Source organism: Sceloporus occidentalis, unplaced genomic scaffold, assembly GCF_023333645.1.
Source record: "Sceloporus occidentalis isolate IW3139 unplaced genomic scaffold, rSceOcc1.0.p SCAF_6, whole genome shotgun sequence".
NCBI classification, from domain to species: Eukaryota; Metazoa; Chordata; class Lepidosauria; order Squamata; family Phrynosomatidae; genus Sceloporus; species Sceloporus occidentalis.
In genome coordinates, this window is record NW_028316986.1 from 39,544,815 (window position 1) to 39,616,903 (window position 72,089).

Genomic DNA, 72,089 nt, shown 5'->3' on the forward strand with positions numbered 1-72,089 from the left:
CAGCCTTCAGTGCAGGAGGAATTCCAACATGTCCTCTATTTTGAGCATGACTAAGAACACTGAATTTACATTTCTAGGAGTGTTTTTCGCTTTTGTTTTGTAATGTCCTCCATTTTCTTCTCCATGTCCTTTCCTAGGAAGTGTCCTTCATTACACCCTTCTTCTGTCCAGGAGGAGTTCCAACATGTCTGCCATTCTGAGCATGACTAAGAATAAATTTACATTTCTATGCGTGCTTTGCGCTTTTGTTTTGCAATATCCAGCATTTTCTTTTCCAGGACCCGTCCTCCATTTCAGCTTTCTTCTGTTCAGGAGGAGCTCCAACATGTCCTTCGCTTTGAGCAGGTCTAAGGAGCATGGATTTATATTAATATGAGTGTTGTTTTTAGCTTTCATTTTGTAATGTCCTTCGTGTTTTTTTGACATATAAAATGTCCTCCCTTTTGAGCATGTTGTTTTTAGCTTTCATGTTTGTTTGTAAAAAGCCCTCCCTTTTGAGCAGGACTAAGGTGCATGAATATATATTTCTACATTTATCACATGAAGGAGATTGGGAGTTTATCCTGTAAATATCTTGGACAAAAATCGCTTAATAATCCACATGACGTCGCACAAAACCTGCCATTAAAGCGGTCACAAAGAAGCGTCAACGTGCATCTTTTCACTTTCAGGATTTGAGCGACAAAGTGTTTCCGACATCGCTTTATTTGCAAGATAGCGTGCGATGATCATTTGTGCAACTGTTTGCCATTTCCGCTTCATTTGCGCGACGCTTTAAACACACTTTAATGTCTCTTTAATGCCGAAACCAGCCCCCAGTGTGATAAACTCGGTGGTGGTTTTGGGCACTTTCGGGATTTCAGTGATGATGTGTTTCTGACATTGCTTTATGATCATTCGTACCATTTTCTGCTTCATTCACAGGACGCTTTAAACGCGCATTAATCTCTCTTTAATGCCGAAATCAGGACCCAGTATCGGAGTTGGCTTTGAGCTTTTTGACAGTCTGGTTGGTCAGGTCCCTCATTTTATTTCCCTGAAGGGCCTTCATTTTAACACTTATTTACTTATTATACCCGCTCTTCAGCCAAGGCTATCAATGCGGGCATACCATTTGTTCATTAGACATTTTGTGCCGGTGCCTTAAGTTCAAACTTGTCAGCCTGCCAGAATAAGGCTGTGGCTCCCACAAGGCTCCGGGGAAGGCAGCCCAGACAGAGGGAAAGAAGGCCTGCCTCCTTCTCCTCCTCCTGGCCTCTCTCTCTCTCTCTCTCTGGCGCCATGGCCGGGTTTCTGAGGGGGCCGTGGTCGTTGCCCCCTTCTTCTCGCTTGGCCCTCATCGGGGCCTCCGCCGCCATTTTGTCTCTGGGGGCCTTGGCGGCCTGGCGCTGGAGGAGAAGGGCCCTGCGGAGGCGGAGGAGGGAGATGCAGCGCGTCGGGGTGGTCTCCGACATCGTCATCTACCCGGTGAAGTCCTGCCGGGGGCTGCGCTTGGACGAAGCCGAGGTCACCCCGCTGGGTCTCCGAAAGGGGGACTTGCGGGACAGGTATGGGAAAGAAGGGATGCATCCACACTGGGGGAATAACCCGGTTTGGCACCTCTTTAACATGTCTGGCTCAGGGCTATGGAATTCTGGGAATTCCATAGCAAAGAGTGAGACAGAGAGTTAAAGCGGTGCCAAACCGGGTTATCCCTCCAGTTTAAACCCACGCTTCTTAAGTTATGCTCAGAATGGAGGACATGCTGGAATTCCTCCTGGACATGAAATGGAGGACATGTCCTGGAAAAGGAGGAGGTCTGGTCACCCTGTCCCTGAAGTCTGATGGATGGGTCTCATTTTGGGGCCATGGTGACCAGGTGTCCTCCCTGCAAAGGAGGAGAAGGCACCACAAAAGCTAGGACATTCAAGAAAAATGGAGGACACTGCAAAATACAAGCTTGAAACACTCCTATGAATATAAATCCATGCTCCTTAGCCATGCTCAAAAGGGAGGGAGGACATGTTGGAATTCCTCCTGGACAGAGGAAGGTTGAAATGGAGGACATGTCCTGAAAAAGGACAGGGAAAAGTAAATGGAGTACATTACAAAACAAAAGCTAAAGACACTCACATACATATAAATTAGTGCATTATTGTGTTTAGTTGGGGCCTCTGAATGTGACACTGAGTAGAAGGACAGCAAAAATGCACACAGAAGCATCACTGGCAGGCTTATCGGGGCTTCTGTGGACTCTGGGTTGCTCCTTGCCCTTTGCTCTTTGGCACCTGAGGCTGTGTTTCATGGGGCGGCATGGCCATGGCTAGAACTATCAGTAGCTTTAGACAGAGACTGCACAAAACATTTTGGAGATTATCGCACTAGGGCCAATTCCACAACAGTTGCACCATTGGAAAATAATGGAAGCAAGCATAGCACTGTAGCAATCTATAGTTCCCCATAGTCGTGCAATTGTGCTATAACAACGAAATAAAAACAGAACAAAAACATAGTCACATTCCGCATTCAAAAGCCCACCGCGTTGCTCTGTCGTTAGTATAGCAATAATAATGATAGGAAAACGAAAGAGAAATGTAATTGTGTTCTGCACACATCCATTCTTGTATCATTAGTATATCATGATTGGATGTTTTGTGCATGCACCATTATCCGGCTACTGCGCATGTCTGAAAAATATGGTTCCATCCCAAACAGAACAAAATAAAATTTCTATATTTAACAACATGATATTTATCCAGTTCAAATAAAATAGTGCCCTATACCTCAAAATAAGACAGAAATTTACTCCAAAAATGATCCTAGCAATGAGAGCAAATTGACTGTGCAGATGTGTAGTTTGGGGAAAGCCCTGGACTCCGTTCCGCCCCCCCCCCCCCCTGTATAAGTCAAATACCACACAGGCTCAAGCCCCATTCAAGTGAATGGGGCTTGTGCATGTGGTAGTGTGGCGGTGCTCATGCGCCATGGGAACACACCCCATTCATCCAAATGGGACACGCTGCCCTTGCGCCCCGCACACTCCTGTGCAGCTTTCAGCATATGCTGAAAGCCACGTATCGTGCGCCCACGTATGACACGGGCGCACTGTACTTTCTTACATCACTATAGATTGTTGTTGTTGTTATCCACTCTCGAGTCAATTTCCACCCATGATGACCCTGTAGATGAGACATCTCCAAGACTCCCTATGCTCCAATGCTCTGCTCACGTCCTGCAAATCCATACCCATGACCTCTTTAATAGAGTCTATCCAGCTAGCATGTGACCTTCCTCTCTTTCTGCTTCCCTCTACCTTTCCTAGCATTGTTGTTTTTTTCCAGTGAGTCACGCCTCCTCATGATGTGGCCAAAGTTTGACAGCCTTAGTATTTGTCATCCTGACTTCCAGAGAAATTTCTGGTTTTATCTCCTCTAGGGCCCATTTGTTTGATTTCTTGGCTGTCCATGGTAACCTTAGCACTATGGATAAAATTCATTTAATAATAATAAAAAATAGACAGCATGATTGAATTTCATAAAATTATAACCTGTGACTTAAGTAGTACTGAAACAATTTTGAGGGAAGAACACTCCTTATCAAAACTTTTAAATTTAAATTACTTTTTAGGTTGTATTTTGTAATCTAAATTCTGATTTCTGAAAATGTATCAGTCTTCCATTTCATAAGAAATTGCTTTTTCAGTTGTGACAATTGCAGGAGATATCTCATTGCTACAACATGGTGTAATTTCTTTATTTTAAAGATTTATATCACACCTTTCCATTGCAAAATAGTCCACAAGTCATATAATAGACTCTATTTTAAAATACTGGTAAATTTCCAGTGGTGGTTGGCAGGGTTGGGAGAAAAGATGTAAGTCAGATGTCCCTGTGCAAGGTCAGAGTGAAATCTGGTAAAACCTTTGAGGAGAATATCTCATTAATCCTACCACGCTAAGCCTGCATTCTTGGGACCACAGGGTTTCAGCTTAAAATACTTGCTTTGGCAGTGTTGAAAATATTTTTCTCATGATCTGTGAGGTATTGAAGTCTAAGGGATTAACATGCTTCCCTGTGTTGAACTATAGGTTTTGGTTGGTGATTAAGGAAGATGGACACATGGTCACAGCTCGACAGGAACCTCGACTGGTTTTGATTTCTGTAAATTCTCAAAATGGCCACTTAATCCTGAATGCTCCAGAAATGAAAGAACTGGCCATCCCTGTCAAAACCTCTGGGAAAAATCCAGTGAAGAATTGCAGGTTTCTTTCTTTTTCTTTCTATATTAAGCAAAATACTATTTTCCTATGCTACTTTGTCTAAACTCCCCCCTTGCCCTTTTTTGATGACAAATATGGTGAATTACCTCTTGGACACTAGAACTTTGTTGTTTGCAGTCAAACGCCCCCAAATGTTCATGGTCATATGTCTCTAGGACCCAAAATATTTCAAGACAAAATATTTTACTCTATCAACTGTTTTAAGGCCTTTTCCCTAACAACCTCAAATGGCCATGCCAGTTATACCAGTGTTTCTCAAAGTAGTGATCCATGGAGTGGTTTGTCCTAGTTTTCCCTCCAAGAACTCTATGCTGCTAATTTTCCTTTAATGCCAGATCCCACAGCCTCCTCCACCATGTAAGCAGATGCACTTCTTCAGCATGTTTCCATCTCTTAGCTATACTGTAATTGTTTTTGCCAGTGATAATAAAACAGATGTTAAACATTTATGATACAAATGTTCATTATTGTTTGTAAAGATGGATAATAATGAAGTTGCTTAATAATCTGATGTTATCTTGATACCAAGCACAGGTACATATATTCAAAAACATACAGTAGTGGTATTTGTCTGTATCAGTATGCACAGAAATCTTGTAGCACCTTTGAGACTAATGAGGAGAAAGAGGTTTGTAGCAGAAGCTTTCATAAGCTAGGGGTGTATCTACACTGTAGAAGTAATGCAGTTTGTCACCACTTGAAGTGCTGTAGCTTCATCCTGTGGAATCCTGTGATTTGTCGTTTTACAACATGTTTAGCCTTCTCAGCCAAAGAATGCTGATGCCTCACAAAACTACAGTCCCAAGATTCTAGGATGGAGCCATGACAGTTAAAATGGTATCAAACTGCATTATTTCTACAGTGTAAATGAACCCTAGGTCTATTTCATCAGACATATCTGATGAAATAGACCTAGGTTGCTGCCACACTGCAGAATTAATGCAGTGTGAGACCGCTTTAACTCTGATGGCTCCATCCTATATGATCCAGGGATTTGTTGTGGCACCAGAGAAGGCTAGATATCTTACAAAACTACAAATTGCAGAATTCCACAACCTTGAGCCATGGCAGTTAAAGTGGTGTCAAACTGCATTAATTCTGCAGTGTAAATGCAGCTCCAGTCTATGAAAGCTTGTATTACAAACCTCTTTCTCTCAGCTAGTCTGAAAACTGCCACAGGACCTCTTTGTATGAATACAGTACATGTTATCTTCACTTTTTTTCACATTGCTGCAAATGGCCAGGATTTTATTCTGGACATTTTTATCCTGATAACCTAAGATCAAAATAGAGGACTCTTCAACATGTAACTCCTTGAACTCTTTTATAATCTTCAACAGGGTTTTTGGGCTTGATATTGAAGGACGGGACTGTGGTGATGAAGTAGCTCATTGGATTACCACTTTCCTGAATTCAGAATCGTATCGACTGGTGCATTTTGAGACCCAAATGGCACCCAGAAAATGTGAACTGATTAAGACACCTTTTCGGCCTATTGATGAGGTTTGACAACTTTTTTTTAAAAAAGTGATGGTTTGTCTTTTACTGTCTTAGGTTGTTTTTTTTAAAAAAACTTTTAAAAGGAGTAGTTTTATATCTACAGTTGTAGCCTGTTTAAACAACAACAACAACAACAACAATAATAATAATAATAATAATAATGTTTATTTATATACCGCTTTTCCAAATTAGATCAAAATATAATATATGTATATATATTTATTTATAATATATTTATATATATTATATTTATACGGTGTATAAACAAGAGAAGAGCATCAGAAGAACTTTGCTGGATCAAATGAAAAATATATTTACTCTGTTTTTCTGCTTCCTACAATATTAACCAAATTCCTTTGAGTAGCTAACAAGAAAGACAGGAGGGCAATAGTTCCTACTCATGTTTCCCATTAACTGATGGTCAAAGACACACTGCCTCTGATCCTGGAAATAGCATGTAGCCATCATGACATCTTACCATTGATTACATGATTTGGAATAGAGAACAGCACCCAAATCTCAACCCATTTCTCATATTTTTGCAGATTTCACTATGAAAGCCTGTCTTGAGAAATTCCCACTATAATTAGATACCTTTTTCTTGAAGCATCTTTCCCTCTGTCACTTCTAGGTTATCAGCACTAAATCAGCCTTTGCAGGGAGATTCCATCAGGATGCAGCTGATGAAAGTGCTAATAAAGCCTTGTCACGAGCAGTTCAGCTACCTGTAATTGACATCTAAAATAGTGGTGTAAAATAGGCAGGGCCCTTCCCAGCCCATTTTTACAATTTTAGGCCCCTCTTGGATTGCATCTACACTGTGCAAATATAGCATTTTGATACCATTTTAATTGTCATGGCTCCATTCTGTGGAGCTCCATTGCACAACCCTGACTTACAGCAAAAAATTCTAAGTGCCTCACCAAACTAGAAATCTCAGAATTCCAAATGATTGGGTCATGGCAGCTAAAGTGGCATCAAAGTGTTTTAATTATGTAGTGTGGATATACCTCTGGACCCCTGTCCATCTATGTTGAAAAAAAAATATCTGAAAGTGATTCTGCTTTGCAGGACAGTTTTGCTTCAGTGTGTAGGTGCACAAGGGGTAGTATTTTTAAATTTTTTGTTCTTGCTTTTAAAAATGTAGTAGTGGGTGGAAATTGCATTTTGGGAGAGGACATTGCCCACAGCAGGTTATTTGGCAACAAAATTGCCCCCCCCCCCCCCCAGATCCTTGGAAGCCCATCCACTCAGAACAAAAAGACATTGAAGATGTCTCTGTTGAAACAATTTGCCTCACTGGCACATTGAAATTAAAGAAACAGACCACTGTGAAGTCGAAGGCTTTCATGGCTGGTATCCATAGTTTTTTGTGGGTTTTTCAGGTTATGTGGCCATGTTCTAGAGTAGTTTATTCCTGAAAAAACTACAGTAGACCCTTGTAATAATAATAATAATAATAATAATAATAATAATGGATTTATATGCCGCCCAATCACTGGGAATCCGGGTGGCTTCCAACAGAGGGGATAATAGACGGTAGATAATATACGCTGGGGTTTGGTTCCAAGATCCTTCGTGGATAACAAAATATGTGTATGCTCAAATCCCATTAAATACAGTGACATAGCAAAATGGTATCCCTTATAAAAAATGGAAAATCAAAGTTTGATATTTGAAATTTATACTTTTTTTTAACATTTTGTATAGGGAGAAGCGTTTCCGTAAGTAACTCGGACCCAAACCATGTAGGGCTTTAAAGGTAATAACCAACACCTTGTATTGCGCCTGGAAGCAGATTGGGAGCCAATGAAGATCTTTTAAGATTGATGTTATATGGGAGTTTATCAGACAAGGGGAATTGGAAGTATAATCCGATGGCAATCTGAACACAATCATGGGGCTTAACATTATTGCGTGATAACCCACTACACACAAATTTGGGCAGTGGGAAGTCAGTCTGAATGCAATCATGTGGCTTCACGTTATTGCATGATAGAATGCCACACACAAATTTGGGCAATCGCATGCTATTTTCGGGCAATGGGGAGCCAGTTCGAATGCAATGCGTATTCACATAATTGCATGAAACTAGTTACTTTAAGTGAATGCATTCTGGCCCCACTTTCTTTTCATTCGAATTTAAGAGAAATTCCTCCCGTTTGATAAACTCCATGGTCAAACCTTGAAGAACCGATGACCAATCTGCTGCCATGTTTTGCACTAGTTGAAGCTTCTGAACTTGGTACAAGGGTAGCTCCATGTAGAGCGCATTGCAGAAATCAAGACGAGAGGTTACCAGAGCATGTACCACCATAATTGTTTACATATGGCAGTATATTGCCTGTTTTTTTTTAAGTGCTGAGTGCTTGAAGCAATTGAGAGTTAGGAGGTAGTAGGTTGAGCAAAGCTAATAAAGAAAGGCAATGCCTGTTTATTGCTAAAGAAGCCAACTGTGGAGCATTCTCACAATAAAAGATATTTGCCAGGTGTATAAACAAAGTGCTCATTACTGCTTTCTAGTGTTATGCTTGATAATATTTCTGTATCTTTGCAACCCAGGTTCCATACAGTGACGCTGGCCCACTCTTAGTCATCTCAGAGGCATCAATGGAAGATCTAAATACCAGATTGGAGAAGAAACTGGATTTGCGAAATTTTAGACCAAGCATTACTGTTTCTGGCTGTAGTGCTTTTGAAGAGGTAGATGACATTTTGTTGTTTCGTGCAGTACATAAAATAAAAAGCACTATCAAATAGGGCTCTCATCACAGTTGTGCAATGTGACAACACTTCTGCTTGGACCTTGACTGCGGGTTTTTTGTTTTTAAGTTAGCTCTTTGGATAACATTGGGGAAATAGCTGACTTATAACAGGGAAGCTATATTAAGACATGGCAAATTAAGAGGATTTTACATTTCCAAATGTCACAATATGTGTAACGCATGATATAACAATCATTTTATTTTTGTTTCTTTACAAGATGCTATTGCTTAAGTAAAGGGAGCTAGTGTGGTTTAATGGTTAGAATCTAGGCTTGAATTTGGGAGATCAAGGTTCAAATCTTCGCCAAGCCATGAAACTCATTAGGTGATCCTTGGGCCAGTCACACTTAGCCTAATCTATACAGGGTTCTTGTTAGGATAAAGTGAGGAGCCATGTACATGCCTGGAGGTCACTAAAAGGTATAAATGACACAAGAAATAAATAACAGAGCAATATTGAAAGGGATTACCAACAATGGTTGCAAAGAGGAAACAAAGTAAAGACATGTTTTGTGTAGGAGTGGCTTGTGCAAGCACATTTACAAACTCTTAGACTACATCTGCACTTCAGAAATAATTGATACTACTTTAACTGCTATAGCTCAGTGCTGTGGAATCCTGGGATTTGTACTTTGTTGTGACACCAGAGCTCTCTGACACAGAATGCTAAATGTCTCAAAACTACAAATCCCAGAATTCTTTAGCATTGAGCCATGGCAGTTAAAGAAGTGTCAAACTGCCTTATTTCTGCAGTGCAGCCTTAGAAGGAATGAGTTTTAAAAGTTTTTACATTTTATGATACTACCATTTTAAAAAAGATCTCTCTCTTGAGAGTTTGCATACTTATTAAATTTTATCCACTGGTTTTTGCACCAGAGTTAATGTTTACATAACTAACAGCAGTATAAACAAATGATTCATTAAAAGACAGTGAACTCCTGCTAGGGAGTGATTATAACCCAGTTCTAAGATTATGAGATGGTGTATGGCAACTGTATTAGGGTACAACTAGTATGCCCTGGGGTAAAATAATACATGTAAATGCAGAGGCTTTTAAAAAGCTTTTTGCAGAGGAAAAAGCTGGAACATTTATTAATTCACTGGAGTTTATCAGACAAGGGAAACTGGAAGTATAATCCAATGGCAATCTGAACGCAATTATGGGGTTTAATGTTATTGCGTGATAACCCACTACACACAAATTCGGGCAATGGGAAGTCAGTCCAAACACAAAAATGTGGTTTCACATTATTGTGTGATAGACTGCCACACACAAATTTGGGCAGTGGCATGCTATTTTCGGGCAGTGGGAAGCGAGTTCGCACACAATGCACTTTCACGTAATTGTGCTAAACTAGCGACTTTAAGTGAATGCGTTCTGGCCCCACTTTCTTTTCATTCGAATTTAAGAGAAATTCGTCCCGTTTGATAAACTCCACTGTGAGGATGCCTTTGCAAAGGATATCATAGTTCTCTACACACCTTCCTTATGTTGTTGAAAATGCAGCCTTTCATTTTCTTTAAGGGAAATTGTTTTGCAAATGCTTCCATTATAGAATTCCTACAGCTTAAGGTCACCTGACGTGGCCTCAGAATTCCTCAGAGCATTTTTCTAGTTATTAAAATGTTGTTTTTGAAATGTGGTAGGTCAGGATGAATCAGGATTTTCCAGAGCAATATGATAGAATATGCCAAGTCTAGGTTGAAAGGGCAGTGGCAAATTGCCTCAGTTGTGTAAATGTTAATATAACACTGATATGGCAACAGCAGATCTTGAGTCCTCCAGTCAGCATGACCACTGGCTATGAGTGATCTCCAATAAGAGCCTTCCAAGCTTTAGATAATATTAATTTCTGGAAAGTATAGGTGTATGTGGGTGAGTGTGTTGCAAAAAAGAGTAGCAACAGTTGTGTTTGTTTTATCACTGAACTCATCTGTTTATTTATTGGTTCTATTGTTTGTCTGGGAGCAGACTAATGTCCCATCATCACCTTGGACAAGAAGTGAAGTTAGTACAGTCTTGGAACATAGTCCTCTGAGCACATGGAAGTTAGAAGGTGGGAATCTAGCCAAGACTGGGACCAGAGTTGTGAGGGAGCACTGCATTGTGAGAAAGCAGTTTCACATTGAGATACTACCAGATTCCAGCAGAGATCATAGTGGTTGCAAGCAAGGGGTTAAACTGAGAAATCAAATTAAAGGGGAGAGGAACAAAAGTATACAAGAGCAGCAGTCAGGAGGACAGGCAGGTGGATAAGGAGGATGATAGGTTGGCTAAATATATGGACAGTCTAGAGAAGTTACACAGAGAGAGAATTTATGCAAAGGAATCTTGTAGCATCTTTGAGACTGCTTTAACCACCCTGGCTCAATGCTAGGGAATTCTGAGCCCTGGTGACGCAGTGGTTAAATGCCTGTATTGTAGCCACTCACTCACAAACCACAAGGTTGTGAGTTCAGTACCAGCCAGCCAGGGGCTCAGGATTGACTCAGCCTTGCATCCTTCTGTAAGTTGCTGAAATGAGCTGGGGGCAATTAGTTTACAAATTGTAAACCACTTAGGGAGTGGTTGCTATTGCTATTGCTATTCTGGGTTCTGTAGTTTTGTGAGACATTTAGCCTTCCCTGACAAGAGAGCTCTGGTGCCACAACACACTACAATTCCCAGGCTCCCCTAGCACTGAACCAGGGCAGTTAAAGTTTTTTTCAAACTGGATTATTTCTACAGTGTGTTTGGACCTAGTTGAAAGAAAAAAGCTGGTAGCATGAGTTTTTGTCTACTTATATCTACTTCCTCAGATTCTTTTTTTCAGTTCAACTTGAGGGTGATACAAGATCCCTTTGCATACTGGCTTTCCAGACTAACATGGCTATGTCTTTGGATAGGAGCCCTGGTGGCATAGTGGTTAAATGCCTGTACTGCAGCCACTCACTCACAAACCATAAGTTTGCGAGTTCAATACCAGCAAAAGGGCTCAAGCTCAACTCAGGCTTGCATCCTTCAAAGGTTGCTAAAATAAGTACCCAGATTTTTGGGGGCAATTAGCTTACACTTTATAAACCACTTAGGAAGTGCTTAAGTGCACTGATAAGCGGTATAGAAATGTACTAGCTATTGGATTCTGCCAGAGAAAGAATGTGAGACAGTCTAAGGATGCTACAGAGGCAGAGTGTGAGCCACACAAACAACACCAGAGTCCTTATCCTAAATAAGGACTATTTTAGAAGCATGTATATCCAGCTTCAGGCAAGAAAGAAACTGACTTAATGTTGTATCTGTGAAACAGAACCATGCTGGAATCTATGAGAACAGCATTACCCCCTTTCACCCACTCTGCAGCCTCAGACTTGTAAATTTGTATAATACTGATGCAGAATAATAGATCTTGAAAAAAAAATACTTTTTTGGACCTGTTGTTCACCATAACTAGGATGACAATGCACAGGCCTGGAGTTTCCTCTTAAGAATGAGGCTAATCCTGCCAGGTAGGGTGACTAATTAGTAGTTAATAGATTTGTGGGTCACCAGATGAAAGAACCATGAGCAATGCAGAATCAATATAGGTCTTTTGCAATTTGTTTGTCTACCTCCAGTTGTTTTCCAGGGGCTGTTTCACACACAGTTACAGAGCTATGATTCTGCTTTAACTGTCATGACTTGATCCTGTGGAATCCTGGGATTTGCAGTTTAGGATGGGGTGTTGAGAATTTTCTAAACTCTTGTATCTCATACTACAATCAACGGTGCTCCATAGGATTCAGCCATGGCAGGTAAAGTGGGATCATAGTGCTATCACTATGTAGTGTAAAAGGGCCTCATATCTTTTTTTTTTAATGGTGTATGTCCTGTTCTTCAGGAAGTTGTCAAAATGTAAATATTTAATATTTGGTACCATGTTTTCTAATAGCTTTAAAAACATAGAACATTTCAACAACGAGATGATTAGGGGACTACACAAATATGATCCTGTTTTTTAGATTAGCATTAGTATGCAACTGTTCCAAACATCACATCCTGAATGTATAAAATCAGTTGCTGAGGACATGATAAATTTAAATTCTTGTTTTTGCTATCTGAAATTACGTTGAGATTTGTCACGTGGGTCATGTGGAGTCTGCAGCCCAAATGGTTACTTGACAAGTTTAATATTGCCATCTTGTGGTGAAGTAAGTGAAATGTGTCCTAAACTTGGAATGGGCCTACCCTTTATGTGCAATGAACTCTAAATCAAAGTAGGAGAATGGGACAATTTTTTTGTTCTTATAGTAAAACATAGAGATAATGGAGCACTTTACTCTAATTCTGAGAGAGAGAAGGGAAGACTGAAGGAGGCTTGCAGTAAAACAGTGACATATTTGTAGAATAACATTACAGATTTGTAATCATAGAGAGAGAGCAGAATTATGCCCTACCAGCACAAATAATGATGTTGTGCACCTATACATGCACAAAGAACTGTTAGATACCTCTTTACTTGAGTTTTGAGTTTTACTTGAGTTTTACTTGAGTACAACTACCCACCCAACTTGGAGGTGTATAAGCAAAATGGCACAATTTGATCTTGGCCTCACTGAGCCATTGTTGGGGCACAATGTCGTAGAAAACTGTTTCTTTGTCATGGTCTCTGTGAATCACACAAATGGGTTTTCCTGCACAGAGACATTTGGAACCTTCTAGAATCACTAGGAAAGTTTTTTTTTACGGTAGCTCTGCCCATCCTATACATACCCTTAGTGTTCCCGCTCCTTCCACCTGTGGTTACAGCTTGCTAGTCTAACCCATTTGTGTGATTCACAGAAACCACGATGAAGAAAGACAGGTTGTTACCTGTAACTAGTTCTTTGAGTGGTCATCGGTGAATTCACACAAACCTGCTCATTGTCCCCTCAAGTCGTGTCCTGCACATGTTCCCTCATTGTGCTGCGTCCAATTGGAAATGAAGGGAAAGAGCAGGAACGCTAGGGGTATAGGGTGGGCAGAGCTACCGTAAAAAAGTCTTCCCTAGCAATTCTAGAAGGTTCCAAATGTCTCTGTGCAGATGCAGGAAAACCCATTTGTGTGAATTCACAGATGACTACTTGAAGAACTACAGTTACAAGTAAGCTACCTGCCCTTATCCATCCTTCCTTTGTTGAGGGAGGGATTTTTTAAAGTTTTACTCTTCTCTACACTAAGCAGAAGGAGAACACAAAGGGATCTCCACACACACATACTGGAAAATCCCCAAATCAAATGAAATGGATATCCAGCCACTTCCAGTTTTTTCTTTTGTGATTTTTGGCATTTTCATCAGTTTTCCAGTTCTGTGCACCTGGGAGTGAGAATTTGGCTTCAAGGCCTTCTAAAGTTATTCATCCATGATCTGCCACTTGATGTGATTCCCTCAGGTCAGCCCTCCATGATCACAAACTCAGTATATCACATAAAAATATAAACAAATAGCATAATTTTGGTGACTTTATTGGTCATGAGAATTCGGCTTTGAATAATGTAATATTGAGTTTGACTACAACAATTCTTTTTAAAGAATGGTTGATATAACTAGATACTCTTTCTATTATGGAAACTAATTCCAAGGCAGAGTTCAGGAGAGTTCTGTAGAGTTACTTTTTGTACTATAACTGCCAGAATCTCCCAGCCTGCTTTACCATTTGCCATGTAGTCCAGATGTAGGGCAAAGTGGTGATAGCTTTCCCAACTTCTTAGGACAGTCCAACAGAATACTGAAGTAAAGACTGTTAGGTTTTCTTCCTATTTCAATTATGTGGTTTAGCTACACCTCTCTCTTCCATTAGAAAAAAGAGTCTCCATTTTAGTTTTAAACAGTTGTACTTAAAAGGAGAACTGTTGTATTTGGCTATCATCATGATAAGTTTTGTGTGGAAGCTGATCTAAATTGTCACTTAATTTCTCTTAGGACACCTGGAACAAGATTATAATTGGTGATGTGGAAATGAAATTGATCATGCAGTGTGGCAGGTAAGTTTGCGGCTGGCAAGGAGAATAGCAAGCTGTTTGACGATGTTTCTTATAAAATCTTGTTTGCCATTGCAGGTGTATTTTGACAACAGTTGATCCAGATAATGGTATCATAGACAGAAAGGAGCCACTGGAAACACTAAAAAGGTAACACATATAGTGTTGTTTTGGAAGAAGCCAAAGTAGTGTTGGTGGATGAATGTGGCACTTCTTGTGAAACTAAGGCCTAAATGCAGTTGCTAGATCCATTAAAACAGTAAGAACCTGGTAAGACAACAATAATTTATAAATTCCGTTTCTTTAATGGTTCTACTCTAATTGGGATTAGTAACTGAATATTGGTCTGACGTAAGATTAGAAATTGTCTAGCCTTTCAAACGTCATTGGACTACAATGAGGAATGCTGGGAGTTGCAGTCAAAAACGTAGAGGTCCATGTGATTTCCACCCTGGTCTAAGGCTTCCGTATTGTATACATCTAGTTGACCAGAATATGGATCTAGGTACATGCACTAGATACATCATACTGGGATCACTGCAATGTGTTCTACATCAGACTGCTTTTTGAGAAGTGTTTGGAAACAACCTTTGACCTAGAATTTAGTGGACAAACTATTAGCAGGAGTTACATATAGGGAGCCCATGTCTTTTTTATTGTAAGGCTTATTTGAAACATTTGTAGTGACATCCATTCTGTTCCCTGGCACAATTCAAAGTCCTGGTGATGATCTTTAAAGTTCTAAATGGTTTAGGAGCATGATGCCTGTGCTGCCTTCTCCCAAATGAGTCTGCTTATCTACTGAGATCATATTTAGGCCTGTTACAGACTGCCAAAATAAAGCTGCTTTGGGTCTCTTTGGAGGTATGCTATTTAAATGATGCATGGGTCCTAAGAGTCCAGAGGTCGCGCCAAAGCCACACTCCATTCCTAAGCACTGGAGTGCAGCTTTGGTGCAGCTTTCGGATTCTTAGGATGCATGCATCATTTAAACAGCATACCTCCAAAGAGACCCGAAGCAGCTTTATTTAGGCAGTCTGTAACAGGCCTTAGAGATGTTAATATGTGCCCTATTATCCCCCAAAATATGTTTCATTGGGATAAGGAAGAGGGCATATTTTTTTGCCTGTTTCATAACCTTTGGTAACTGAGGCTTACGCCATCATTAATGTCCTCTTAGAAGTTATCAAAAGCCTCAAATTCTAAGAAAAGATTTAGTATGTAGTTGGTTTATTTGTCTCGTTTTTATGGTTTCTGCTTTTTGACTATAACATTTACTGCAGTTGTTTTCTGGCTAAATCCTATTGTTAGTCCAAAAAGAGTGTTGCTGTGTGCTTTCAAGTTATTTCTGATTTATGGTGATCTAAGATGACCATATTGGCCAGTTTTGTTCTGAAAAGATGTGCCATAGCCTTCCTAAGAGGCTGAGAGTAGTGCAACCTGCCCATGGTCATCCAGTGGCTTTCCCTAGCCAAATAGTGATTCAGACCCTGGTCTCCCAGTGTCCTCATACAATACTCAAACAATTTCAAGATATTGGATCTTCCAATAAGAGCAGACCCATTGAATCAATAAGATTTATCTCTGTAAATTGTGTCAGCAGTTGATTCATTTGGAGCTAAACTATGATTCAGACCTTCTTGTCCCATTTTAATATTTTAATCTTTCTGGAACTGATGTTTTAAGATAATTAATTTTACAGTTTGTTTTGTTCTTATTGAGCTCTTTTGAGAAAATATTTTAAATAACGGAACTACTGCCTGCATTGTTGGCCTTCCTACATTATAATGCTCTTCTTATGTGTAAGAAAGGGAAACTGGATTTACTTCTGGGTCAACATGGAAAAGATTGTGCTGGGAAACCAAGAGTGCATCAACACTGTAGAAATAATGCAGTTTAATGTAGTTAACTGCCATGGTTCCATCCTACAGAATCCTGGAATTTGTCAGTTTTTGAGGCACAAGCACTCTTTGGCAGAGAAGACCTTGTAAAATTACAAATTGCAGGGTTCTATAGGATGGAACTACAGTGGGCCTTTTCTTTAAGTGGGGGATCCATTCCGGATCCCCCCCGTGTAAGGGGAATTCCGCATATGCTTGAGCCCCATTCAAAAGAATGGGACTCATGCCCATGGTGTGGCGCACGTGTGTGCCCCATTACCCCTTCCGGAGTGTGCTGACTCTTCTTCTGGTGCAGCTTTCAGCATATGCTGAAAGCTGCGTAAGTTCACGCCCACGTATTACATGGGCGCACTGTAGAGCACTTAAAGTTGTGTCTAAAAATGCACCCAAGAGATGCGGGAGGATTAAACTTTACATTTTTTATTAGAATGTTAGAGTGTGGCCAAAATGATATCTAATACAATCTGATAGTAAAGCTATGACTGCATCTTCCTTGGTTGCAACATTGCTCTCATGAAATTATTATTCATAGAGCAGGAATTGTACAGCATCAGAATAATCTATTCAGACAGTGCTTCCATTCAGGGACAATAATTGCTTCAGACAATAGATCCTGGTAGGCAATAACAGGGGTGATGGGGTAGAAAATTGTGGGCTGTGTGGCTTGTCCTAAATGCAAACAGTTTTAATCCTACAATATGGTTACACCCACTGTCCCATTGTCAATGTTGAGGATTGATTCAGTTGCCAGTCCGGCCAGCTTTTCTGCAATGTATGGAACGGAGAGAAAAATCTTCTTATTAAAAATGTCATGCTGGATACCATGGACTGCCAAAAAAAACCTCTACACAAATAAATAGATACAAGAGCATATGAAGACTGAACTCTTCCTAGACGCCAAAATGACTATTGTACTTTGAACATATCATGAAACAACATCACTCATTACAAAATAGGACAATGCTGGGAAAAGTGGAAGGAAAAGAGAAAGATCACATAACAGATTGAAACCAAAAATATATGGGTCAAATAAAGTGGCTTCTTGCTGTTTTGGGGCATGGCATTTAGACAGCCCCCCCCCCCCCCAAAGTGGCTGGAAGATGTACGAAGGCCAAGCCAAGCCAGCAAAAGCCAGCCCAAAAGTATTTGATTACTCAACACCTTTTTTGCTTTAGTCTTCTCAGAAAAGGCAAAGGTTGCTCAACCTGAGGGTAATGAAGCAGAGGACAGAATAGGGGAATTTCAGCACAGAGAAAGTAAGGAGATAGTACAGGAATACCTTGTTAATCTAAATGAATATAAGTCTCCAGGACCAGATGAACTACAGTCGGCCCTTCTTATACACGGATTTTTTATACACGGATTCAAGCATACACGGTTTGAAAATGTTCCAAAAAAGTATAAATTTACCTTGGTTTTCCATTTTTTATAAGGGACACCATTTTGCTATGTCATTATATTTAATGGGACTTGAGCATACACGGATTTTGTTATACACGGGGGATCTTGGAACCAAACCCCAGCGTATAACAAGGGTCCACTGTACATCCAAGGGTATTAAAAGAACTGGCAAATGTAATATCGGAACCATTGGAAATAATATTTGAGAACTCCTGGAGAACAAGAGAAGTCCCAGCAGAGCAGACACTGTCCCCATCTTCAAAAAAGGGAAAAAAGAGGATCTCAACAATTATCATCCAGTTGGTCTGACATCAATACCAGGAAAAATTCTGGAGCAGATAATTAAACAGAGTCTGCGAAAATCTAGAAGGCAATTCCATAATCACAAAAAGTCAATGTGGATTTCAGAGAAACAAGTCATGTCAGACTGATCTCTTTTTTTGATAAAATTACCAGCTTGATAGATGAAGGTAATGCCATAGATAAAGTATATCTTGATTTCAAGTAATGCCTTTGACAAGGTTCCCTATGACATTCTTGCAAAGAAACGTGTAAAATGTGTGCTAGACAAAGTAACTGTTACATGGATTAGTAATTGGTTGACTGGCCGAACCCAAAGGGTGCTCAACAATGGCTCCTTTTAATCCTGGAGAGAAGTGACCAGTAGGGTCCAACAGGGCTCTGTCCTGGGCCCAGTGCTATTCAACATCTTTATCAATGACTTGGATGACAGAATTGGGGGCATACTTAATCAAATTTGCAGATGACACCAAATTAGGAGTAGCTAATACCCCAGAGGATCAAAATTCAAAATGACCTGAATAGACTAGAAAGTGGGGCTACAGCTAACAAAATGAAATTCAATACGGAGAAATGTAAGGCACTGCACTTAGAGTGGAAAAACAAAATGCATAGATATAGGATGGGGGACACCTGGCTGAATGAGACTATGTGTGAAAGGGATCTAGTAGTCTAAGTAGACCACAAGATGAACATGAGTCAACAGTGCGATGCGACAGCTAAAAAGGCCAATGCGATTTTAGACTGCATCAATAGAAGTATAGTGTCTAGATCAAGGGAAGTAATAGTGCTACTCTATTCTGCTTTGGCCAGGTACCACCTGGAATACTGTGTCCAGTTCTGGGCATCACAATTCAAAAAGGACATTGAGAAACTGGAGCGTGTCCAAAGGAGGGCGACTAAAATGGTGAAGGGTCTTAAAACCATGCCCCATGAGGAACGCCTTAGGGAGCTGGGGATGTTTAGTCTGGAGAAGAGAAGGTTGATACGATAGCCCTGTTTAAATACTTGAAGGGATGTCATATTAATACTTGAAGGCCTCGGAGGTAGAGAGGAACTGCTGGACCTCATCCCCTTTCCCTCCACCACACCCTTCTCCTTTTGTGTCATGTCTTTTTAGATTGTAAGCCCGAGGGCAGGGAACCATCTAATTAAAAAGATTGTATGTACAGCGCTGTGTAAATTTACAGCGCTTCATAAATAAAGGTTAATAATAATAATAATAATAATAATAATAATAATAATAATATTGAGGCGGGAGCAAGCTTGTTTGCTCCTGCTGCAGAGAACAGGACACGGAACAATGGATGCAAACTGCAGGAAAAGAGATTCCACCTCAACATTAGCTGCAGATTCCAGGTTGATTATTGTCCTTATAATTCTGATTAACATGGGTGGAGATGCCACTAGTATACCAGTAAACAATTTGCATTCAACTGTCTTGTTTGATCAGCTTGAGGTTCTGGTTTGGAATGAACAGCAGTGCAACTGTACTGAGATTTGGATCTGCCATGGATCAGGGCTAATGAAGTACGTTTTGCTTGGAGAGGCTTTCTACTCATCTCTTTATCTAGTAAAGCTCATAATATGAATCTTCCTGATGACTTACAGAATGTTTGACTGAATCAGTTATCTCCAGGACTCTCTTTCTGTGAGAAGAAGGATTCACACAGCAAACCATGCCAGATCCTGCAGACAAGGTATGAAAAATGGTCACTCAGGATATGCTTTCTGGCAAATTATTAAGTAGGACACGTAAAAGGACATATTAAGTACAATATTTGTTTTTGTTAGTGAATAGCAGGAACTGTTTATTCAGTTGCAAATTATCTCCCTCTTCAGTGTCTAATTGTATTGGTTATTTAATCATTTGTGTTTTAAACTTATTCGTTTTATTTGTTTAATGTATATTCCTGCCTTTCCCCCACTGTGGGATCAAGTCAGCTCACAATATGTGTTAAAACCACCTGCAGTTTTTTAAAAAAATTGATAATATAATGTTACAAAAGCAATTAAATAAGCAACCATATTAAGAGCATTAATTTGAAACTGTTAAAGGGGCCATTGAACATCATAATATTAAGTGATAAAAATCCACCACACCCCAATTAGAAGACCTTCTGCATTCTTTGACTGCACTTGAATGCAGAACTAATCAAAGAACTAATCATTCTTTGACTGGCTGACAGGCCTGATGATAACACAAAAGATCTCTCAGGTTACCATCCTGTAATCTGTCCTGTCCTATGATAGCATCCATCTACATTCACAGTAATAAACCTTGAAGGCGTTATGCAGCAAAGGCAATGCCCAGGATTTTACTGAGCCCTTAAGCCATTATAAATATAACTAAGTGTAAACTTTCAAGGGGGGCCTCATAAATTTGGGGAAGGGAAGGTCCTCCATAATCATCCCAAGGGCTCATCTGGCAAATGCAAAGTGCCTTCTATGGCTGCGTGGGGAGAGTTTAGTGTGACAGGACACTAAATCTCAACTGGGTAAATGGCCAAAAGAAAATAATTCTCCAACCACTCTATCTCTGAGATGTCCAAACAGCCAAAGAGATTCCCACCCCTGCCCTTCGGTTACTTGACAAGATTGCAGTAGCCATGGAAAATAAATTAAAATGTAGGCAAGAGATCTTAAAAGAGTTTTAACTCTTTCAGCTCTCTTTAGTATACACATTCTATAACAGTGGTGGACAACAGAGGCAACTCCGGAGGTCAATTTTGGACCTTCTAGGGGCCACATGGACTACCGAAAAATAAAGTAGAAAACTGAAAGTGGATGAAAATCCACTTCTAGTCCTTGAAAACTGGATTTTTTAAAAAATCGTAACTAATATAGGGAAGTCTTGAAATCTATTTAAATAGTAAATTGTTGGACGCAGTGGCTACTAGAAGCAGCAATTCACACTTTTTGACTTTGTCTGCACTGGCCAGGATGCTCGCAAGGGATGCCCCACATCTGCTCCAGCTGCCCTCTGGTTACCTGGCCCTCTGTTTATTGCCGTGGCAGATGTCTACCTAAGCGACCTGCTAGGCTGCTCATTCCATCCACTGCCACTAGTCAGAAGGAGGTGCCCAGTGATGGCTGCATGCAAGGTGCCTTGTTCTGACCTCAGAATGAGTTGAACATTGGGTCCTCGTTATCCATGGACTTGTCATCCGCTGATTTAATCATCCACAGACAGAAAACCCCCATTGTCCCCAATGGTGGAGCGTGCACATGGTTGCATCATCATTAGGAATAGTTCTTGTTGTCTCCAATAGCAGCAGATGCACACAACTACGCTGCCATTAGGGACAGTGAGACTTCAGGTAAGCCCCCATTGTTTGAGGACAATGGGAGTTTACCTGAAGACCCATTGTTCCTAATGGCAGTCCAACTGCATGTACACACTACCATTGGGGACAAATAATAATAATAATAATAATAATAATAATAATAATAATAATAATAGGATTTATTTATATGCCACCCAGTCACTGGGAATCCGGGCGGCTTACAGCAGAGAGGATAATAGACGGTTCCCTACCCTCAGGCTTACAATCTAAAAAGACACAGCACAAAAGGAGAAGGGAATGGTGGTTGTGGGAGAGGGGATCAGGTCCAGCAGCTCTTCTTTCCCTCTGAGGCCTGGACCAAGGCAGATGGACTGGAGGGAGGGCTCTTTTTCTTAATCGAGGCCAGGCCCGATGGCGTTGGGCCTGTCCTTTCACTCCCTCCCAGGCCAGAAGATAACAGTGGGAAGGAGGGAGGGGAGGGCTCTTCCTCTTCAGGCCCGATAGCATTGGATGTGTCCTTTCACTCCCTCCCAGGCCAGAAGATGACAGTTGGAAGGAGAGAGGGGAGGGGCAAATGGTAGCGCCATTCTTGGTATTCGCAGGGAGGTCCACTGCGGATGGATCCACTGCGGATACCAAGGTCCCACAGTACATGACAGTGGTGGATGTGCTGGGCAGCCCAGCAAGATGTCTGTGCAGACAGCCATTTCACCCTGGAAATGGAAGGGCAGGTAACAGGTAAGCCATAGATAAGAGGGCAGGTAACAGAAGCAACAGGTAAGTTTTAAAAATACATTTTAACCTTGTTTTGCCCTGGTTCTGGTGTGGTATGGGACATGCTGCATGCCATACAGATTGCCTGCATCAGAACTGAGGTTTGGAACATACGTTGTCCAAACAGGACGAAATAGGTCTTTTGGCCTGTGCCTACAAGGCCTTTGGCCTGAAAAGAGTCCGTCTAGACATTCTGAAGCTGTTGAAGGCCACAGAAACATTGTTAGTGAGCCTCATTTTGCCCATCCCTGTTCTACAGTAATCCAAGAAAACCAAATGAGAGTGAACTCTCAAAAGATGGAACACTTTGCATGGTTTTATTGCCACCATATGACAGTATGAAACAACAAAACTTCTTATGAAATGATTTGTTCTCCTCACTGCTAGAGCAACACATCTATCATGAAGAGCTTATTAGCCTCTATTGGATTCAGTGAGCCTGTGCTACTTGGACCTTATTGAGGTCAATAGGCTCCCTGTGCCTAAAAAACCACCCTGTATTTTTGGGACAACAGAGCCAACATGGTGAGTGTTGCATTAGGGCACTGGGAGAACAGGGTTCCAAACCCCACTTGGCCATGGTAGCCCCCTGGGTGACCTGAGCAAGTTACACTTTCTCAGAGGAAGGCAAGGACAGCCCTCTCTGAACAAATTCGGTCAAGAAAACCCCATGATAAGTTCACCTTAGAGTCACCATAAATCAGAAATGACTTAAAAGGCACACACCAAAAGCAACAATCTTTGGGCCTCCTCAAAATATGATGACGTGGCTAGCTTAACATCCAAAGGGTAAGGTAAACAATGTGGTCTATGGATGCTCTGGAGCATCCAGTTTCAGATAATCATTTCCCCTGCTTTTGAAATGTCTACAGGGACTGCAGTAGGGTTGCCAGAACTTGGCCTTAAGGATTTATTTATTTATTTATTTATTTATTTATTTGTTTATTTATTTATTTGAGTTTCCAATTTTCATGGGTCTTCTCTAGGATCAGACCTTCAGCTCAGATATAAAAGCAAAAGCTTTTGTTGCTGCAGTTTGCAAAGACTCTTTAGTGGGGTCTGAGTATCTACTTAGTTAGCTTCCTCCCACTGGGAGATGGGAGAAGAAGATGACAAAGGTGAATAAATCATGCCAAGAAAACCAGGTGAATAAATCCTGCCAAGAAAACCATGTGATAGGTTCACCTCTGGATTACCATAAATTGGAATTGATTGAAGGCACACAACAACAACAATTTACTATTTTTAATCATTTTATTCATTGTATGACACATCTCATCATGAGATTTTCCAAGTCAAAGGCTTCAGGAGTAGTTTACCATTGCAGTCTTCTGTATAGTACTAGCTTCTTTAAAATATTTGAATCTTAGGGCCTAAACAGACAGGCCAAAATAAAGCTGCTTTGGGTCACTTTGGAGATATGCTATTTAAATGATGCATGCATCCTAAGCATCTGGAAGCCAAGCCAAAAACCACACTACAGTCCTAAGGACTGGAGCGCAGCATTGGCGCAGCATATGGCCTCTTAAGATGTATGTGCCATTTAAACAGCATATCTCCAAAGTGACCTGAAGCAGCTTTATTTTGGCCTGTATGTTTGGGCCCTTAGAGTTGGAAGAGATCACAAAGGCCACCCAGTCCAATCCCCTGCCATGCAGGAAGAAACAAAATACTCCCAACAGATGGCCATCCAGACTCTGTTTAAAATCCTCCAAAGAAGGAGACTCCACCATTCTCCCAAGGCAGCATCCTCTACTGTCAAACATCTCTTACTATCAGGAACTTCTTCCTAAGGGTTAAGTGGAATCTCTTTTTCCTGAAATTGAACTTCTGGGAAAGGGGGGGGGGGTGTCCCAGAATCCTCAGGGAGTTCTTGGAGTTGTAGTCCCACAAATAAGTTTCCTATCACCTGCTGCTTGATCTTTTTATTGAGAGATTCCTGGAATTGAGCCTGACATACAAAAAAGTATTTGATCTGTTGTTGTTGAATGATGGTCCCTTCTTGGTGTGTGTATGCGGGTAGGGGTGTGGGGGGGACAGGATTTATTTTAACTGTTTAACAAGTTTTTTTCTTGACATGCTTCAGGATCTCAATCTATTGTCACAATTTCACTAACGAAGACCCCCCCCCCTTTTTTTTTTGCAGCTATCGTATGTGTGATCCAGCTGAGAGACATATTCACAAAACAGCACCTTTGTTTGGCAGTTATTTTGGTGTAGACAAAACAGGAACTGTCCGAGTTGGAGACCCTGTGTATAAGATAATAGAATGTTAGGGAGGGAAACATTTATCTGTTCTGTAGTACAGGATTAAATTATCATAGAGTACAATCCTGCCAAACTTCTGTATTTTAAAGTTCCATTGATTTCAGAAAGAGAAATGCATTACTATAAATGATTTATCTTTAAATAACACAGACTTAGGGTGGTGTGCATCATCCTGACCAAACTTATATTAGAAAAGGAGAAAGGTAAATGAAGTTAGGCAGTTTGGGGCCATGCTAGGTTAGGCTTTTTACCCAGGGGATCCAAAGTCCCTTCAGTCTCCAGTCATGCCCCCAGCAGATAGAAGAACTAGCTCCTTCTCATTGTTTGGAATGTGAATTGCTTCCCAAATTCCTTTTCCTCTCTTTCCCCTCCTTGTCCCCCATTCACATAGCTTTGAATGGGGATAGACAACTTTGGGCTATGGGGCCATATCTGGCCCTACTGGGGCTCTTATCTGCCTCTTTGAGCATTTCTTGATGGACATGTCTACTTCCCCATGCCATCATCATTTTAGTGGTTTCTCATCTTTCTCATCCTAAAGGGATGAGTTGCTGGCAGTCATGGATTTACATTAAAATCACCTAATCATAGAGTTGGAAGGACCACAAGGGCCATCCAGTCCAACCCCCTGCCATGCAGGAAGACACAATCAAAGCACTCCCAGCATAAAACCATCCAGCTTCTGTTTCAAAGCCTCCAAAGATGGAGACTCCACCACTGTTCAAGACAGCATATTTCACCATCAAACAGCTCATTCTTCCTAATGTTTTGGAGGAATCCCTTTTCCTGTAGTTTGAATCCACTGCTCTGTGACCTTATCCTTGGAGCTACAGAAAACAACTTTGCTCCATACTGAACATGATATTCCTTCAAATATTTAAATGTAGCTGTCACGTCCCTCTTAACCTTCTCTTCCCCAGGCTAACCATACCAAGTTCGCCAAGTTGCCCCCCATGATGACCTTTTTGTTTCCTCAGCTCACTGCAATTTGGTCTCTGAGAACTTTTCTGAAATTACATTTGGTCTTGAAGCTGAGAGGGGTTCCCAAACCATTAGTTTAGGATGGGGTGACCATAGTGGGGTGACCCTAGGAATCCCTAAATATAGCTCCACAATCTCCCAAATCCCTAAACCCACTTTTTAAAAAAGAAATTACACCCGTAAACTGACCAAAACACCCCGAAGCAGCTGCAAATATTAGGTTCCCCCAGAAAACCCTGAAGAAATGCCCCCAAATCCACCAAAATGGTGCAGAAGTGATCTGTCATTTCCAATGTGGATAATAAACATGATGATGCAGTCCACTGGGGGAAATGGCTTTTGCCTCCTATGCAGTTCCTTACCACAGTTTAGAATGTATCAAAGGCTCCAATGTCAGAGCATTATGAATTGACAGGTAGGCTTCCCTTGCTTTAGCACTTACTTTGACAAGATTACACATACATTTGCTCCTAATTCTAATTTAATTTGTCTAGACAAAAATGTTTTTATTCTAAAATAAATGTATATAATGTTACCAGAAAGGTTTCTTAGAGTTAAAATCTAAAACTGATTTCTCAAGATATTACTAGACTATACAAAAACAACAACAGAGTCCCAGTGACATCTTAAAGATCAACACACTGATTCTAGCAGAAGTTTTTGTAAACCAGTGATCATTATTTCAGGTGCATGTTGCTAGGTTGCTAGCCTCAGTTCACAAAATGCTTTTTATTGTTACATTTTAACTTGTTTTTATGTGAGAAGCCATATTGTACATCTGTTTTGGAAAGTCAGTAGACATTTAAAATAAATAATCTGTATAAATCAGTGGATTGTATCTGTACGTGATACTATAATGAAATGCATAAAATAGGTTCAAACCAAATGTTTTAGAAATACTGCAACCAATAGCTCTGGCAGAAGGAAGCCAACCTGAATGCTTTGATTTTCTGTGATGAATGGTAGACAATAAGATTGATAATGTGCTTGGTAAGACTTGTGCCTGTTCAGAGGAACAGCTGGTGGACTCCAGAAGATTGTTAGGATTTAATTAACAGCCACATTTAGAGATATCATGATTCTGCTTAGCTCATTCCTGTGCTATACAGTGGACCCTTGTTATACGCTGGGGTTTGGTTCCAAGATCCCCTGTGTATAACAAAATCCGTGTATGCTCAAGTCCCATTAAATATAATGACATAGCAAAATGGTGTCCCTAATAAAAAATGGAACATCAAGGTAAATTTATACTTTTTTGGAACATTTTCAAACCGTGTATGCTTAAATCCGTGTATAAAAAATCCGTGTATAAGAAGGGCCGACTGTACATTTTTTAAAGCCATTGTTGCATTTTTTAAGATTACAAGCCTAAATACGTTTACTGAAAAGTAAACCTCCAAGGATTAGTCAGCCCTCCAAAGCCATCCACAGCTTGAAAAGCATCCACGGCTTGAATACACACGCACACACGCAGAGTATTTTTTTTTTTAAAAAAAACTTGATTTTGCCATTTTATATAAGGATTTATATCAATTTACTATCCATTGTATTTAATGGAAACTGAACATTCGTGGATTTTGGTATCGATGGGGAGGGGGGGCTGTCCCGGTACTGAACCCTAGCAGATATTAAGGGTCCACTGTATTTTGTAGTTAATGAAGTTGAATGGGGCATACTCCCTAACAGGTATGCTTAGTTGATGTAATAAGTACTTTCCTGGAAGTTATCCCCATTAACTAAATATGGGGTCCTTACTTCTTGTTAGAGACATAAAGTCATACACTGTTAGTGCCACTTCTAAAAGGGGACTAGAGCCCTGTGCAGACCAGCACTTTGGGTCGGCTTGCGGGTGGAGTCGGGGAATAGTGTCTCCATGACGCATGCCCCGTCTCTGCCCCCAGGGCGCCATGACTACCTTGAAGGAGTAAACTCCATTGTACTCTTTATTTCTCAGACTTATTTCTAAGTAGATCTGTATTGGTTTAAGCTGCTAGGCTGCAGTTGTAAAAACATATGAGGAAGCAAGTCACCTTGAACACAGAGGAGAATTACTTCTGAGTAAATCTGAACATCAGTATAGTATTGTGCTCTTAGGACAGCCTTGCCAGGGAACAGAAGTGTTGAGGATACTTATGCTGGTACAAACTTTGTTGAACAAGTACATAGGTGGGGAGAAAAGGAGAGTAGACACACGCATGCAAACAAATAAGGGGCCCTTTAACTGCATACACAAAAATATAATTTATTAGTCTGAAGGCAAGTATATCTTTAGAAAAAGCACAGTGAGATAAAAATGTTTTGAATTATCCAGTACCATGTTGCAAAATGGTTCACTTAAGACCTAAGTGGAATGTGTTAGGCTTAATAAATTATGTATATTTAGGCACCTAGAAGTCTCCTTTTGTTGCTTTGTTATAACTGAGGCATGAGCAAAAAAACAAAAACTAGTGCAAGGGTTGGGACAAACAAGCTGGAACAAGACATCTTTTGAACCTTCTATTCTTGCTTTGCTGGTCATTTAAAATGGTGAATTGAATAAAAATCATCTTGTTAGCACTCCATGGGCTTCCTGTGACAGCCACCGAGATCTTCTTTCTTTCTTGGAGCTCTGCTTAGCATCACTTAGGAAAGCTTTGGGTAAACAACTAGCTAATTGATTGCTCAGCTTTCACATAGCTACCGCCATGCTGCGCTCATGTCTGTGTACCTTTCCTGTCATCCTAATGCCATAACATTGGAGGAATGATGACTTGTTTCTTCGAGATTCTTATGTGGGCCTAGTTGCCAAGACCAAAGCTGTAATGGTTTGTTATGATGACCTTTTGTTATTCCATTAGGGCTCAATTGCTTGGAGAGAGAGGGAGGGAAAAAAAACCCAATGTGTGCATACTGTAGGAAAGTTTTCACCCTTTCCATTGACCTGACATCACAGTTTATACTAGAAAATGTATTAATGACAAAGTAGTGTTTTCATGTCAGGAGGACCGACTTTAACAGCTATAATCTGCCCTTAGTCGTCATAAATATAAATGTATTGGTAAAACAGATCTTGTTAATGCAGCCAAGATAAATGCTAGGCTATATTTCAAACCAATTGAAGCACATAGTCTCTGTTTGTGTGTGTGTTTGTGTGTGGGAGAGAGAGAGAGAGAGAAAGAAAGAAAGAAAGAAAGAAAGAAAATGTGTGAGTCAGCTAAAACAGCCCATTGGCAAATGATCCCCGCTTTGCTTTCTTTGCTTTTTCCTTTCTTTTTTTTAGAACAACAGTTATTTACTTGGTAGTTCTTGAAAGAGGGATGAAATCTATAGGCTAAGGGAAGGGACTATTTACACTACACTCATAACAATTTCATAGAATAGAATTATAAAATCATAGAGTTGGAAGGGGCCCTAAGGACCATCAGATTCAACCCACTGCTGAATGCAGGATCTCCAGCTAGCTATATCCAGTACCTTCACTAGGGTTGGTGTCACCCAATGTGGTAACTCATGGTGTCACACACACACACACACACACCCCGGCATTGACCTTCCATACTACACCAGACAGAATACTTAGTAATGCTTTTTGTACTAATGTTACTCATTAATCATAATTCATGTATATTACTGAATGTAATGGTAATAGTTGTGACATAAACAATTAGCAAAATTAAAATTATACCTTTAAATTACAATATACGCACAGCATAAATGTATTTACATATACATGTACATAGCTTCATGACAAGTGAAAAATGGGTAAAACATGTTTTTAAAGATTTTTTTAATTAAAATTTTAAACTTTTTAAAAATTTTTAAAACCATGGCCTCTTCTTTCTCCTCCCACCGAGACTCACCCCATTCATACCATCTCATCAGCATTTCTGCCAAAAGGCAGATGTTTGAGGAGCAGTGCTGTCCCCACCCCCAGGGTGTCACCTGGTTTGGTCTATACACCTCACATCCTCCTTGTGACACCACTGACTTTACCCCAGCAGGTAGCTGTCCAGCCTCTTTTTGAAGAAGAACCCACCACCTCTAGGTAACTTGTTCCACTGTTGAACCACTTTCACTGACAAAAGGTTCCTTCTAATATTCAATCAAAATTGCTGTCTTGTAACTTAAAACCATTAGACATAGTTTTATCCTCTGCAACAGCAGAGAACAAGCTTACACTCTCCTCTTGGTGGCAACTCTTTTACTTATAATACAATTGATACCATCTATTCTCCGGGTTCTTCTACAGCTTCCCTGGGTTCTTATGTACTTCATCCATCTTTTTAAGGATACTTCTATTTTCTTCTTGTTATTAGATTGCTTTTGTTCCTTAAATACAGCAACAAAAATTGTACTTATTTAAAAATGCTATGTTGAATGAACTGGCCAAGTAGATAGTATTCTCATTTCTGTTTTCAAGAGACCCCGTGGTATGACCTGTGAAATATCTTAAGTCAAATTGTTAACTTAGAGTTTATGTTTTCCTTTTCATAGCACAACAGGAAGCTGTAGGGAAACCTTAGAAATAGAATTGCTTGCACAAAAAAGGAGATCAAGGTGGCATTTCTCTGGTGATATATTAAGGAATACCACTGAAGGAGCAGAAGGTTATCCCATTCCGTATGGGATTGATCCAAACCAGTGAAACAGTCCCATACTCCTGGGACAGCATCACAGGGAACACAAATAAAATCTCCTATTCCAAAGTTTAGAGTGAAACTGACCTTTGGAAAGGAAGATCTGGCCCAAGGAACCAGCCACTCTTAGTCCCTGCAGAAACTTCCACAGGCATTAACTGTCTAACATCAAAGCTCTAAAACCAGGCACAGTGGACGGGTGGTTGGGAATGGTGAATAAGTGGGGTAGTCCTTCAACACGATGGGGAAAGCTTTGGATCTGTACTCTCCTAGTCCTCCAACTTCGCTCCTCCCTCCTCAGTGCTTGAAAATGTTCTCCTAACTTGGATGAATTCCCTCCTATTACATGCAATGGGAAGGAAATGCAGTTGTGAAGAAAAAAATGAACAACCCTCCCACGTCTTCTCATCTACCCTGACAGCTCATTTGGCTATCTCAGCTCAGAATCAGAGAAACACTCTGACAAAAGCCTTAGGATTTTATCAGACAAGGGGAATTGGAAGTATAATCCGATGACAATCTGAACACAGTCATGGGGTTTAACGTTATTGCGTGATAACCCACTACACGCAAATTCGGGCAATGGGAAGTCAGGCCGAACGCAATCATGTAGTTTTACATTATTGTGTGACAGACTGCCACACACAAATTTGGGCAATGGCATGCTATTTTCGGGCAATGGGGAGCCAGTTCAGATGCAATGCGCATTCACGTAATTGTGCGAAACTAGCGACTTTAAGTGAATGTGTTCTGGCCTCACTTTCTTTTCATTCGAATTTAAGAAAAATTACTCCCGTTTGATAAACTTCTTAGCATTGCTGTGTAAATTAGTTGAACTCAACTCCCACTGAATTTAGTTCATCATTAACTCATGGCAACTGATTTGTCCCATAGAATTCCATGGGAACTAAGGGGCTGTGCACACTGGCTATAAAGGCTGGCCTGGGGATGGAGTTCGGGTGTGGCATCCACATGACATACACCCTGACTCCACCCTCAGGGCGGCATGATGCTGCATGCCAATCCTCATGGCGTGCGGTGTCATGGCGCTCCTCTGGCGCTCCTCTGACACAGCACAAAAGGGGCGCCTTAAAGCCACGGTGCCACGGCTATTGCACTCTTTTCAGGGCACAAAAAGGAGCTGCTTTTTTGCTTGGAAAAGGCCAGATCGGGGGCTCTGAGGGCCAGTCAGCACAGCCTCTATGTATTCTGGATATAACCCTTTATAGACTTACCATGAAGATGAGGGGAGGCACAGTACCAGTGTTGGATTTCCTCCCCCAAGCACTAAAATGTCTTGAGGTCTCTTTGCTTACAAGAGCATAGCAAGCACTGGAAGCATCCAGTAGCTTCAGAACAACCTGTTTGTTCAACAGAACAGAATAGGAATAGTCATTAGGCACAGAAGCATCCACTAGGGTTGAGATAGCTAATAGCTTCCATGTCAGTTCATGATGGAGTTTGATCTGAATTGTAAAGGGGTGGAATCCTGTCTCCAAACTAGACTCCATCCTTTAAAGTTCAGATTAAAACACTCAGTGGATTTAGCTCTCCATTGACATGAAAGTCACCATTATCTGAGGAGCATTAGTCCTACAGTAGAATCCCAATCCAACACCCATATCAGCCTCAAAACTCTGCCATATCTCTTCTTATTGGTGTTTTTCACATCAGGCAACCCTCCTGATCTCTCCCAAGATCCACTGTATGGAAGTACATATGTGTAACATGAATGTATATGTCCAGTACTCGGAATGAAATAGTTTGTGCGGAAGTAAATTTATCCTTTAGTATCTGTATCTTGCACTCCTCATCGGGAAGGTCCAAAACCTGAGATTATCATCTCTCCACTTTATATAACAGAAGAGCAAACTACTATTATGGACGAATGATGTATGTAAGTAAAGAAGCGGGTGGGGAGGGCATATTTAATATTGTCTCAGTCAGAGTCCTGTAATGCCTCACCAGACTACCAGTCCCAGGATTCCATAGGATGGAACTATAGAATAAGAAGTGGAATAAAGTGGAAAGTTAAAGTCAACATGGAATAGTAGCATTATAATTGGGTAAGTGAGCCCATGATTTTTTGGGAAACTAATGGATATTAATTGACAATTCAAGACCAAGCTACCTCAAAATATTTTGTATTTGAACCTACATAACTGAGAACAGTTTTCTGTTTCTCCTCCCCACACTACTGTGGGGACTGCAGCTAAATGCAAAGAGAACAGAGAAGCCCGAGGAATGAGCATGCCATCAGGTGGATCATGCCTTCTGTCCCTGCCAGTCTCAAAAGTTTGGGGCACAACAGCTCTGGAAATACTGGTTGGACTACAACACCGGCACTTGTGTGCCTACATTCTTTTTGCAGTAAAATAACAGGACTGTCCCTAAAGTTTATTATATTTGCATGAGTAAGCCTTCACATGGAGTTAGTTTCAAGTAGTTTGCACATGGTAATTGAACAATGTACAGAGCAGCCCTAAACAAGCCTTAAAGAGCCTGCAATTGGCTCATTTCATTCTGTTTAAGTAGAAGGGAAGTGAGTACAGTGTAATGTGATGGATCACATAGAGGAAAAAATTACAAAAGTGCCCTTTATTCAATAGGAATGACAAAAGACATATTTAGAGGCTCAGTTTTTAGACCTTAATCCCTTTGGAAAACAATATGCCTCTCAGGAATCCTGGAAGGAGAATAATGGTACTCTGTGTTGCTTAACTGCTCTATTATTTAACTACAGTTACTTAAGTCTCTGGAGGGAAGGATGTAATAAATCTTTAAGTATTTGTTCTGGTTTATGGCTGAAGGGAAACTGTATAACTCTAAATCAGATGTTGTAAACATTTGCAGTGGCATATTTTTCCTACGTTGGGGGCATGTTGGCATAACATTTGGGATGATAGGTTTCCTGGGTCTGATCCTCTCATTCTTTGCAACCTGTGATGTTTGGAAGATGACAGGCTTGTAAAGATGTCATTTTCAGGCTCTTAGAAATTCCATGGGACTGGGATCATGGATACATCTGCTTCCAGGAAAAGATGCCCAGATTGCATTGGGATGTTTGACAAACTGAAATTAAGGACTGGGGAGAAAGGTGGTGACACACCTGGTCAATGGGTCACAAGATAAGTCCTACTATTAGCCATTTACTCCAGGAGGAAGATAATGAGAAGCAGAGTTTGCAGCTTCCTAGCTGTTTGTTCTGGACTCTACTTCTGTTTCCTCAGGCACCTTGTCCCAAGCCTCCAAAATTAGTCTCATGTTTCAGACATATTGAAACAGTGCTTCTTGCCTTTCATATCTCATTTTGCTACATGCCTTCTAGTGGACTCCAACTTATGGTAACCCTGTTAGAATTTTTTCTTGGCAAGATTTGTTAAGAAAAGATTTGGGGCAAAATTCTTACTTTGGAGGACAATGCCCTTATTTTGTCCCCCTCCCATACTCTAATCTAAAGGCACCAGATGCTGTCTGATCTTGGAAGCTAAGCAAGATTAGCCTTGGCTGGTACTTGGATGGGAGACAACCAACAAATACCAGATTCTGTAGGCTACATATCAGAGAAAAGAACAAGCAAAACCACCTCTGACTATTCTTTATCTAAGAAAACTCTTTATCAGAGAAAACTCATTGGGGTGAGATTCTTGGGGTTGCTATACATTGACAGGTGACCTGAAGGCACACACACACCTATAGCTAGACGTCTGGATGCACCACTTATTGAGAATCACCATATTAGAAGATAGACTTTTACTCTGGACCTCTAAAAACCTTGAATCCATGTTGAAGTAAAACATTAATGCAAATCTAGTCACCCTTCTGTACATGGAATGAGAAAGTGGTACTATATTGTCTTTGTCTGAGACAGAAAAACATCTTGGACTGCTTCTGGTAAGCTGTTGTTATCTCTGTTCAAATTTCTCAGGTCTTTTCAGGACGTTTTGACTGAGGCACAGGAATTGTGAAACCTACCTACCAAATGTAGAGAACATTCTAGGGTACCTACCCTTCTGAATGCATACATGAGTTTTGGTCATGCTACTCAGGAAATTCTGGGCATTGTTGTCAAAAAACTAACTTTTCCAAGATCTGGTTTTGCAAAGCAGATGGCTATTAGGATATGCGACAAAATTGTCCTAACAAAATCATTTGATTTGCATAGGTTACATTTTTTGTGGACAAGAAAAGCTGATATCTATTCAAACTCCATCTGTTGAGCATGTGTGCTTTCTGACTTTGAGTGTTTGGCTCTTGTAAAATACATTTTGAACTCCCAAACACTTTTGTAAGGATGATGGATTTTATACTATACAATACACGCTCTTTGGGGGTCAGAATATACTGCCCCATTAAGACATTAAATGGAAGTGTTTTTATCTGGCTGGATGAGTGTTTAAAAACTACAACTACAATGGCAATCAACTGCTTGTTGAGTCTTGAAATGGTAACTGTAACTTTCTTAGAGCTGTCTATTAGTTTTAAAATATGACAAGTGTCTTTGTTTTATCTTAATGGCCTGTTACAGACAGCCAAAATAAAGCTGCTTCGAGTCACAGTGGAGGTATGGTGTTTCAATGATGCAAGAGTCCAGAAGCCACATCAAAGCCACGCTCTAGTTCTTAGGGCTGGAGCGTGGCTTTGGTGCGATTTCTGGACTCTTAGGACGCATGCATCATTGAAACACCATACCTCCACTGTGACTCGAAGCAGCTTTATTTTGGCTGTCTGTAACAGGCCTGTGTGTCCATGTTTAAACTGTTTGAGTTGCAATGTATTTCCCATATTCAAATGTAGAGGGCACCCTAGTCCAGCAGAATTGTTCAAATTAAAGCAAGAAAATGCTTTCAGATGGAACTGGTTTTATAAATTCTCAGTACATATTAATCATAGCTTTATTTGGAGACAAGCTTTTTGCTTCTTGGCCTGTATTCCCATATTGGAGGGGTTGAAGGAAGACGTCTGTCAGTACCAATGTCACTACTTGGGGACTGGATCTAGGACAGTGATGGCGAACCTTTTGAGGTTGCTGTGCCAAGGGTGGAGCTTCCGCCCTCCGGGGGTGGGGGCCCGTGCCAGAGGTGGGGCTTCCACCCTCTGAGGGTGGGGCTTCCACCCTCCAAGGGCAGGGCTTCCACCCTCCAGGGGCGGGGATTTCCCTCGCGCCCTTTCCCGGCCTCCAGCTGTCTCTGAGAGACAGCTGGAAGTCGGGGGGAAATTGGGGGAGGGGTGACAGGCACGCGCCTCCTCCTCCTGCCCTTCCCTTGGCCTCCAGCTGTCTCTCAGAGACAGATGAGGACCAGTAAGGGCCCGTGGGGGGCAGGAGCAAAGGCTCCACAGGCCCTGCTCCTGTCCTCGGGGCTTTGCCAGGCCGGAGGTGTCCCCCGAAGGACACCTCCTTGGGGCTTCCTCAGGCCGGAGGTGTCCTCTGAAGGACACCTCTGGCCTGGCGCAGGGACGTAGCCAAGGGGGGGTTCTTGGGGTCTGGACCCTCCCCTTCCATTAGAAAAATGAATGGTGTGTGCTGCTGGGCCGCCGCGCCCAAGCCCCATTATAATGGTGGCACTTAGTCTGGACCCCCCCTTTCTAAAATCCTAGCTACGTCCCTGCCTGGCGAAGCCCTGTGGGAAGGAGGAGGAGGCTGCCCGCCCTTTCTTCCTCGGCCCTTCGCTCTGCGCCAAAGGGCTCCATGGAGCCCTTTCGCGCAGAGCGAAGGGAGGGAGACAGGCTGGGCACACGTCCCAGCCCCTTTCCCTTCGGCCCTGCGCTCCATGGAGCCCTTTCACACAGAGCAAAGGGAGGCCGAGGCGAGAGGGGCTGGGCACGCGTCCCAGCCCCTTTCCCTTCGGCCCTTCGCTCCGTGCCAAAGGGCTCCATGGAGCCCTTTCATGCGGAGGGATGGGAAGCCGGGACAGAAGAGGGTTGGGAGGAGGAGCCAGACGTATGCGCCTGTGTCCTTTCAGGCGCCATTTTCTGGCTTCCCGCTATCTCAGAGAGGCAGCGGGAGGCCCAAAAATGGCAGGGGGGAGGCGGAACGGGCATGCGCGTGCCGGTTCCGCCTTCTCCCTCGCCCTGTGCCTGGCAAAATGGCAACGCGTGCCATAGGTTCGCCATCACGGATCTAGGCCTTTAGGCATTGAGCATACCTACTATCACTTTTCACAAATTCCATCTGGGGAAAAGAAGGCCCCTGTTCTTTCTTGGATCAGCTCAACAACTACTGGATTCAAAACTCTTAACATGAAATATGTTGTATAGCATCAGTGGGCAATGTGTAGAGGTCTGTGGACCACACAGACCTCCTCAACATCAGCTTCATGCCCTGCAGCGGGAAAAGTCTCAATCTTATGGCATCCCAGTTTTTCAGCTGCTTTTAAAAAGTCAAAGTTTTCTCTCACTTTCCTTTTTAATCATCAGCTCAGTATCTGTGTACTGAGTTCAAAGTGCAGAAGTAGCGTGTACTCAACTTGGGAGGAGGGGGAGTAAAGGTTGGAATCTTGCTCTTCCCAGAAGGTTCAGGCAAAAACAAACTGCTGCCATCTCTCCTGGCTTATGTGTTCTTCATTATTAATAACTTCGACCATCTTTGCCACATTCTGATGTTGTTTTGCGACACATAATCCCAGTTTTCTTCTGTGAAATATTGGTGGGCATACAATGGCAACTCCCTTCAAAAATACCTTTGTGTCCTCTAGAGGCCATAGGGGCCAATATTGCCAAAATTCCTCCCAATTCTTTTTGTTGCTGTGTGCCTTCAAGTCCTTTTGACTTACGATGACCCCAAGGTGAACCTATCATGGGATTTTCTTGGCAAGATTTGTTCGGGGGGGGGGGGGTTGACTTTGTCTTTCTTTGACGCTGAATGAGTGTGACTTACCCAAAGTCACCCAGTGGATTTATGGCTGAGTGGGGCCTCAAAAGCTGGACTCCAGAGTCCAGTGCTCAAACCACTACACCACTACACTACTACAGTGACATGGCTCCATTGTCATAGTTACTTCTGTTGATGCCACTTCCAAAGGAAAGCTTTCAGCCTAACAGTATCCCAGCCAAAGGTGCTGAGAAATGACATCTGTAGTGCTCTGTAGTGTAGTGTAGTCATTTAGTGCACTGATACATGCAGTTGCAGCAGGACCCCAAGGGGTCTCTACAGCTGCCTGTTCTTGACCTTAAATGTGAATACCCTGCAGTTCTGAGTTCATAAGTCCAGTTTATGATCTTGTAACCTCTTTAAGAAACAACCTTAGAAGAACTCAGTGCTTTTTGGAATAGCATCAATGCTTGCAACTTTGCATTCTTTTTGGAGAAGGGGGCTGTCTTCTTCACAGATGCATTGATTATCTGTGTGGTCATTTTGGTCAGTGTAGCTGTGAAGAGGTTACTTCCTATCTCTTCCTATCCTGCCAGAAGTTGGGAGATTTATGATTCTTTGTTCTCTTCTCTCTTCCTCTCTCTTCCTCTCTCTGCCTTCAGCCAGCATGGATGCACAAGTTGTGCTTCTAAAGATGTTTTTTCTCTTACTTGCACACTTGAGAATCAGCTATAGGGATTCTTCTACCATGTATAGGTTTTCTCTACCAATTAGTTATTTTTCTAGAAGCTAGATGTAACAATAAAATAAGTTTCTTTTTACCTATCTATGGTGCGTTACAGACCGCCCAAAACGGGCGGTCTCGCGCCACTGCCAGTTGCTGCGTCCGGGAACCGCAGCAGCTAAACCACGCGGTTCCCGGGCGCAGCAAGAAAGAAGCACCAAAATGGCGCTTCTTCCTGTGCCCTGGAAGTGGCACCACAAGGCGTGAAACGCGCACTTGTGGCGCCACTTCCAGTGCACGACTTCCGGATGCTGTGTGTCCACAACGTCAAAATGGCGGCGCCCATCTGTATGTGGTGCTGCCATTTTGATGTTCTCGTTACGCGCGAGGGGCAAGGTGCATCAGGAAGCGCCGCCCCTTATGCATAATGACGGTGTCTCATTGGCCCGTCTGTAACACGCCTATGTATCCTGTATATTTACTAAAAGCTCAGATCTAGCCCTTGCTACTGCTGCTAAACTAAGCTTACCATTTTTGATCACAACAATTTTCTAACACTGCTAGCTGGCCTTGTAGGAGGAATAACATATTTTACTGCCTGAGCTGCTTACTAAATATCATTTATTTGTCTCCTGAAGTTAATGGCAGCTGTTTTTCAAAATGATGCCCCATGCAAAATTGAATTGCAAGAGAAAATCAGACTGGATGCATTTGGGTAATATTATTCCACATCAATATGTTGCTCATCAAATATAATATTTTCCAATATTTTACAGGCACACATACACAGCCCTGGACAACAGGGAACCAGATTTAACCAAGAGTTTCCAATACCTCCAAAGCTTTCTTGGTGCCCCCAGGGCCCATCTCCACTCCACCAACCTCCATCTTTGCAATGCCAGCTTCCTCATAAGGTTTTGTGTTGTAGCTATTGTTGTTGTTTTAAATGACAGCCAGTTGGCCACTTGAATTGGATGGGACAGAACTTAAGCCATCCCACTGGGGATCAATAACCCAGAGTGTTTAAGTGGTATGAGTGGTTTGAAAAAGCAATTAAGGGTGAGGTGGGGAGATAATAAGGATTCCAAAGGCCTGGACTTATTATTTAGATGGAGCATTCTGGTTACAAAGATGCTGCTTATAAAACTGGAAATTGCAAAAGGTTTGACAGTTTGGACAGCTCTAACTGCTCCCTAGGCATCTTTATAATCTGATTTAGAAATTACTCCCAGCTGTTACAAGCATATTAATTGGCGTGATAGTTTTGTTTTGTTGCTTGTTCTAATCGTGGGAGATCCTGGGTTTGTGGACATCTGGATGGGAAAAAACCATCAGCACAACAAAATTAAAGGGGGAAATGCATTATGGCTCATATTATGGGACATGACCTGCTGAGGTTTTTTCCTGTGCGAGCCCAAGTGGAGTAAACTGGGTTGAGCGAAAGCACAGTGGTCAGTCAACACCAACTTCATTTCCAGTTGAGCAGGACATATGTTTGGTCCTCCTGCATATGCAGGACGTAATCAAAATGCAAGGAGACCCATTTTGCATAATGGCCAAGTGTTTTGAGTCTGTAATTGCAAAGGAACTTGAGTGAGGCTGTCTTGCACACTATGTAGCTAATGGATCATTTAGTTTAGTGGGCAGGCTACCTGGCCACTGCCTCTACACAAGGGGGTACACAGGGGGAAACCTGACAATTTAGAACAGTGATTCCCAAACTTTGGTCCTCCAGGTGCATTGGACGTCAGCTCCCAGAATTCCAGATTGTTGGCCAAGGTGGCTGAGGCTTCTGGGTGCCAAAGTTAAAAACATCTGGAGTGTATCAATGTTTGAGAATCATTGATTTATAACTTGTGGCAGTTACTGACGTTAAATATAGTCGACCCTTGGTATCCGCAGACTTGCCATTTGTGGATTCACACATCTGTGGATGGCAAACCCACATTGTTATCGCCTTCACATCCCAGTGATGTCACTAAGGGGTGCGGGGGGGGGGTGCGGAGTGTATTGGGTGTCACCTGGTGGAGTGGTACACCCAGAGAAACTGGCATGGCTACTGGGCAAGCAATACTTTCCTACTCACCCAGCAGTTGCACTGGCCCTCAGTAGTGGTAGCTACTCCTTACAGTGATTTTTTTTTGATCTGCACTAGGTTCTTTCAAAGTTTTTTTTTTTCAATTTGGGCATGGTTTACTGAGGGATAATATTTTCTCTGGGCTAATATTATTTTATCTATAGTGCAAAAGTGCCATTTTACTCATGCATTATAGCACTATACTGCTAAAAATATTTAAGAAAAGAGGATAAGAAAAGAAAATATAATGTTCCAATAGTTCTTGGAATGAAAAAGCAACTCATTCAGGGGTGAGGATAAAATGTTGGAATCAGTGCTAGGAATTGCAAAAAAACATAGTCTGGGACAGCAGACACTTTAATTGAATATTTAAAACAAAAACAGCAAGACAAGAACTGTAGCAAAATATATTATAACCTCCCAACACAGTTGCTATTTAAAGTAACAGGCCAGTTTATTGCACAAAAGTCCACATTAAAAATTTTGTGTTAGTGAAAATAATGTTCAAAAAAATCTATTACAATATATTTAGGTTTTAGTTGCTAGCAAAAAAGTGCATATCAATTGCCAGTCCTTCAAGCTGCCTTCAGGAAAAAGCAGGTTCTAAAAAAGGAGTCCTGGTGGCACAGTGGTTAAATGCCAGTATTTCAGTCATTCAAAGCCACAAGGTGGTGAGTTCAATCCCAGGCAGAGCTCCAGGATCCATTCAGCTTTACATCCTTCTGTAGGTTGCTAAAAGGAGTCTCCAGCTTTTTTGGGGCAATTAGCTTACATATTGTAAACCGCTTAGGGAGTGCTTAAGTGCACTGATAAGTGGTCTAGAAATGTACTTGCCATTGCTAAATCAATGGATTGAGTAATTGGTTTGACTGATTTCCTATTGGGCAAAACAGCATACAAAAATGTATGTATAAGGAGAAATACTCATCAAGATGCCTATAGCTTTTCATGCAACCTTCCAAAAGATTATAAATAAAATGAAATTTAACCTGCTACAAATCTCAGTATTTGGAATAAATCAGACTGAACACTGGAAAAGTAAAGAGAAAGAGAAACCAAAACTGATAAATTTGTCCATGTCCATTTGGGGAAACTTTGCATTGAATCATATGGGATATACAGTGGACCCTTTTTATATGCTGGAGTTTGGTTCCAAGATCCCCCGTGGGTACCAAAATCCACAAATGCTGGCACAAAGCCGAAAAATCCACAAAAAACTACAGTGCATTGAACCAAATGGGATATACAGTTGACCCTTGTTATATGCTGGAGTTTGGCTCCAAGATCCTCCGTGGATAACAAAATGTGTGTATGCTCAAATCCTATTAAATATAATGACATAGCAAAATGTTGTCCTTTATAAAAAATGGAAAATCAAGGTTTGATATTTGAAATTTATACTTTTTTTGAACATTTTCAAACCGTGGATGCTTGAATCTGTGTATAAGAAATCCGTGTATAAGAAGGGCTGACTCTACTTCTGAGGAGATACACTGCATTGTAAAGTCATTTCTCTGAGTTCAAAAAGGAAACCACAAATGAGGGAATGCACACAAGTCTTGGGAAAACAAACACTGTACCTTATTAACCACTAACTAGAGCATCCCTCATAGTCCTCTGAATGGCACTATTTTCATGAAACATTGGCCTTCAGATCCACTAGTTGCTTTTTCTTGTTGCCACTGTGTGCATTAAAAAAAGAGGAAAGAAGAAGAAAAAACCCAAAGCTTGGGTTTTGCCTGACCACTTTGAAGTTGTTATAAAAATAAATCTCTTTGGATATATTCATAGAAGTTAATGGAAGCCTCAAATAAAGCCATATTTTTTCTACAAGCTCAATAAAACATATTGCTTTTACTCCCAACTGGTATTTTATACACACACATATATATATTAGCTACCTCTAGAAGAGACCAGCTCTTGTGCAGTAAAATGACTCCAGATGGAGACCTTGGTGTCGTCCATTGACTCCATGTGCAATGTAAACACAAAAGAAAGGCTTATGCTTCTAGTTCTCATCTTTAGCCAGGAAATAAGAAGCATGCCCGTTGGCTTAAGAAACTGTAGATTTATTCCATTGAAAATGTCTGTTTTACTATGTGCTTTTCCATCTGCTTCCAGAAGGGCCTCTAAATGAGAATTTGGTGAATGGACCTTGTATACTGGTAGATACAAGTTGATAGACAGTCTGTGGAAAGTAGTCCCAAAGGACTTGGGGCTACAAGTGAGATTCCATGGCCTACCACATCTGGTAGGTCAACTGTTCACTAGCTTTGAACGTCTCTGCTGTTTTCTTCCAGCTGCCTCCATCACTCCTCTTCCAACCCTGACAGAAAGGAAAGTTATTTTTCCCACTTAGCAGTTGGGAACATTTGAAGAGCGGAGGAGAAGAGGCAGGCTAGATGACTTGTCGAGTTGTATGGAATACCAGCCGCTGTCTCAAGTACTACGGTCATGATCCCCTATTATTGTTGTTGTTGTTGTTTTAAGTCACATGTTCTTCTAGGATTTCCATCTCCTAGAGCAATAGTTCTCAAAAGGTGGAGTGGGAACGCAAGGAGGAAAGAGTTGCTCAAAGGAAGTGCTCTTCTTCCTAAACTTTTTTTATATGTTAAATATTGAATTTATTTAAGTAAAACTGTTTTAATTTGAATGATGTTATTTCCTTCTAAATGTTAAATTATAAATTAAAACATGTTGAAAGTCCAAATTAGGCCATGAGATCAAAGTTCACAGTTAATACAAGGACAGGCATAAAGCCTACTGGATCTCTTGTGTGTTCCCACAACATGATGTAGACATGGCATGTACAATTCTAACATGCTACTGTATATGCAAGTTCCTTAAGCCAACAATGTGTAAGCTAATTCAATGTCAAGTACTATCCACGTTCATTGTGTGCTAACCTGGCAGTCACATGTTACAATTTGTGACCATTTTACACTAGATATTTAGAGCACTATGTTCCACTTTGCTTGCCAAGGGAGCATCCTATGGAATCCTGGGATTTGTTCTCTGTTAGGGCACTAGACTCTCTTGTTGAGAATCCTAAATCCCCCTTCCTAAAACTGCAAATCCCAGAATTCCTATGGGATAAAACCATGGAAGTTAAAGTAGAATCCTAAGGTTATGATTGTGTCCATGGAAGGGCCTTTGGTTGGGTTGAGTTCCCATCCCATCAGCTGGTAAGACAACAGTGGCAGCTGGTGGCTCCTGGGTCAAGGGTGAATCTTCTTCTGGGTTTTAGTCCCAGCTTTAAAGGACTAAAATGAGTTCAGCAAGGGTTGTATATCTCCTTCAGAGGCTAAACTAAAATTCAGAATAGATTCACTGACATGCAAGCCACCAGTCTCAATTTTTAAAAGATGTTTTCTTTTATTGAAAAAATGAATATGAAATACTGTACAACCCCCACATCCACTGGGAGTATGTCTGGAGATTTACAGAAGAATTGTGATACCATGGATAATAGTAAACCCTACTGAAATGAATGACTTCTGGTGGATGTTGACCATCTGTTGGAAAGGCGGTATATAAATAAAAAAATTATTATTATTTTCTAATTTTTATTATTATTAGTCATGCTGGAGGATCAAGGGGTTCCTAGAGAGAACACCTCTCTAGCCATTTCTAGGCCTTCTGGCATGACTTTATGGTCAACTTCCACTGGAATCACACTAGAGGATCTAGAAAATGCCTAGAGATAACCTATTTTTTCAGATGTAGGTATGTGAAACCATGGGTAATGGTCCCACAGATATAGAGGTCATACTGTACAGTTTATGAATTAAACAAAGTTTGCAAATTAACTAACACTGCAAAACATTCACACAATGTACTGTATACAATCAGGCCTCTAGAGGTAATGCTGATTTCAACCTAATGCATTGTTCCATAGGCTGTATCTGCACTGCAGAAATAATCCAGGTTTACACCACTTTAACTACCATGACTCAATACTATGGAATTCTGGGAATTGTAGTTTGTTGTGGTACCAGAGCTCACTGACAGAGAAGGCTAAATCTCTCACAAAACTAATTCTGTGTAAAGGGAATTCCACCTATGCTCGAGCCCCATTTAAATGAATGGGGCTCATGCACATGGCGGCGCAGCGGTGCACATGCACCACGGGTGCATGCCCCATTATTCCTTATGGGATGCGCCACGGGTGCCCTGTACTAATCCTCAAATTTCATAACATTGAGCCATGGCAATTAAAGTGGTGTCAACCTGGATTATTTCTACAGCCCTATACAACCAGGAGTGATCAACACAGATAGCGCCATCAGTGAAAGAACCAAAACCTATGCAAGTGATGCCAGTAAAGCAACTGATTTAAACCAGGGATGGGCAACTTCATGGGGGTCAGGAGCCAATTCCCCCCCGCTTCCCTACAGGCTGCCCCCCAAAAAGCCCAAGTACCTCAAATTTCTTCTGCAATCCCATTCAAATGGCAATATTTTGAGAGTGACTGTAGAGAAAAATGGGGGTACTTAAGGGTAGTATTATGGAGATAATGACTGCTTGTGGGGCTAGGGGTTGGAAAATGTGTATTTTCACACATTTGGAGGTATATCTGTATGGTTTGGGGGCATAAATTGCCCCCAAATTATATGTGTGTGTGTGTGTTGCAAAATTGGAGGGGTGAGGTGGGACTGGAGACTTTAGGCGAATGCTGGGAGGTTTCAGGGTCCACAGATGCAGGATCTTGGGGCTTAATTCATGCTTTATGTCCACCTCCAGTTTAAACCTTTTCTTTATAAACACAGTTCCCTATTCCTGCTTTCTCCATAGTTTTGTCCTCCAGATTACTTGGTCTATACTACCATGCCCCTCCTATCATTATTCTTTTCAATACTAGATCAATTTTTTAGGCTTGGCCTAATTAGTTGGAATATAGTAATTACCTTTAATTTCATTTGCATCACCATAATAGCTTTTTGCTGCTCTTAGACAGTTGCCTTTCTTTTCAACAGGTCCTACAATAAAGACACAGTTTGCCTTGTTTACGAACAATTCCTGTAGAAGTCTCTGTTCAGCAAAGTCAGTCTGTCTACCAAGTCAGCATGAGGAGGCAGCCAACACAATAGTTTCTATCTTGTTTATCTCCTAGCACTTTTCCTCTCCACTTGGCCATCTGGCAGCTGAGATGTTATTTGCAAAGATAATAAAGTCCCAGTGCAATGGGTTGACTTTTATGTGCTTGGAAAGAGTTAAGGGAACTGGTGACCTTGCGAACAATAAATAAAAGGAAGCTGATAAAGACAATCACTTCATCAGGGAACTACAGTTCCCAAAGTTTCCTGGGGAGAGGGCTTACATCTGTAGCTTAGACATACTATTTGGGTTAGATCCAGATTTAGACATGTGCAACCTCCTGAAAATGCCCCTCCACCCCCTTGTAATTGATACACAACAGTTTGGAGGACCATGCTGAATGAGATGAGATGAAGTACACTGCATGAAAATAAGGCACTTTCTTGGGTAAAACTCTTCCTTCCACTAGCAGAAGGCAAATCCTCTGTCCAACCAGTCAATTTTAGAGCTGGCTGGTAAGAAACAGCCTTGGGGAACTGCCAGTGTGTGCTGCTGCTTTGGAGGGAACCAATGTATGTACTTTAGGAATAGCACTCAAGGCCAGCCCCAAATATTTTGTTTTGCTCCAAATATTTTGCTTTCAAACTGCATACTGAAGAAGCCTGATCTCATCAGATTTTGGATTGTGGATACCTGGATGGGAGAACATCAGGGATCACCAGGGATGGCTAGGAAAGAATCTTGTCTGAAATGCTGCAGGAGAGCTGTTGACAAGAGTTGGCAATTCTGAAGTTAATGGACCAGTGATCTGGTTCAGTGCCAGGCAGCTTCCCAGCTTTCTAAGGAACATACTGGCAACTTACTTTGGCACCTGAACAGCAAACCCCACAAGCACTTCTCATCCCAGAAAGCAAAAAGACAAACACACACAAAACAAACTCCACATATTTAGTAAATAAATAACTATTTTCTGCCCTTTCCTACTGCTGGCAATGGTAGCTTCACTCTGCACTCAAGAGTTCTACTGGCCTGTCTTCCTATTTACTTCCCACTAATTATTACTATATTTATTATTATAATTTTATTTCTATCCCATCTCTCTCCTGGTACAGGGAAGGCAGCTAACAAAATTTTAAACAAGTCTAAGTTAAAACAATATAAAACATTAAAAATGCAATGTTTAAAAAACAATTAAACAATTTCAAAAAAGTTTAAAACGTTACATGTTCAAATTTAAAATTTTAAAACTCTTTATAAAACTCTTACAGCCTGACTGCATAAAAATGTCTTTATCTGCCACCGAAATGAAAACAGGAATGGAGACAGTTTCCCTCTCTATGGAAGAAGTTCCAGAGCCTGGGAGCAGCCACTGAGAAGGTCTTCTCTTTAGTTCCCACCAATCATGCCTGAGACAGTGGTGGAACAGAGAGGAGGGCCTCTCTGGATGATCTCAGTGTTGCAGTGGGTTCGTAAAGGAAGATACAGTCCTTCAAACAGCCTGGACCCAAGCTGTATTTAGGATTTGTAAAGAGTGTCCTGATGGGTCAAGCCAAAGGTCCTTCTCATCTGGCATCTTGCTTCGTACCGGACCAAATCAGAGGCAGTGCTTGTAGGTGATAGTCCTCTCCCACTTCTACATCCCAGATACATTGTAGATTGCTTTAGAATATGAGAATTATACAACACTATAATTGCTAGTAGCCATAGGAGGATGTATCCTCTACAGATATTTCTAATTCATTGGAAAAATTACATTTTTTAAAATTAAAACTCTCTGTGGCCATGCTGTTTGGGAGATTCTGGGAATGTAGTCTAAAAAGTAATGATGGCCAAGATCCTGCATCATGAGCTGTGAAATGAAACTTTATGAAGATCAAGCTACACTGTTGAGATGATATGCAACTCTGGGCTGAAAAAGATGGCAGATGCAGAATAATAATTTTAAAAGGTCTAATAATGACACATCCTCTGGACTTATTCATGTGCGTGCATCAGTCCCCCCTCCCCCTGCCACTATTACCCCAGAAGAGATTTTCATACTATTGAGATGTGAAGAACATTTGTTCCCATCAACCTTTAAAATGGGATGATCTATGACAATCCGTCTCCCCTTCCATTTCTAAATTTATCGTACTTATTAAAGGAGCACAGCATATCAATGTAACAGATGATGAGGGTCATTATTTTGCTCTTTGCCCATTCCCAACCAGTTATGGTGACTGTTTCTATGAGAAAAAGTCTTGACTCCAGTGCTTCATCATGTCTATTTCTGCTATTTTTACTTCCACCTTTTGCCTCAAACATCGGTACAATCATAATTTCACTGGGAAATAAAGACTTTGCTATAAAACTAGATGTGTTCTTCTCTTCCAAGGAAAATAATGCTTAGTATTTTTGGAAGTATGTCAGGATTTTACTCCCAAATGAGTCTTCCATCCAATTGGGGTGGACACGAATCCTAACAGCCTTCCCCTGTCAGACAATCTCCAGATGTGTTGTAATACAAACTCTATTATCCTTAGCTAGCATTGCCATTGTGGATGGGGGTGATGGGAATTATAGTCCAACACATCTGGAGGGCATGAGTTGGAGATGTACCGTAATGTTCATAAGCATGAATATAATTATCTATGTCATAAAACAGTATTATTAATTGAAATTTTAATCTCACTCTGCCCTTCATTCAGTGAGCTCAAGCTCAGGTATAGATATTGCTAACAATGTATAGCTATAGATATAGGTGGATATGCATACTCTTTATCCTCACAACAGCCTTGCAAAGTAGAATATATCAAGACAGAGTAGCTGTCCCGAGGAGAGCTTAATGGACAAGTCAAACCAAACGTCTGCCATACTACAATGTTATAGCAGTTTGATACCACAGTGAGAGCAGCTTGATAGAGTGTATCTGTATTACACAGCTACGATTTGATCATTCTTTAACTATCATGGCTCTGTCATATACAGTTCTGGGATTTCTAATTTGTTGAGGTACTTGGGATTTTCTGCTGGAGAGCTCTAGTGCATGGGTCTCAACATTTGGTTGTTTAGTTTTGAAGCTCACCTATTAGAATCTCTGATCATTGGCCATGCTAGTTAGGTCCTCTAAGAGTTGACATCCAAACCTTTTGTAGAATCAGACATTGAAAACCACTGCTCTAGTGAACTTCCCAGAATGACAACATGAGAGCTCTAGAGCAAAGAATTCTAAGTACCTTGCCAAATTACAAAGTGTAGTACGAATACTCACATTCTGTAGCAGAGAATGCTAAGTACCACACCAGACTATAAATCCTAGCATTCTTTAGGTTAGGACCATGGCACTTAAAGGGTAGACATACTTACACTTTTTGTGAGGGGGATAGTGTGAGGCTTTGAAGCTGTTCGTGTAGATGATGGTTTCTTTTCAAATTCTTTGAAGCAGCATTAAGACAGGGTTCAGTTCTGGCTTCACCACCAAGTATGTCCAATTCCACCTGAAATATTTTGATTTTGATTTTTTCCCTGGCCCATTACTATGTCGGGAAGCTAACAAAGTGATGTTGAGGCTCAGGGCTATTGTACATTGGGATGGTCGTGCAACAGGTGCTGATGTCCATTGGGTGCTCCAAGTAACAGCTAGGGACTGTTGGTGTGCATCAGTCGAGCCTGATGTGCATTGGGAGACTCTTCCCAGTGCCCTGGTGTATATCATTGCAATACTTCTACTGCATAGTTAAATATGTGTAAAGCTGCATAATGTAGAGCACAGTATAGAATCATGACCAAAGACAGTAACTAAACATTTGCTGTCCCTTCATGACATGCAAAATCTGATGCCTGAAGCAGCTGCCTTGCCCTTCCTCATGGTAGGGCTCACCTTATGCAGAGATTTTTACTTTCTCAACATGTGTGTGCACACTTTCAAGTTGCCTGTCAATTTATGACAACCCCATCAATTTCATAGGGTTTCTTAGGCAAGGAAAATGCAGAATTCCTTTCCTATTTAACAGGTTCATTACTGCTCTATTTGCCAAGTGGAAGGCATTTTGTGAGACCAATAATTCACTGGATAATCATGACAGTCATAAAAAGTAACATTACAACTCTTCCCTGCCTATACCTGTACTGTTTTTGGAACCTTTTTAATGTATATCCATGCACCCACATTAATTGTCAGTAGTTTCAGCAGCAAGCCTATTTCTGTTAGTGGTGGTTCTTGGTTTGCTTGTTTGTTTTTAAAATTTCTAGACACATCACTCTGCTGTAAGGTGTTATGCAAAATGTATAACATGCAAAGAAAATAGTCATTCTAATTCAGTCTCCCTTTCTTCTCGACCACTGTAGAAGCACATCCTTGGAAACCTTGTACATTGGGAATACCAAGAAATCAGTAAGTTGCTCCCCAAAATCACTTCTGCTTTTGTTAATAATTGTTGTAAGATGTCATTTATAGAAGGAAACCATATTATATAGAATAAAGATAGATCTTTGGGGAGTTGTCAATGCTGAGAAAGAGTTCATTCCCACCATCTCTGTACTCCAAACAATTTACCAAAACTAGCGTCTTGGGAGCCTGTTGAGGTACATGCAGAGGAAATAGAGAAAAGGGAAATGAAATGGGGCTGCATTCATGGATAAAGTTTAAAGGCCTGTTGCAGAGCCCACTGCATTCTTTCCATAGATTTTAATAACTCCTAAATTGACCAATAGTAAGTTCTGCATTTTAACAGCACTGTAGTCAAGGAATCCCTGTCTCAAACCCTTGAACTGTAGGAAAGGTCCTCCTCTTAAGGGACTGCTGCATTTTTGATTCAATGTTTTGCAGTGATGTATTCAAATATTTTACTCATCTCAAGTCAAGTCTCAAGTCCTTGCAAGATACTTTCAACTGTATCTCAAGTCTGGGAGCAACTTTAACACACACACACACAAAAGATGGTGGTGGTGTGGTGTGGCAGCGGCTTTAGTTTCAATAACTAGGAAATCAAGAAGATATGCACAAAGTTAGATTTTAAAAATCAAATTTTAATAGACAATTTATTACAATTGCATTTTATTAAAATGAGATCTATTTACTCAGCAGCATGTCCCTGCTGCACTTTGGAGGAGCCTTCCAAAGCTTTTCCTAAGAGCAGCAGGCAAGGTTTGCCTCCATAGTGCAGGGTGGCAGAATGCGTTTCTTGAAGGGGAACAGCAAACATGTTAGGCAATGGGCTTGAGGTGGAAGAATCCTTCTAAAGCTTTTGAAAAGCTTTAGAAGGCTCCTTCAATGTGCAGTGGATACAGGCTGCTGAGTAGACTTCAACTTCTGCCTCAAACCCTTTGTCTAATGAGTTTGCTGTTTCTGGATGAAGTTAGGTCAGCAAATCAGTCACTAAAAATATACAAATCACGAATTGCCTCAACTCAGAGCATAATTTATTGCTGAGTAGAGTCCAAGTCAAATCACTGAAATGACTTGAGTCTACATCACTGGTTTCATTCAGAACATGAGCCAAAATATGCTCATTGCTTCCCATTCCCTTTCATTGTCTCCCCACTGGAAGTCTTGGTAAGTACAACCGCATTAAGCTATCACCAGGCATTGCCAAAAATTTTGAAGTCTTTATTTTAAGATACTTGGTTTTGGCCAGTGGTGCAGAGGAGTCAGGTCTGGAAGGATTAAAACCCCACAACCTTTAATTACCTCGGGGACTATGGCCTCATCTGTCACTACCATTGCCTTGGATTCCACTTTTAAACTTAACTGCAGTTCTCTCAATTATTGAAAAAGAAATGGGTTTTCCCAGCAACAATGCCTTGTTATGAGGCTGTCTTGTTATATTTGTAATCCAAAGCATTAGACGGGTGGTTTGGCCTTGTGTGGGGAAAACCCATTTGCTAAATCAACACAACTACTTGTATTTTATACTCGCTTTGAGAATATTGCTGTAGGGATTGTCATAGTGAGGGTCTGCACTTCAAAATTTATACTGCACCATTGAGTTCATGTGCAGCTCCCCTGTTCATATTGTGTGCCTTCAAGTTGTTTCCGACTTATGGTGACCCTAAGGCTATCCTATCATGGGTTTTTCTTGGCAAGATTTGTTCAGAGAAGGTTTGCCATTGTCTTCCTCTAAGGCTGACAGCATGTGACTTGACCAAGGTCACCCAGTGGAGTTAATGGCTAAGCAGGGAATCAAACCCTGGTCTCAACGCTCAAACCACTGTGCTACCCTGGCTCATGGGCATCTCCCCTAGTACTGTCAAAACTACAGAGAAGACCAGGTCCTTGAGAACCTCATTCTCAGGCTCATGGCCTTGCTCCCTGCTTCTTCTGTGTCAAACTCCTGTGGATCTTGCAACCCTTCAGGTCATTCCCTGTGAGAAAGAATGAGGAGAGAAGAGAGAAAGAGAAACTTCTCTTCCATGTTCACTTTGTTTGGAGCAGGTCCTGGTACCTTTGTTAACTTGCTGAGCTGCAAGAACATGCCAACCCCCACCCCCACCCCAGCCTGATGTCCTCTCAACCTCTGTGCTTTGCCCAGGCAGCACAAAATGCAACAACAGCAAATTCCTAGAAATCCCACGCAATGGAAGCAGGGATTTGAGGGAATGGCTGCACAATGCATTGGTCTGGTACCCTGCCTGTAGAAATATTCATGAGTGAATATTACAGCACAAAGGGGCTAGGACAGCAGCCTTACCTAGTTCTCTCTACATTAGCACATAATGAAAACCATATTGCCCAGTGTGAAGCTCCCCATTGTGGACTAAGGTGAAGAAGTCCCTCATAACACAGAGGGCTCTTAAGATTGCTCCCCCCCTTCTTACCTTCTCATTCACCCCTGATCATTTTTCTCTGGCCCTTTTTGGAAAACATCCTTTGCCTACCTCAGAGAGCCATGGTTAACACCTTCTCTGTATTATTAGAAATGTGTGTAGATTGATTCTAAGTCACAGGGGTGAAGTCTGAGAGCATGTGGTTCAGCCATTTTCCTGATGCTAAATATGCCTCAGTCTGGATAAGAAGGTGCTTTGAACACCATGTATGCGGCCTCAGTTTCCATGGTGGGAAGGATATAAACAATGTGCAATGCAGCCAGGGCTGGCAGAGTGAAAGCAGTGGGACTACCATCTTTCTTAGGCTTCCCTCTTTCTCATGCGTTTAGCTATAATGATCACAGTAGATGGGATATGTGTGAATGGATTTTCCAACAACTGTCCCAATTCAAAAGCATTTTGTGACTTGGTATGAGTGGGCAACTAAGAGCCATTACCTTTACAAAATATCTGCCCTGGTAGAGATCAAAGCTGATACATTGTCATGGACCAAGACAGGTCTCTGCATCTCCATACTATCTTTGGCGTGGTATTTATGGAAACTGTAATGGTGTCTGCTTACTCTTAAAAGTTTACCACTATTCCACTGAACATAATATAGTCATTTGATAAATTCAGTCTAGCTTGTAGATAGATGCAGGACTGCTGATATGTTGCCATTGTACTTGCATCCTTAGTTGCAGTTTATAATACTTTTCAGCATTAGGAAAGGGTTTCAAAGATGGTGGCACAACTAAAGTAAATGACACATCAGCAAGGCCTTCAAATTAAAAAGACACTGTCAAAATCTTCAGTAAGATATTAAAAACAATTAAAAGCTTTGCAGAATTAGAGTGGTTCAACACCTTACATGGATGTCATCTATGATTTCTCACTTCTGGTGAGAAAGCTTGTGACCATGTTTCTGCCACCAAAAAGGCCCCATCTTGCAGTCCCAACCAGGTTACCTTTGATGCAACACAGAACAGGAAGTCTGAAGATTATCACAACCCTCCAAACTGTTAAGGGATCATTTACTGTTGTTGTTATTAATTATCCTCGAGTCAGTTCTGACTCATGGCGACCCCATGGATGAGACATCTCCAGGAATCCCTCTCTTCCACTGCCTTGCCCAGATCCTGCAAGCCGTTGCCCATAACCTCCCTGATTGAGTCTATCCATCTGGTTTGTGGTCTTCCTCTCTTTCTTCTACCCTCTACCTTTCCTAGCATTATTGCTTTTTCTAGTGATCCGTACCTTCTCATTATGTGGCCAGGCCAAAGTACGATAGTCTCAGCTTGATCATCTTTGCTTCCAAGGAGAGCCCTGGTCTGATCTATTCAAGAACCCATTTGTTTGTCTTCTTGGCTGTCCATGGGATCCTAAGTACTCTTCTCCAGCACCACATTTCAAATGAGTTGTTTTTCTTTTTGTCTGCTTCCTTCACTACCCAGCTCTCACATCTGTACATGGTAACTGGGAATACAATGACCTGAATGATTCGGACTTTTGATCTCAGTTGTATGTCTTTGCTCTTCAGTATATTTTCAGATCTTTCATTCCTAGTTTTCTTCTTATTTCTTGACTGCAGTTCTCCATTCTGGTTAATGTTTGATCCCAGATTTGGGAATTCTTTGACTATTTCAATAATAAATAAATAAACAATCAAATAATAATAACAATAATTTAATAAATAATCGGGACTGCATATTTTAACCCATTCATCACATTCTATGCCATGTAAAATCAGTTATAATTATCAACATTTCATTAAGTATACATTTCAGTGTTGAGCAAAAGAGTCAGCACTTTAGCAGTGCTTATAGTAGAGATTTTTTTCCCTCCAGGGAATTTTTCTCCAAAAAGCAACTTTTGCAAGCTTTGCATTTCAAGATGCATATTTTATATCTGATTATCATTTGTAGGTGGCCTGTGCAGGATCCACTGAGAAAACATTACAAAGCTGTATGTGACCCTTTAGAAAACAATTGAGAATGAGGCTCCAAAGTTTTGGAAGCATGTTGTGTCAGTAAAGGAGAAAGAGGAAAAAAAGAACTACTCTATTTTATTCAAGGCTTGACCAAAAGGACTTTCTGCCTGAGGCAAAGTTGCAAATTCTGCTCTCCCTCAGGATTGAGGGACACAACACCTAAGACAAAATATATCTCATAACTATTTTCCACTGAGGTAAAAAAATAAACCCAGCAACCTCACCCTCCCAAATGACAGGAATGTTTCTGGCTTCATTTGTAGTGCTCTTAAAACAATTAAAAAACTTCTCTTTAAAACAGTACAAACATACTGAATTTCCATCAGTTTGTCCTACTATGCAAACTACCGTAATAACTGGGAAATGATTTGAGTTGCTATTGGGAATTGCTGTGAAGAAGTCAAACTCCTTAGAACATCCAGACCCAGCTGGAATAATTGTGGGGTGGATCTGTTTTTTTTCAGAATGTGTATGTGATGTTCTTGTTATTCTTGATGGCCTTCTGTTGCACATTTGACCAAGTGTGTCAAGCTGAGACCACCACAAACTGTTCTTCCCTCTGAATGTATAACAACTTGTTGCATCTAAGCCTCAGATGCCTATTTTTACACCCTCTGTTTGTTCTCTGTCACAATCACACCAACCTCCCATTGTTGAACTCCTCAAGAAGAATGTTGTTATATTGGTTGTTTGTACGTCAGCCGCGCTCTCTCTGGAGCTGCACTTGGATGAAATTAGAGAATTTCCATTAGCAGAACACGCATTATTAGTCCCCTGGTGCCAAATTGAGAAGCAAGCCAAGATTACTATTTCTGGCCATGTTCACCTCAGGAAGGAACCTTCTCAGCTTTAATGGGATTTTGCTATTGTTGGTTGCCTTCTGTTTGACAGAAAGCCAGCAGGGTTGAAAATTGTTTAGAAAGCTGCATGAAATATAATAAAGCCCTAGTCATTTGGTGTAGCACATACCAGTGTGGTGTTTACTTTCAAAGAAAGGGGGGAGCGGGAATTATTGTCTTTGGCACATGGGGGGGGGGGGAGTAAAACTCACCTTCATAACTCAAATCCAAGAACAGAAGCTTCTCATTGCTATTGTATTTAAAAGCAGGCTGCAAGTGGCATTGATTTAAATGATGCAGTGATGGGCCAGGTTCCTTTGAAGCACCTTCTTGAATATGAGCATCAGATGTTATGCTGGTGTCTTTCACTGGGTGGCCTCCTTGTCAGAAATCCTATTAATGCTCACTAGAGGAAGTAGAGGCTCCACAGTAATGTATCTCTTCCAGAAAATTCTTCACATCAACGAGTTACTGTTTTGTTTTTCATTAAAAACAGTGAAAAACTTATTTTGATTGTCTTTGTGGAGCTGCAGACAAACAATGATTGGAATCCTGTTGGTTCATGCCAACTAGAGTAGACCCAATCAATCAATTATTGAATGCTGAATCAACACATTAGTAAATCTCAGTCATGAAGTGGGTTAGGACAAGCAATAGAATTCAGGTCTACAACTTTTAAGAAAGCTAGAAGAGGCTTGATGGACTCATCACTTCCCATGGTATGGCCACATGTTTAGGTTTCTCTACCACCTCTGCTTAAACAGGTTTTGCATGTTGCTGAAATGAAACAGAAAATAATTTTACCAGAAGTAAAAAGAGGATGAGGTTACATAGGTGAGTAGGTTCACATGGTGAACAGCAAGTTGTCAGTTGTCATCAAGATGGAAAGCAAGACTCCAATTTTGTGCTTTTGGGAGTTCTCCGCTCCTCAAAACATTCCAGGCTGTCACCCCGCAAACCTGAACTTTTTTACACCACTTTATGAGCAATACAACCATATTCATTTAAGAATCCCATTGTGGACCCACATTCTCAGTATATTTTTACTATGCTGAGGCAAAGTGGTGGTGGTCATGGTTGGACACGGTAGACACAAGAGGAAGCATTCAAATTCCATAGCAATTTATCCTTTTTGGAGTGTGCTGGTTTCTACCACAGAGGAAATATTAACCACCACTATTTTTGACTGAGAGCTGCTCTTTTTGTTTCAGTGCTTGATATTGGTATGAGCTTAACAAATTTACATTTTATTTTATATGTTCAAAATATAGATTTTAATAATAAAAGTAACAATTTAGATGTAATTGTTCATTTATAGATTTTTGCTGCAGCAGGCTAACATGGCTAACCACTGGAAAATGGATACTGGGAACTATTTTATTTCAGATATTATGACTGATTACCATTGAATACATTTCAATTGCTGAAATGCAATTTAAAAACAAAATACATACATGCATATTTCCAGCAGGGGCCTTTTCCCCTATGATTTTCATTGGCAGCTTTTACCACTCAGAGATTGGGAGAGTTCCCCATGAGCCACTTGCCTATGCTATCAATAACCAAGTGCTGTAGGCTATATTTCAGAGGAAGGATTTATTTATTTATTTCATTTACATGCCACCTTTCTCCAACAGTGGGATCCAAGGCGGCTTCCAGAAATAGTAAATTAAAAACATTTACAATAACTTAAAACAATTAAAATCACCTCATAAAGCACATTAAAATATTTTTAAAGCATCCAAAAGTTTAAAAGATTAATAAAACATCCCCCCAAGCCCCTCTACTTATACAATAAAGGCCTGTTTAAATAGTAACACCTTTGCTTGTCAGCAAAACAAAAGCAGGGAGAGGGCCAGCCAGAGGGTGGGAGCAGCCACTGAGAAGGCTCTCTCTTGTGCCATTTAGCAAGCCTGTGATGATGGCAGGACAGAGAGAAAGCCTTCCTCAGATAATCTTACAGCTCTGGCAGGTTTATGTTGGGAGATGTGGTCTTTCAGATAGTCTGGACCCAAGCTGTATAGGGTTTTACAGGTCATGACCAACATTTTGAATTGTGCCTGGAAATGAATCTAAATGGGATTGGAGACACACAGCCTTCTAAATGTAGCGGGAGTGCACACTCTACCCTAGCAGCCCACACTTTGCCCACCAATGCTCTAGGAAAATGTGGGTTGGGGCGTTATGGGTAGACTGGGGTGACATCCCTGATAATACATGTTTGCATTGAAGTGGGTGCCATTGTTTCTACTGTGGCATACTCATAGGTAAGTGTGCACAGGAATTTGCTGCATTTAGGTCAAAATCCAGTTGCTGGAGTAGATCCAGTAAGTCAATTTGGTAAGTCAATACTTCGATAGATTCCACTGATTCAGTGGGTCTCTGCTTGTTTAGACTGATATTGGATTTAGGCTATAATTTATCTAAGGAGTCCAAGGAACAGTACTTTTATTTCATCCTTATATGGATAAAAGCATGTTTAAGTAAATGAATAAATAAATGACAGGAATAAATAAATGTGATTTTTAAAAAGTTTGCATTGAGCTAGTCAATAAATGAAACTCAAAAGAAGCCCAAATGCTGACTTCATTGTTTCATGTACCAAAAATAATAAATAATAATAATTTGTTTTATTTATATACCGCTATTCCAAAGATCATAGCGGTGAACAGCAAGTAAGCTAATTAGCAAGTAAGCTAATTTGCCCCCAACAGTCTGGGTACTCATTTTAGCGACCTCAGAAGGATGCAAGCCTGAGTCGAGCTTGGGCCCTTTTGCTGGTCTTGAACTCGCAACCTTGTGGTTTTGAGTGAATGGCTGCAGTACAGGCATTTAACCACTGCGCCACCAGGGCAAAAGCAAAAGTACTGCCCATAGTAGAGCCAGTGTGGTATAGTGGTTTGAGCACTGGACTATGACTCTGGAGACAAGGGTTTGAATTCCAGCTTAGCCATGTAAACCCAATGGGCGACTTTGGGCAAGTCACACTTTCTCAGCCTCAGGGGAAGGCAATGGCAAACCTACTCTGAACAAATCTTGCCAAGAAAACCCCATTATAGGTTTGCCTGACTCACCATAAGTCAGAAGTGACTTGAAGGCACACAACAACAACAACAACAACAACAACAACAACACTGCCCATAGTAGATGGTAGTGTTAGTTCTGTTTAAATTTTGGAAATGGAAAGATGTTGGCTCCACACATCCTAGCTCAGTGGTCCCCAAACCTATTCAGGCTATTGCCCCTTTTCTTCTTAGACAGCAGCCCTAGCACCGCCACCCCAATGTCTATTTCTTGATATTAGGTCTACTGTTTGTGCAGCAGCCAGGAAGCCAGTGGAGTCTACCTCAGCTGCACTCAGTTCGCCACTATCTCCTTTTCTGCCTCAGCCGCACATGTGCAAATACAACAGCAATAGCAACAGCAGCAGGCCTGCTCCTCTGTCTTGCCTGTGCCAGCCTTACAGCAAAAGTAAGGCCAACTGGCTGGCTGCTTGGTTTCTGCTCCCAGGGTGATTGGGTACAAAAGGAGCAGCAACTGAGCAGCTGGCTAACCAGTCAGTTGAGCAGTGACTGAGCAGTCAGTGGAGTAACAACCAAGCAGACATTTCAAGCAGCTACAGAGAAGCCTCTCGTCCACACTGGCTTTGCAGCATAGGCCAACATATGTAAAAGACTTCTTGGTCATTGCTTGATCGGCTGCTCAGGTGCTGCCCACAAGGTGACTGGGAACCAGTGAGGAAGGACTTTGAATGTTGGAAATATCACTTTCTTGAGAATTGCTAGAAACTCAGGAAAGTGGGAGAGATTGTTTAATCTCACTAGCAGACCAAACACAATGGAATATGAGTGAGCAGGAAAAAACTAGGTCCACTTTATCTCCCAGCCCACATGTCCTCTATCAAAAGACAGTCACTTGGTTAAAGTGAATAATAAAACAAGTTTACTTACAAAATCATGTGATATGAAGTAACACACAGGTCTAGCTTCATGTTGCAAGAAAAATAAGGTAGAAAAAGGTAGGTTATATACATCATAGAAAAGTTTCTTTTCGGCATGCAAGGAAGCCATGTTCTCCTGAGCAGGAGAGAAAGAGAGAGGTAATAATGGTGACCCTTTCTCTCAGGGACAAAAGGCAAAGGTGTGCTCTTGGGTAAATAGGAAATAGAGGAGGGACTGTGAGTAAACAATGAGACTACCATAGACATGCATTACTAGAAGGTCTCAGCATGCAAAGTTGCTATATCCCAGCACCCCTTCTCAACTGAGCATGCACCCAACCAGTCCCATCTTGACTCGTAGGTTCTCGAAAACATCTCTGGGTAATGGCGTGGTCAAGACGTCAGCTGTCATCTCAGTGGTCGGACAGTAGGTCATCTTTATCATGCCTTTCTTTGTCCAATTGCTCACATAATGTATTTTCATAACAGTGTGCTTGCTTGTATTTTCATAGCAATGTGCTTGCTTCGTCCAGTTATATTCTCTGCTTGAGAAAGCTTGATGAGCTTTGGTTATCTTCAAATATCTCAATTGCTGAGACCTTCTAGTAATGACTAGCTGCCTCTGAACAAGAGAGAGAGAGAGAGAGAGAGAGAGGACATTGTAGGACAGTGCAATGGTGCCAAGATCCAGCTCCATCTATTGTTATTCAGTTTAACCTGAGTGTGTGCCACTCTTCACTGGCAACCTGGCAGTGCCCCAAGCTCCTTCCAATGTCTAATAAACCTGAATTATTTGAATGTTTGACCCTGGAGTAGTGTTTAGCCATCAAGGAAATGTCCTTTGTTGTTTCTGTTGTTGAGGGGGAAATGTCTGCCTCCAAATTAATATGGAGAAGCCCTTTACTTTAGCAAAAGAGTGAGGAAATGTTGATTCCACCTCCCCTTTTTTTCTCTTCAGAAGTACCAGAGTATTCTCAGAACGACATAGGCTGTAATATTACCAGACGACCAGCAGATGATGCCAGAATATACCTTTTCTAGTCCAACATGACTGGAGGCAAGAGGAGAAATCATAAGAGAAGTGAGAGTGATTTCAACTAATTAGAACGAAGCTACTGTCACCAACAATTGTAGTTGTGCTTCATTAAGATAAATGGGAGGTTGCATTAGAATTAAGGGTTGGAAAAGTAGCATTTGTGTGTGGGTTTTGTTTGTTTTTTTTCACTTAAAACGGATGGGTGATACAGGTTTATATTTGGTTTTGTTATTTCCCATCAAGTCCACTAAGGCTGCATCCACACTGCAGAAATAATCCAGTTGGACAACACATGTATTTTGTTGCACATGACGAACGAAATAATAAGATTCATGAGTTCAGCATCGAATCCCCCCTCTCCTTCTTCTTATTTTATTTTCCTGCCTCACTTTTGGCACCATCACGAGGAACCAAAAGATGGGCCATCTGGAAAGCTTACTCTTTGGGGATGACCAGAACACACTGCAGAAATAATCCAGTCTGAGACTGCTTTAACTGCCTTGGCTGAATGCTAGGGAATTCTGGGAACTGTCGTCTTGTGAGACATTTAGCCTTCTTTGTCAGAGAGCTCTGGTGACACAATAAACTACCATTCCCAGGATTCCCAGAGCGGTTAAAGTGGTGTCATAGAATCATAGAATTGGAAGAGAGCACAAGGGTCAGACTGGATTGTTTCTGCAGTGTGTTTTGGACCTGAGTTGTCCTTATAAAGTTAATACACTGGGACTTTGCCATCTGTCTTCCACCTCCAACAAAGGTAAACCAATTTCCCCCCAAATATTGGCACTGATTGGCATGCTTTGCCTCTACGCCACCCAAAGTTTTCCTGACACAAAACATGAAGACGTCTTGAGCAATTCAGTGTTCTCTACCTACATCGTGGCTTCACAAAGGAAGAAGACACGCTGGATTCCATTTTCTTTGGATTGCAAATGGGCATTAAATTTCCTTGACTTTGGAAATCTCCCAGTGACCACCTGGCCAAAGGTGTGTGTGTGTGTGTGTGTGTCAGCCTGGAGCTAAGTATCAAACTGGGTTATGTCTGCAGTGCGGATGCAGTATTTAACTGCCCTGGCTCAGTGCTATGGACATCTAGGGCTTGTAGTTTGTTGTGGCACCAGCGCTCTCTGACAGCGAAGGCTGTTACAGCTCACAAAACTGCAAATCTCAGGATCCCATAGCCATGGCAGTCAAAGCGGCGTCATCCTGCATTAATTCCCCAGTGCGGATGCAGCCTTATAAGTCGGCCTTTTCCAAGACGTCGATGCCAATTGTGTTCCTGGTGGCAAAGACCAGCTGCATTCTGCCAACCCATAAGAGAGTGAGGCTGAATCCACACTGGAGACATAACCCGGTTTGGCACCGCTTTAACTGGAATTCTGGGAGCTGGAGTTTGTTGTGGGCCCAGAGCCTTGAGCCAGAAAAGAGTTAAAGCGGTGCCAGACCGGGTTATGTCTCCAGTGTGGATGCAGCTTCATTGTGTGTTTTTGTGTGTATCCATCCAGCCTTGCAATAATAGGGGCATTCCCTGTTTTCAGTGTTATTATTAAATGGGATTTTTGCATTGGGGGAATTGGATGTGCTTTTTTTGTTGTTGTTCAGCTTCAGTGCCTTTTTGCAGGCATCTGTTTGAAGTGGCTGGAGGCAACCCACGCTGGGCCAGAATAAACTTGCCTGCAATTACCCTCCTCGGCTTTTTATCTTCGTGGCAAAAGCCTCTGAAAGCACTCCAGGGAAACCGACAGAGTCAGCCTTTGCTGCAGTTTCTGTGGCCGCCTTGGCTTTTCATCCTCGTTTCGTGCTCTTTCGCAGCTCCGCAATGGAAGCCCTGCACAGCCTTATACTACAATTTAGGTTTATAATGGCTTGGCAGCTCCGTTTCTAATCCTTCATCCCATGATTTTTTATTTTCTTATATTTATATTCCACTTTTTTCCCTTCTCCAAGGACAAATGATCCCCTTAACACTCCCCAAACCCATATTTTGGGGCCAATAACATCCAAACAATGATGCCTTTATTGAACCAACTTACATGTCACAAGCTTTCGAAGTCTCACTGGCTTCTTCATCGGGCAAACAGGAGAAAGAAATTGAAGATGTTGGTCACAGGCCTACATTTTCTGTTTCTGGCATTAGTTCAGATGGAAGGGAGGGCTATCTGCAAGCTGTTGCACACACACACACACACACACACACACCCTTTGGCCATGTGGTCACTGCTCGATTTTCAAAGTTAAGAAAATTTAGTGTCCGTTTGCAACTCAAAGAATATGTTTCCTTGGAATCCAGCATCCTTCCTATTACTCTCTTATGCAGCTGGTCTTGCCATCGCAAGGCTTTGGCATCGAAAACACCGACTCATAAGGCTGCATCCGCACCGAGGAATTAACGCAGAGTAATATTAAAGGTTGTGGTTGTCAACTGACCGCAAGACGACTGTTTGCAAGTGGGTTTGGGACTGTAGGCTTGACTGTAGCACCAAGCACAATATGTGATTTTCTTCTCAGGATGAACTCTTGCCAAGGTCCAGTCCAGGCCTCTAACCATTGCACCGCAATGCTTGTTCAGTTTCAGAGATGGCTCCCTGCGCATGTCTTTACAAAACTACAGTTCCCAGAATTCCCTAGCACTGAGCCAGGGCAGTCAAAGCAGTCTCAGACTGGATTATTTCTGCAGTGGGTTTTGGACCGTTCTCCTTCTGGACGATGCTCAGTGTCCCTGGTCGTCTCCTGTAGGAGAAATTTGGGGACTGAAGGAAAGTCTCATGGGGGAGGGCAGAATTTTTAGCTGGAAGGCAAGACGCTCATCCCCCCCCCCCCCCCCAAATATAGCTCTGTTAAGAGGTCTCTCATTTAAATCGACTTGACTGCGATTCACAAAGCAACACCAAACAACTGAATTCCATGGGGGTAGAATCAGTATGTAGAGAAATCGCATAGCACCTTTGAGACTAACTGAGAGAAAGAAATTGGCAGCATGAGCTTTCCTAGGCTTCAGTCTACTTCCTCAGATGCATTTGCTGGAGTGGGAAGCCAGGAGCAGACATATATATGCCACTGGTATGTGAGAATGTAAATTTAAAATCCTTTGTGTATGGAACTGAAATGGCAAGTCCAGCCTTTGTTCACAAACGACCATCGTTAAAACTGGACTTGCCACTTCATTTCCAAACGCAAAGCATGTGTAATTCGAATTGACATCCTCACATACCAATTTCCACTCCACTAAATGCATCTGAGGAAGTAGACTTAAGCCTCGGCAAGCTCGTGCTGCCAATTTCTTTCTTCCAGTGAGTCTCAAAGGGGCTACAAGATCTCTCTTCTTCTTCTTCTTCTTCTTCTTCTTCTTCTTCTTCTTCTTCTTCTTCTTCTTCTTCTTCTTCTTCTTCTTCTTCTTCTTCTTCTATCCAAATGCATCTGAGGAAGTAGACTGAAGTCCAGCTGCCAACTTCTTTCTTTCGGTGAGTCTCAAAGGGGCTACAAGATCTCTCTCTACATCCTGAACTCCCTGAGGTTTGCCTTGGGAGTAAACCTGCCTCTCTGCTTATGTTGCAAATGGGATGCCCACAGCCCCCCCTCCGCAATAAACCCCCAAATCCCAGGCTCCTTCCCCTCCAAGAGGAGCATCAGCCAAGGCAGCCTTAGCAGGAAGCGGCGTGGCTTTGCAAGGCTGGGGGTCACCTCCTGTTTTCGCCAGGCTCAGCCTTTGCCGCAAGGAGCGGATGCACCTCCTCGATCGGAGCCCGAAATAGAAGCGGCTCCGGTATTTTAAGACCAGGCAGCAGAAAAGCCTTCTTTCTTCCGGAGGGAGAAAGAAAGAGAGGAGGAGGAGGAAAGAAAGCTGATGGAAGCGGGGGGGGGGGGGGAGCCCAAGCATTTCCCTTTCCAATATTTGTGCAACTTTATCTCGCCGGGAAAGTCGCTGGGGTGACGCAAATCCGTCCCTGTGTAGTCCCAACGAGGAAAAGGAGAGTTAAAAAAGAGTGTGTGTGTATATATATATATATATATATATATATATGGAATTCTATTCCCTTCTAGCAAGGAAATCATCCCTAGACAGCTGGGACTTTCCCTTTGAATCTTGCCATCTGCAGAAAGTCCCCCAATGAACTTTTCTCCTTTCCAGGCAGATGGAAAAAAAAAGGCTGAGAGAGAAGGGCTTGGAGGCAAAGTAGGGGGGGGTCCCAAGATGGGAAGGGGGGGACCCTTAGTCTTGGGGGGCTGCAGAGAAGGAGAGCACTTTTGTCCCTCCCCCCAAAAGGAATCCTGCCCCTCAAGGAAATGTCGCTACAGTCCCCAGAGTTCTAGCACTGTGTGTTGTGTGCGCCTTCCAATCTTTTCCGACTTATGGAGACCCTAAAGGGTTTTCTTGGCCAGGTTTGTTCAGAGGAGGTTTGCCATTGCCTTCCCCTGAGGCTGAGAGAGTGTGACTTTGCCCAAGGTCATCCAGTGGGTTTCATAGCGAGGCTGCATCCACAGTGGAGAAATAACCCGGTTTGTCACCGTTTCAACTCTTTTCCTGGCTCAAGGCTATGGAATTCTGGGAGTTTGAATTTGTTGTGGGCCCCACAACAAACTCCAACTCCCCGAATTCCATAGCAAAGAGCCAGACAAAGAGTTGAAGCGGTGCCAAACCGGGTTATTCCTCCAGTGTGGATGCAGCCTCCCCTTTGGGAATCAAGGGCAATGCTCCTTCCTAATAACTTTAACAGGGTGCAGATTTCCATCTGAAAGTGTTATTTTTAATTATTTTCTTATTATTATTTCATATTACTATCTAATTGTTTTATTAGTCATTTATGTTACTATATAATTATTTTACATTATTTTTGAACCAGTGCGCAATGAATGGGACCTGAAAGAGACTTTTGCTCACCCTGCAAAACGAATAGGGTCTGAATGGGAAGTTTGCTAAATTCCCTCTTGTGCTTTAGTTCCGTTGCCAGGTTGTTGCTTTTTAAAAAATAATATACAACCAGGTGTAACGCATACTTGACCTAGACAGTAATGTAGGCATGATAAATAGGATCCAGGCTGAATGGGTTGCAATACTGGCTCCTTTTGAACTGGAATCTATCTGAAGCACGTTTCCTTCCTCCAGGCTTTTTCCAAGCCAGAGGCTGAATCTACACTGACGAATCAATGCAGTTTGACACCGCTTTAACTGTCAGGGCTCCATGTTATTGCATTCCGGGATCTGTAGTTTAGCCTTCCATAGCTAGAGAGCTCTGGTGCTGCGAATAAACTACAAATCCCAAGAGTCCATCCAAAGGAGCAATGACAATTAAAGCGGAGACAAATAGCAGGGGCATGGCAGGAGGTTCGACTTAGGTCTCTTCCAACTCTATACGAAACTGCATTTAGATATAGGATGGGGGACACCTGGCTTGACAACAGTACATGTGGAAGTGATCTAGGAGTCCTAGGAGACCACAAGCTGAACATGAGTCAACAGTTTGATGAAGCAGCTGAAAAGGCCAATGCAATTCTAGGCTGCATCAATAGAAGTATAGTGTTTAGATCAAGGAAAGCAATAGTGCCACTCCGTTCTGCTTTGGTCAGGCCCCACCTGGAATATTGTGTCCAGTTCTGGGCACCACAATCCAAAAAAGATGTTGAAAAGCTGGAGCATGTCCAGAGGAGGGCAACCAAAATGGTGAAAGTTGTGGAAACCATGCCTTATGAGTAGAGACTGGGTGTATTCAGTCTGCAGAAGAGAAGGTTAAGAGGTGATATGATAGCCCTGTTTAAATATTTGAAGGTGTGTCATATATGGAGGATGGAGCAAGCTTGTTTTCTGAGGCTCCAGAGAATAGAATCCGGAGCAGTGGATCCAGATTAGAGGGAAAGAGATTCCACTTAAACATTAGGAAGAACGTCCCGACAGTAAGGGCAACAGTAGTATGCACTCCCTCAGAGAGTGATGGAGTCTTCTTTCTTGGAGGTTTTTAAATAGAGACTGGATGATGGTCATCTATCAGGGATGCTTTGATTGTGAGTTTCTGCATGGCAGCGGGTTAGACTGAATGGCCCTTGGGATCCTTTATGGTTCTAGCACATAAACCCAAGCGACATAGAGAGAGACAATGCCTTCGGTGACCCTCTGGTCTCCTCCCAGCTGCTGGGCAAGAGAGCTTCTGAAACATGGACTGTACTCAAACCCTGGAGTTCCAGATGTGGGCCATCTTCGTGTCCTTCTGGTGAACTTCCGAGAGAAGCATCTGCGAGAAACAAAAAATGCTAGCAAGGTCTGAGAAGGAAAGGTCCTTTGACAGGCAATCCCAGAATCCCAGTGGTCCTGGTGGGTAAGATGAAGGCTCCTGGGAGTTGCAATCCCTCGATGAGAGAAAAGTTTGCAAGTCTGGTGTGATCCAACAGGACCATCTCACCTGGTGCTTTCAGAGAAAGGGGGAAATGATTGTCAGTGTGGGGTATTGGTTTGAGAGTTGGACTACAACTCTGGAGACCAGGGTTCAATTTATGAGGACCCTAAGGCGACCCTATCACAAGGTTTTCTTGGCAGGTTGCTTCAGAGGGTACTTGCCCTTGCCTTGCTCTGAGGCTGAGAGAGTGTGACTTGCCCAAGTGGGTCTCCAGAGTCTTCTTTGCCTAAGGCTGAAACCAGTCTCTGAAATCCTAACATAGCAGTAACTTTGGAATTGCAACCAGGCATTCAGGCATACACTTTGGGGACACTAAGGTCCAAAAACACACTGCAGAAATAATCCAGTTTGAGACCGCTTTAACTGCCCTGACTCAGTGTTGGGGAATTCTGGGGACTGTAGTTTGTTGTGGCACCAGAGCTCTCTGACAGAGAAGGCTAAATGTCTCACAAAACTAGAGACCCCAGAATTCCTTAGCATTGAACCAGGGCAGTTAAGGTGGTCCAAGGGTGAAACCACTAAACCAGGCTGGCTCTGGGAGACTAGAGCTTGAATCCCCTCTCAGTCATGGAAATCTAATGGGTGACCTTGGGCATGTCACACTCTCTCAGCCTCAGAGGAAGCTCATGGCAAACCTCCTCTGAAAAAATCTTGCCAAGAAAAAACCCTGTGAGGTCACGATGTCGATTGGAAGGCACACAACAGCAACAGAATGGCTGAATTGTCAACATGTAGGCAAACCTAACTGATTTACTACTCTAGTCTAGGATTAGATTTTGGCCCATGTGAAATGCTTTAGTACTTGGGCCCATGTAAACTAGTTTCATGGGCACAGTGACTGGGCATGGAGGACCATGGTTCGACTCCTGGCTGGGTCATGGAAAACTTAGAATTTTCTTTCTTGAGATTCCTTAGAAAACTCAGGAAATAGGAGAGATCGCTTAACCTCACCAGCAAAGGAAACACAGCAGAATACAGGTGAGCAGGAAAAACTAGGTCCACTTTATCTCCCAGCCCCAATTAAAACAGGTCTCTCGTTAGAGTGAAATAAAGCAAGTTTACTTACAAAAATCATGTGTATGAAGAAGGCACAGGGCTGACTTCATGTTGCAGAGAGAATGAGGTAGAAAAAGTTGACTACATCCTTCTTAAGAAAGTTTCCTTCAGCCAGACAAGAAGAAAGAGAGAAGGAGAGAGACTCTCTCAAGGGACCAATGGTAAGGTGTGCTCTTAGTAAGCAGGGCATGAGGAAGGGTTGTTAGGAAGCAATAAAACTACTATAGACATGCATTTATATTCCTAAAAGGTCTCAACGTGTAAAGTTGCTATAGATCCCACCAAAAACCACTGGGTGACTTTGGGCAAAACACACTCTCTCAGCCTCAGAGGATGGCAATGGCAAACCCCTTCTGAACAAATCTGGCGTAGAAACCTTATGATAGGTTCGCCTTAGCGTTGCCATAAATCAGAACCAACTTGAAGGCACACAACCACAACAAAGATTGGCTTCCCTTATGGAACCCCACTTAAGCAGCCATGAACCCTATTGCAGGACACGACACTGTTTTCTATAGTGTACAGTCACACCTTTCAGGATGCCCACAAAACACTCCTGAAAAATCAGATTTTCTTGTGTTCTCTCTTCCTTTCTCTGGAGGATGCGCATTACTCCTGCCAGGCAATCTTCATCGCTCCCATTCATTTATTCAATTGGTTGTTATTATTATTATTATTGGAGTGTGCAGGTAAACGTAATAAGAAGAGCTAAATAAAACATCAGTGCCTTTTATAAAAATTGCCCAGAAAAGTCTGGCAATCCCATAAAAGGTCAAGAAAACAAGGCACTTCCAGTAGCATAAGACACAATTGCCTATATATATAGGCAATATATAAAAATGATATTTTGACAGAGACACGTTTGCTTTTGCAAGCGTGTGCGTGTGTTAATATATAATTAAAATACATTATATAACAGAGAAAAGGAAAGCGAGGCACTTCTTTTTCCCGATGCTGAAGAGGGTTCTTTTACTCTGCAGGCAGGTTTCTTTTGCAAAGCATGGAAAGTCCCTTGGTTGGAGCACCATTCCCAAGAAAGCCCCGGCCTTCACTACTCCAACAGAGGAACTTTTCCATGCTCTGCGAAGGTTTTTGATTTTTCCCTGGAGAGAGAAAAGATCTATGGTCTGGTTGTGGGTCTCTTGGAAAAGGTAACAGACACATCTGGTTGCCACTGGGGAAGACCCTTTGCAACATTCCCTTCCAGTTCCATAAGGCTCAGCCTTAGGTCAAAGTCTTCATTGTAACCTAAGTGAGGAGAGTGTTTCCTATATAGGTTATTTTTAGATATCCTCAGACAATTTAAAAGCTGGTGGGGCATTTCTTCCCTTCTTCTCCCCCCTTTTTGCATCTTTCTTTTCCTTTCATTCAGTACAGGCTCCCAGCCTCTCCTCGTTTTCCAATACATACAAAGTAGTTTGCAGACCTTTGAAAAAGTCTCAAAGAAAGAAACCTATTTTGGGGGGAGGTTTGAAACAAGGGCTGCGAGGACATGAGAGAGGCCTCCCGCCGGAGTTTTGCACCAGAGACTAGAATCTGAGTGTCGAAATAAAATAAAACAAACATAACTTTTTAAACTGCTGTTTCTTTTTAAACCCCAGAGGGAACTTAGTATCCCCCGTGGCTTTTGCTCCTTACAGACAAAACGATGGCTGCAGCCGCACTGCAGAAACAATCCAGTTTGAGACCGCTTTCACGGCCCTGGCTCAATGCCATAAAATTCTGGGAGCTGCAGTTCTGTGAGGCATTTAGCCTCCTCTGTCAGGGACATAACAAACTACAATTCCCAGGATCCCCCAGCACTGAGCCAGGGGCAATGAAAGCGGTCTCAAACGGGATTATTTCTGCAGTGTGTTTGGAACCAATACTTTTAAGTCTATGATTCTATGATTCTGTGATTCTATGACACAGAAACACTGGGCTTGAAACAATTCTTCCCTATAGTTGTAAACAGTGACCTTATATCCCGACCCGAACCCTTTTATTTGGAAGTAATTTTTCATTTTTAATCATAATTCTAGCAGTTTAGCATCAGTTTATGCTTTTAAAAAGGCATATTGGGAAGCGAGTTCTCTTGAACGAGGAGGAATAAACACCAAGACCATTCTGGTACTATATTTTGCTTTTGCTCTAAAATAAAATGAAATGAAAATAAATCGGGCAATGATTTCCTCAGATGCTAAGAAATCCCGAGTTATTTGGTTCAGTCTCTGCCTCCTTTATCTCGTTCATCGAAATGATTCAGGGTTGTTTCTCCTCTTTGAAACGCCTCCAGCCTCCTACAACTTCATCATTTTAATACATTGGTATCTTCCATCCCATTGAACTCAATAGCAAATCTTCCTGCGACCATCATGGAGAAGGATTGAGGGACTGTGTTCAAAACACACTGCAGAAATAATCCAGTTTCAAACCACTTTAGCTGCCCTGGCTCAATGCTAGGGAATCCTGGGAAAACGTAGTTTATTGTGGCTCCAGAGCTCTCTCTGACAGAGAAGGATAAATGGCTCACAAAACTACAGTTCTCTGAATTTCCTAGCATTGAGCCAGGGCCAGTTAAAGCGGACTCAAACTGGATTATTTCTGTAGTGTGTTCTGGACCTCAGACCAAGGGATATTTATTTCCAAGGAAATGCAGCTAGAGCCTGGATGCGGGAGCAACGCTTCCTAGAATTTATGTTTATGTTTAGGATTCCTCCAAGAATCTCTTGCTTCATTTCAACTGGGCTTCTATAAAGGAATGGTATTTATTCAATCCTCCCCTTTTATAATTTGCAGAAGGAGGAGCATGAGCTCTTATATTTCTTTGCAAATGCATTTTTCAAACTGGCTTGGCTGGCATCCGCACTGCAGAAATAATGCAGTCTGAGACCACTTTAACTGCCACGGCTCAAGGCTCTGGAATAGCTACGGAGAGTGGCCCTCCCACAGAGTTTTCTTGGCAGTCCTTTTTCAGAGGAGGTTTGCCGTGGACTTCCTCTGAGGCTGAGAGAGTGTGACTTGCCCAAAGTCACCTAGTGAGTTTTCATGGCCAAATAGGGATTTGCACCCTGGTCTCCAGAATCGTAGCCCAGCACTCAAACCACTACGCCGCACTGTCTAGTCGTGTGACTTCTGCCATTGAAGGCAATGGACAAGCAGCGGGGTGTAGCGGTTCGGTAGAAATAATGCAGTCCGACACCTTTTTAACTGCCACTACTCCATCTTACAAAATCCTGGGGTTTTGTAGTTTTGTGAGGCACCGGCACTCTTTGGCAGAGAAAGCTAAAGACCTCGACAAACTATAAATCCCAGGATCCCATAGGATGGAGCTACAGTACTGAAAGGAACATGAAACTACATCCTTTCCACATTGTAAAAGATGCACCCCAGGGTTTGAATTCCTGCTTGGCCATTGTAACCCATTGGACAAGTCACACTCTCTCAGCCTTCGAGGAAGGAGATGGCAAACCTTTCGTTTCTGAACAAGTGTTGCCGAGAAAACTCAGAGATAGGGTCACCATAAATCCGAAATAACTTAAAAAGACATGACAGTTGTAGCCACGTAGCTCCTTCCTATCATATAAATAGAATTAAAAACACCTACAAGGCGCCGTTTGAATCCCATAGATGTCAATTGGACATGCGGCTCTTTCCTATTAAATACATGGAACAACAACAACAACAACAACGCATGACGCCTGTCGTTTAAACACTTTGAACGTCAGTCAGACGTGTGACTCTTTCCTATTTAATTAATGGAACAACAACAACTTGACGTCTGCTGGTAATTGCTTTACTTTTGAGTTCCTACAAGCCGGATAGTAAATCTTGCATCATAAATGCAGAAATGTAAATGTTTCTCGTTCATCTCCGTCTGATCCTTAAGGATAAATCTTGCCGAATTTAGGAAGAGCTTCTTCTAAATAGCCTGCTTAGGATGGACATTGTATTCGCAAAAATGATACTACTACTACTACTACTACTACAACTACATCATCATCATCAATTATATATCATTCTTGTATATTATATGTGTCCAACAAGGCTGCAAACCAACTTTCTACAGCCTAATTTCTCTGTATATTTCCAACGTTATCATAACCCTTTTCTCTACATTTGGAGCCTCGGACTTCAAAGTGATCATTTTGTTTTCGAATTTGGGGGGAAAAAAGACCTTACTATTTTTACCACGAAACTGCATAGTTTCCGTATTAATGAAGCATTCTTTCTAGTATGTTTAAGATCCATCATTTCGATGAAGAGGAGAGTATTTCATCCTCCCTGGAATTAATGCCAGTATCCAGTGGCATTGTGTAACTGATGACAGTCTTAGTGAAAGAAGAACAAAATGCAGTTAGAAAGGGACGGCGCTTTAAAGATCCGCTAAATGCAATGAGATTATTTGTAAAAGCGCTGATTAATCCTCTTCCATTGAACTCTGTGGAATGTAACTTTGGACGGATCGTGACCTCAATGCATTGCATTTTTCTGCTATAACCTGAGGGCATCCCTCTTTGGTAAATAATCCGATCGAGCCCAATCCCAATAAACCTGTATATGTCGTCGGAGGCGTATGGACTTGTTTAATCCCTTGTCCTTGATCCGAATCAAGTAAAACACAAGTCTAATTTTCTTCTAGAAGGGATTCAAGACAGAAGAAGGCGTCAGATCTCCCCCAGCCTTATGAATGGGGACACTTTTGCATCGTGTTCAGCAAACCTTTGAGTTTTAACGCTTCACCTTTCTCCCATACGATCCGCTGTTTTACTATATTGCTTGCGATCCTGCTTTGAGGTCGAAAACACACTGCAGAAATAATCCAGTTTGACACCACTTTAGACTGCCTTGGCTCACTGCTATGGAGTGCTGGGATCTGTAGTTTCTGTGAGACCATTTAACCTTCTCTGTCAGTGAGCTCTGGTGTCTCAGCAAACTACAGTTCCCAGAATGCCATAGCATTGAGCCATGAGGGATAAAGTGGTGTCAGTCTGGGTAATTTTTTCAATGCGGATATAGAGCCTGGGAAGGAGAAGGGAAAGGAGAAATTGGGCATCCTCCGGGGGGCGTGGCTTTCCTCTCCCTTCCCTCCCTCCTCATTTCACTAGCCACGCCCCTCCGCTCTGATTGGGCGCCTCTTCGCCCAATCCACGCTGGGAAGAAGTTTGGGCTCTTTTCGCCGCGCCGGCAGAGGAAGGGGAGAAGCCTTTGGGAGGGTCCTTGGCCTGGGGCTGGGCCGGGGGCGGGCGAGGCCATCTGCAACCCCCCCTTCCTCCGGGGCCTGGACAGGGCTTGGGGGCTGGGGCTCCTGTTGGGACCGACGACGGCCTTCCCCAGCGCTGCCAGGCCTGTTTTCTTCGCCGCCTCCTCCAGCGACGCTGAGCCCAGAGGCAGCCCGGGACT

The 72,089-nt window shown here is 41.9% G+C and overlaps 2 protein-coding genes across 4 annotated transcripts in view; both read left to right on the forward strand.

Annotated features, from left to right (window-relative positions):
- The first annotated feature begins 1,052 nt into the window (after positions 1-1,052).
- LOC149310638 (mitochondrial amidoxime reducing component 2-like) lies at positions 1,053-27,798 on the forward strand. 2 transcript variants are annotated; one of them, XR_016281692.1, is made up of 8 exons: positions 1,053-1,547; positions 4,067-4,240; positions 5,599-5,761; positions 8,321-8,461; positions 14,442-14,503; positions 14,579-14,650; positions 19,714-19,802; positions 24,310-24,390. XR_016281692.1 is itself a non-coding variant. In XM_089529369.1 (7 exons), exons 1-7 carry the CDS (start codon positions 1,282-1,284, stop codon positions 24,437-24,439), a joined length of 1,008 nt encoding a protein of 335 aa, XP_089385495.1. In that variant the 5' UTR covers positions 1,065-1,281; the 3' UTR covers positions 24,440-27,798. The 2 variants fall into 2 exon arrangements, 1 of the variants encoding a protein (XP_089385495.1); XM_089529369.1 differs by lacking the exon at positions 19,714-19,802 and having other exon boundaries at positions 1,065-1,547; positions 24,310-27,798.
- Positions 27,799-71,888: 44,090 nt separating this feature from the next.
- The window catches only part of HLX (H2.0 like homeobox), a 16,661-nt gene continuing 16,460 nt past the window's right edge, over positions 71,889-72,089 (forward strand). For both annotated transcript variants that reach the window (XM_089529370.1, XM_089529371.1), the window contains exon 1: positions 71,889-72,089. This exon is cut by the window's right edge and continues 1,182 nt beyond it. The gene's annotated coding sequence lies outside the window, so the exon portion shown is untranslated.

Excerpts from the sequence above, each read along its gene's own strand:
- LOC149310638 (XM_089529369.1), top strand. The coding sequence starts at position 1,282 with ATGGCCGGGTTTCTGAGGGGGCCGTGGTCGTTGCCCCCTTCTTCTCGC. Across the intron at positions 4,241-5,598 it reads AATCCAGTGAAGAATTGCAG|GGTTTTTGGGCTTGATATTG; the intron begins GTTTCTTTCTTT and ends AATCTTCAACAG. Across the intron at positions 14,651-24,309 it reads CCACTGGAAACACTAAAAAG|CTATCGTATGTGTGATCCAG; the intron begins GTAACACATATA and ends TTTTTTTTGCAG.